This window comes from Rutilus rutilus, assembly GCF_951802725.1.
Source record: "Rutilus rutilus genome assembly, chromosome: 7".
Taxonomy (NCBI): domain Eukaryota; kingdom Metazoa; phylum Chordata; class Actinopteri; order Cypriniformes; family Leuciscidae; genus Rutilus; species Rutilus rutilus.
The window spans coordinates 15,429,834-15,501,296 of record NC_140221.1 but is presented as its reverse complement, the minus strand read 5'-3'; the positions used below and the strand labels follow the sequence as shown (position 1 = coordinate 15,501,296).

Genomic DNA, 71,463 nt, shown 5'->3' with positions numbered 1-71,463 from the left:
TCCACAGGTGACGTAACTGTTACGAACTGCTCTGAGACACAAAGGTTGACATCCAAACGCATCTTTTATTGAGGAATCCATAATTGTAATAATCCAAACACAGGAAGGCAGTCCCCCCCCCCCCCCCCCCCCCCCCCCTTTGTGCCAGGGGGGGGGAAGTAGTTCCACCCTTTTTTCTGGAAAACCATAGAAGAAATTGGTCATGTGACCACATCATTTTGAAAAGCAATCACTTTTACTCATCCTCCGAAGAAGAGAGACACATGGCATGAGAGTTAAGCATATTTTTGTGCAAAAAACAGTTTTTTCCCTTTCAAAGTAAAATTTCTATGATTAAAGTTTTTTGATTGTAGTGTCTGAACAATTATAGACAAGTTTGAAAACATTTCACACATGTTTTAGTGCTTTAGTAGGCTACACAATGAGTCTATACAGTTAGCATGATGTTAGCTCTTAACTGCTGGATCATGCTAGTTTTTCAAACTTGTGGGTCTGGGGTGATTTGTGCCAAAGGGCCTGGGTTAAGTTGTGCCAGATCCAGACCACCTAGACCTACATACTCACAGGGGATAATCTTGAGAAGTGAGGAGATGGGCATGCCTCATCATTGTTTGACTTAGGCCTGCCTGTTATTTGTTTAATTTAGCTAACACTGATTTCAGTTTTGAGTTTGCACTATGTTATTAAAGAGAAGTTTTATTCCGTTTTTAAGTGACCTATGTCACAATAGGATGTTTAGAAATTAGCCTAGTCACTTTATTCTTATGTTACATAGTTGACAGACAGCTCTATGTCAACAGGCATCTATTGCCAAAGCCTTTTTGACTGAAATGATTCACAAATATCATATATTGTGTTGCTATGGTGCTCTAAATGGTTGCTAGGGCGTAGCTTGATAGCTTCACAATGATCCTGCGAGACTGATTGGTCGTCTGAGTAAAATGAGCCCGCCCCCTTGTCTCTATGACACTGTGATCCAGAGTTATGTTCAATACAAAATCCCTATGCAATTGACCATATAGGAAAACGCATGCTATGGTATTCCAGGTTGACAGTATCTAAATAAACCTTAAATGAGTAATTTTGTATTGAATTTATCTTGCTTTCATATAGCATTACGGTTCATAACATTAAAATGTTCTGTTTTACTTCAGAAATCACTGGCACAATTTACCCCCAATGTATTCCCCCAAAGGCACAACTTCCCCCGCACCAGGGGCAAGTTGTGCCATGAGACCACTTTTTTCCCAAGAGCTGTATTTCTGAAACAATTTATTTCAGATCCAAAGTTATTGTTCTCAGGGATGCACCACATCCTGAAATATATGTACATCCTTAAGTTGAAGGCATTACTACCATGGCCTCACTTTAAAGTCACTTTGAGTAAAAACTGGCACAACTCACCCCACTCTCCCCTAATTAGTTTTACAATTTCTTTATGAACTTTTAGAAGCATCAAAGTAGTAGTTGCCTAGCTGTCAATGGAGGGACATAAATCACTCAGATTTCATTCAAAATATCTTCATTTCTTTTCCAAAGATAAATGAAAGTCTTGATGGGTGAACCATCCCTTTAATATCACATCTTTCATCTTTAAGGGATATACATAAATCTCATCCTGTAAATGATTAGGTTTTGTTTTAATAATAATTGATTGTCCTGTACTGTATTCCACAGTGATGTGGTGAGGAGTTTTGATGGCACTGTAGAGCAGCGCCTTGTAGTGTCGACTTCCCCCATATTAATGAGCACATGTAAGATTCAGTTCCCATCAAATCAAGTAAAACCAGACAATCAGAGAACAGCATTGTGACTGTGCACCTGCTTTTCCCTCTAGTGGCCAGGCGGCGACGAAGCCCCTCCGAAAACAGGAAGTTTGTTGTTGTCCCTTCATCACCTGTTCTGCAAAATTCCAGTGAAATACAGCTTTGTTCATCCCCCCCTGAAAACACTCTCATTTATTTGGAACCAACACTACATCTTCTGTCCTCCTTGACACATTCCCATCAAAACAACAGAGAGGCCAACCATCCACAAAATGACCCAGCGATTTCTCCAACTGACCCTGTTACTACAAATCATCCCTTTGTAAGACATGAGAGACAGACTTTGGATCGCAGAGAGGAGTACGATGAGGATTATTTAGTGCCTTTCACCATAGACACAGTTTCCTGTTTCAGGCCTTGTATGTACCAGTCACCACTGCTGCCCCCAGAAAATAAACCTCTGGAGACCAACATGCTAAAAAGAGTGAAGGATGTCCTGTTTAAAGTTGACATAAAGACAATGGCAATGTATATTACCAAAGCTGACTGCATGGTAGGTTTGATTTTACTATTAATCATTTTAGATTAGATTACTTTTCATGGATTCAAATAACTGACTTTCATTAGGGCTGCACGATTTATCAAAATAAAACCAAAATTGCAATATGGCTTTTATGGAGATGATCAATGCTGCATTTACACACAGGCAGCTCATAATTCAGTGTTTTAGTTTATCATTATTGTTTTTTTATTTTACATTGAAATATTACAATAGCAATTTTTTGTTTATTATTATTATTATTATTATTATTCGATAGTCATACTGATACATATTTACCAACTTTTTGGCCAAATTGTACAGCCCTACAAATAAGTACAGTAAAACTGGAACTAAAAAAAAATCAATTACATCTTTTATCAGAAATAAATTTGATTTATAAAAAATGTCCCCAAATAATGCAGCCCTAATATATTGATATTATTATTGTGTTTTCTTAATGCTGTTCTTGTTGGATATTCTGATTATCCTATTTTTTCTATACATTTTTTTTTTATCAGAAATAAAAACTTGATTTAAAAAAAAAATAATTCCCCAAATCATGAAGCCCTAATATATAACCAAAGCAAAAACCATAAGACCATATACATATAATGTTTTTTTTGCTTTGGTTAGTATTATTGTTGCTGCTGTCATTATTATTCAAAACTTTTTTACATTTGATCTGGAACTTCTGAATGATTTAATAAAATCTTTTTTCAAGTATTACCCTGTTTGTTATAGTTGCACTGCACTATGCTCTTAACAAGATTTCTCATCTTCACTCTGCAGGTTGCTCGAATTCTGGATATGTCTGATGATATGATGAAAGGGATGGGGGTGAGTTCGGGAATGGAGCTACTCACCCTCCCACACGGACATCAACTCCGCCAAGATCTGCTTGAAAGGTTGGTTACCCCCACTGTGTCCAATAAATTCTTCCTTTGAGATGACAGCCTCTACATTAAATTAAAATAACCAAATAACTCTTCCATGTCCCCTCAGGTTCCACACCATGTCCATAATGTTGGCTGTAGAGCTGCTGGGCTGCACTGGCAGTGCTGATGAGAGAGCCACCCTCCTGCATAGATTCATCTGCCTGGCCTCTGAACTCAAGACCAATTTGGCCAATTTGTTTGGTTTTGCCACAGTTATGAAATGCCTCGAATTACCACAGGTTAGAAGACTAACGAAAGCATTTCTCTTGAACCATGAGGGAAAGTTTATCAATAAAGAATTGATTTTTTTCAGTTAATAAAAAAGTAAATAACTTAATAAATAAAAATGTATAATAATAAAGCAATCTGATGGACCTAAAGGTTGAACCTGACTTCACCAAGTACAACGTCAACATCTTTGTTGATCCTGGAACAACATTCCAATCAACCAATCAGATTTGAGGGGCAAGTTTACAGTTTATATCAAGTTTAAAGGTGCTCTAAGTGATGTTGGGTGACGTCACTTCTTGTTGACGTTTAAAGTATTGTCAAACAAAATGGAGGCTAGCTAGACCCTCCCTCCTCCTCATCCGCACACTAACCCCCCAAACCCCACCCCCAAATCCTTCTTGTCGGTTATTGGCTGGAACAGTTTGTTATTTGTCATGGTCCAGGTTGGCCCAGTTTGTTTTTCTTGCCATTTGTGGAGCCTGGGTTGTCTACAGAGATCGCGATTTTTTACAGTGTGTTCAGGGGACAGGCAGCTAGCGGATGGTGAGGAGATGTTTGCTGTATGTGACAAAAAAATGTTTTGGCCTAAAAAACGCGTGACATCGCTTAGAGCACCTTTAAGCTTACAACCAGGTTCTTCTACCTCTGTGTTATTCGCTTATAATTTCCCTCTGATTTTAGGGATATGTAATGGGTAGGGTTAGATTTAGGGGACAAAATTTTCAGACAGGAATGTTGTTCCAGGATCAACAAAATATGTCTTACTTGGAAAATCACGGTGACCTTTTATAATGTTCAAATAAGTCAATCTTCTGTTTTTTTCAGATTGCTCGATTGGATGAGACATGGGCGGTTTTACGTCAGAAGTATACAGAAAGTGCTGTTCTTTATGAGAAAACCCTTAGACCCTCAATGAGGATGATGAATGATGGAGAAGGTATACATTCACACATACTAATCATCTGATGGAATTCATAATCTGTTACTCAAAGTTCATGGACTGACCCAGCTATGTTCTAAAAAACATTCAGCTGATGTTCCCATTAAGTTATGAAAATTAAATAAGATAAGAACATTATGGGAACATTCTATGTTTAATTCAAACATTAATGGAATGTTACTTTTGAATGTTCTCTAAATGAAGTTTCATGTAACAAGGTTCGGGAGGAGCACGTTCAGGTAAATCAACCGATCAGCACAAGAGGAAGCTGGTATAAATAAAGCCTTTCCTCACCTTCAGTCTCACGACAAGTTTCTCAGCATCCCTCCACCACCCCATCACCTCACACTCGGCTGGGTCTACCCCAGTATAAGGGGGGAGTACTCTGGGTTCGGGCCAAATTCCGAGCTCGGAGCCGTCCCCTGGACAGCAAGCCAAATACGCATAAATACTACATCAGATTCCATGTACGTGTGAACTCGTGAAACATTTGTTAAACAAATTAAAACAATAAGCCCCAAAACCCCGTGGTTTACAGTGAATTTAGAACAGCTAAGTTGCTAAGCTCATTGTTAGGCATGAAGCAGAGCGGAAAAAATATGAATGTAGTTCTTCAGAAAGAACTTAGACGCTGCAACACACAGACACAGAGGCGCAGTAATACTGATGAGTATGTTTTAGAGTATCCTCTTGTTTCCAGGTGCATGGATTTCACAGGTGCTTAGCCTGCATTGTGGTTCTGGAAGATGTTCTCCGTGCACACAGACAAACGTTGAGGTTATAATGTTAAGGAACAGTGTTTAAAATGAATTGTAACCACTCTCATCAGCCTTAGGAAGGTCAAACAAATGAGTTTTGTAAACGGGGTGGAAAAAACAGCGTCTCTTTGACATAATGACAACACTGCCTTCTCTAATGCAGCTCAACCAGGCCTCGTCCCCTTTTGTGTGTATATGCCGTGGACGCAGATATTTAAATGGGTAACATTGTGACTTCGTAAGATCCGGAAAAATCGCGCTGTGGTCCAAATGAGCAGTTCGTTGTAGTTCTTGGACAGTGGATTCTGTTAAATAAAAGATCTCCCTTTGGAGTGGACTTTGAGCTTTATAACCTTGCAGATCTTTTTTATGGTCAAACAGCTACATTACACACAAATGAAAAAGCATAATAGGAGCCCTTTAAAGATTCTGTGTGCCTACCATTTCAAATCCTTCAGTGACAACCTCAAACTCTCTTTCAGAAATAAGTGAACCCACAGAGACAACGTTTCCCCATGTGCTTCCCCTGCTGTCTCTTCTTGAAAGGAGTGTTGTGACTCTTGATGAATCCGAGTCATGGGAAAGTGCAGACACTGGAGTGGCCATGGTCTTGAGCCATCTGAATGCTGCACGTACGATTGCGTGCAATGGCAGGATCTTCAGTGCTAATGCAGAGGCCAAACTGCAGGGTAATGCTTTATAACATAAACAGTTTGTAATGGTTTCTGGATTTTAGGGCTATTAGCTACACTTTTATAAAGACAATAAATGGTTGCATTTATATTTCTAGTAGGCTACCTTATGACTTTAAAGTCACATATATTAATGTAAAAACATTGTAATTGAACCAGTCCAAAGTTAATAAGTGTTGTAAAACATACAATTTGCATGCTAAAAAAAGTTATTTCATTAATTCAATATGCCCAGTGAATGTGTTTAAGGTCATGTGCAAATAATGTTGCTTATTTTCAGGGTTTCAGGAGGAAGCGGATGTTCGGGAGGTCTTCCTCACAGAGTTTCAGATGCGTCTCCTGTGGGGAAGCCGTGGAGTGGAAAGAATTAAAGATGAACGTTATGCAAAATTTTATGAAGTGCTAACAGCTCTGTCTAACAGGCTTGAGCTTTCTCACTCACCAAAATGACAGAAGGGATGATAGCTATTCACATATTATTTACAATATATACACTGTTTTGTGAATGTATTTACCCCCCCCCCCCCCCCCCCCCCCCACACACACACACACACAGGAATAAGGAGGGCATGTATGTCTGCCACTGTACATAAACTGAACACATTCTGCAATTTTAACTTATTTGATTTTGGTTGTTATTGGGTTTTTGTTCTTTTGTTTTATGTAATGTGTTATTATTTCAAGAGGAAATAACTTTAACTGTGCTAAAATTGTTAGCTTTGATCTTTGAAGTATGTATTTAATTGCACTTGTTATTGGTTAAGTAATCAATGACCAAATAATGGGTAATATTTACTCGTTGATAAACTTTTTGGAGATTTTAAGTGTATACATTTAACGCTACTAGGCTATTTCATACTCACACACATCATTTATAAATTAATTTAGTTATTTCAATTTACTGTGGTACTATATTCAAGTGAAATGTTTGTTTATCTTATTTACAGCCTACTTGTTTGAAATTGTTGTATGTACTTTGATACCAGTCGCCACATCATAGTCAAATAAAACTTGGGTCAAGTGAATATCCTATGCCTAATTCATATAACAGATTCAGAATCATATTTTACTCATAAGGACCAATTTATAATTATTGCATAGGTAAATAGCCCAGCCAGCAATGACATGTGGGGCCCAGATGAGGGCTTCATGGGCGGCAAATGTGGGCCCCATTATGGGCTTGCACCCGGGATCCACATTGGGGCCAGCCGTGGAAGCCCAGACGTACTAAAAGTGGGACCTGTAAGGGTACTGCATGGGTCTTAATTGGGCAATTCATGTCAGACCCATTTGGGCCCCACCTGCCCAATGGGGTCCAAAGTGGGCTTTGCAACATGGCTACACAGATGGGTTTTAAGTGGGATCTGTAAGGGTCTTATGTGGGTCTTAACTGGGCAATTCATGTCAGACCCATTTGGGGCCCACTGGCTTAAAGGGGTTTAAAATGGGCTTGCACCCGGGATCCACATGGGGGCCAGCCATGGATGCCCAGATGGGTTTTAAGTGGGATCTGTAAGGGTCTTATGTGGGTCTTAACTGGGCAATTCATGACAGACCCATTTGGGGCCCACCAGTCTGAAGGGGTTTAAAGTGGGTTTGCACCCGGGATCCACATGGGGGCCAGCCGTGGATGCCCAGATGGGTTTTAAGTGGGATCTGTAAGGGTCTTATGTGGGTCTTAACTGGGCAATTCATGTCAGACCCATTTGGGGCCCACCTGCTTAAAGGGGTTTAAAGTGGGTTTGCACCCGGGATCCACATGGGGGCCAGCCATGGATGCCCAGGTGGGTTTTAAGTGGGATCTGTATGGGTCTTATGTGGGTCTTAACTGGGCAATTCATGTCAGACCCATTTGGGGCCCACCTGCTTAAAGGGGTTTAAAATGGGCTTGCACCCGGGATCCACATGGGGGCCAGCCATGGATGCCCAGGTGGGTTTTAAGTGGGATCTGTAAGGGTCTTATGTGGGTCTTAACTGGGCAATTCATGACAGACCCATTTGGGGCCCACCTGCTTAAAGGGGTTTAAAGTGGGTTTGCACCCGGGATCCACATGGGGGCCAGCCGTGGATGCCCAGGTGGGTTTTAAGTGGGATCTGTAAGGGTCTTATGTGGGTCTTAACTGGGCAATTCATGACAGACCCATTTGGGGCCCACCAGTCTGAAGGGGTTTAAAGTGGGTTTGCACCCGGGATCCACATGGGGGCCAGCCGGATGCCCAGATGGGTTTTAAGTGGGATCTGTAAGGGTCTTATGTGGGTCTTAACTGGGCAATTCATGACAGACCCATTTGGGGCCCACCAGTCTGAAGGGGTTTAAAGTGGGTTTGCACCCGGGATCCACATGGGGGCCAGCCGTGGATGCCCAGATGGGTTTTAAGTGGGATCTGTAAGGGTCTTATGTGGGTCTTAACTGGGTAATTCATGTCAGACCCATTTGGGCCCCACCTGCCTAAAGGGGTTTAAAGTGGGCTTGCACCAGGATTCAACCATGAATGCCCCTATGGGCTTAAAGTGGGCTCTGTAAGGATCTTATGTGGGTCCTAACTGGGCAATTCATGCAAGGCCTATCTAAGCCCAACCATGCCAAATAATTCGTTACATTTATATAGCGCTTTATCTGAGACCTCAATGCGATTTACATAGAAAGGGGGAATCTCCTCAACCACCACCGATGTGCAGCATCCACCTGGATGATGCGACGGCAGCCATATTGCGCCAGAACGCCCACCACACACCAGCTTATTGGTGGAGAGGAGACAGTGATGAAGCCAAATGGTTTAAAGGAAAACTCCGGTCAATTTTAACATTGACATTTAAAAAATTTTTTGTACATTTGGAGTGCTGTCAGTACAGAGAACAACGACAAAAATCGATGTTGCCTACACCGAGTTATCCTCTTTTTAAAATTTGCACCCTGTTGACTTCAATGGGGCAAGTTTTAAACCTGCTTTTAGCCTCTTAACATCCTTGATGTGTCATTACAAGTGCACAGCCAATGTGAGTGATTCCTTCAGAGTGAACACAGGTGAATCTGACTGCAGTAGATGTGAAAGATATGAATAAAAATGATGTTATTTAAGCCAGCGCACATACCTGTATTTACATCCTGTTTTCGGTCAAAGTCCATAGTAATCGATTGTCGAGTTCACGCGCATTGGTTTAGTATGATCTTTAAAAAACAATTTAAATGTCACAACATACCGGTAAATAAATCAAAAATATATTTTTATATATATTATCCCAGTTCAAACCCATGCCCACTTTGCCCATAAATGTACCATGCAGGACCCATATATGTGTTCCCAGTTCAAACCCATGGCCACTTGGCCCATAAAAATTCTATGCAGGACCCATATATGTGTTCCCAGATCAAACCCATGCCCACTCGGCCCATAAATATGTCATGCAAGACCCATATATGCGTTCCCAGATCAAACCCATGCCCACTCAGCCCATAAATATGTCATGCAAGACCCATATATGTGTTCCCAGATCAAACCCATGCCCACTCAGCCCATAAATATGTCATGCAAGACCCATATATGTGTTCCCAGATCAAACCCATGCCCACTTGGCCCATAAATATGCTATGCAGGACCCATATATGTGTTCCCAGATCAAACCCATGCCCACTCGGCCCATAAATATGTCATGCAAGACCCATATATGTGTTCCCAGATCAAACCCATGCCCACTTGGCCCATAAATATGTCATGCAAGACCCATATATGTGTTCCCAGATCAAACCCATGCCCACTTGGCCCATAAATATGCTATGCAGGACCCATATATGTGTTCCCAGTTCAAACACATGGACACTTGGCCCATAAAAATTCTATGCAGGACCCATATATGCATTCCCAGTTCAAACCCATGCCCACTTGGACCATAAATATGCCATTCAAGACCCATATATGTGTTCCCAGTTCAAACCCATGCCCACTTGGACCATAAATATGCCATTCAAGACCCATATATGTGTTCCCAGATCAAACCCATGCCCACTTGGCCCATAAATATGCTATGCAGGACCCACATATGTGTTCCCAGTTCAAACCCATGGCCACTTGGCCCATAAAAATTCTATGCAGGACCCATATATGTGTTCCCAGATCAAACCCATGCCCACTTGGCCCATAAATATGTCATGCAAGACCCATATATGTGTTCCCAGTTCAAACCCATGCCCACTTGGACCATAAATATGCCATTCAAGACCCACATATGTGTTCCCAGATCAAACCCATGCCCACTTGGCCCATAAATATGCTATGCAGGACCCATATATGTGTTCCCAGATCAAACCCATGCCCACTCGGCCCATAAATATGTCATGCAAGACCCATATATGTGTTCCCAGATCAAACCCATGCCCACTCGGCCCATAAATATGTCATGCAAGACCCATATATGTGTTCCCAGATCAAACCCATGCCCACTTGGCCCATAAATATGCTATGCAGGACCCATATATGTGTTCCCAGTTCAAACACATGGACACTTGGCCCATAAAAATTCTATGCAGGACCCATATATGCATTCCCAGTTCAAACCCATGCCCACTTGGACCATAAATATGCCATTCAAGACCCATATATGTGTTCCCAGTTCAAACCCATGCCCACTTGGACCATAAATATGCCATTCAAGACCCATATATGTGTTCCCAGATCAAACCCATGCCCACTTGGCCCATAAAAATTCTATGCAGGACCCATATATGTGTTCCCAGATCAAACCCATGCCCACTCGGCCCATAAATAAACCATGCAGGACCCATATATGCGTTCTCAGTTCAAACCCATGCCCACTTGGCCCATAAATATGTCATGCAAGACCCATATATGTGTTCCCAGATCAAACCCATGCCCACTCGGCCCATAAATATGTTATGCAAGACCCATATATGTGTTCCCAGATCAAACCCATGCCCACTTGGCCCATGCCTGTCCCTTATGGGGCCCATGTAATCAGCTCATATGGGCTTCCTATGTGGGACTCGTACTACAAAACCTACATGGGACCCGCTGATTTCACCCAGCCAAAGCCCATGCCCACACAGTACCCATGGAACCCGTAGTTAACCCATCTGGGCCCCACGTGTCATTGCTGGCTGGGAGGTTAAGATAATTTATTTAATGTGCTAATGATCATGATGACAACACCGAACACAGTTGTTTAAATGTGAAAAATAGGCGTATAGTGTAACAATACAAACAGTGTATTAGCACTTTAGTTATCTACTTCTATACCGGTCGACCTCGTTGGTAGCCTAGTAGTAATTCTTAATATCGTTATTTTGAATGGATTGTTTTAATAAAGCTTGTCTGAACAATTCGTTTACGAACTAAATCAGTCCAAGCGGTTCATGAGTCACTGAGCCGAGAACGTCTCGTTCGAAAATGTCTGATGCGTAACGAACCGAAAAGAGTGAGCTCAGCTGCCTATACTTCAAATGGTAAAAAGAAATTGCATATGGGAAATGTTAAGGCTACGACTTGATGTATCACACATACGAAAAATGTTTGTATTTGATAGCGTTTTATTTTAAACGTGCAAAATTATGCAAGGTGATGTAGGCCTAAATAAATTGTGTAAATGCAAATTATATTTTATAGCTTCTAAATTATGTTTTTTTTTTTTTTTTTTTTTTTTTTTTTTTTTTATTAATCATGGCTGCAAATTGAACTGGAACACGTAAAATTGCAGTTAATAGGCTACCTTTATTAATAAAATGAAGACCTATTGAAAAGAAAACGCAATATCAAGAGGGACAGAGGGAAGAAATTCGTCTACATACATTTTGGTGCTTTTAAAACATTACATGTTTTCAGCGCATTTTTGTTTTTAGTTTGTTCCTAAATGTTTATGTATAATTTCAATCATTTATAAAATGTGAAAAATTTGGTTTGCAATTAAATAAAATATTTCAAAATAAAACTTTCTATAAAATTTCTATCGTACACCCCAGCTTTCTATCAATATGAATTTCTAATTATTTCCAAGATAAGTAGATACAGTGAAAAAACGGAAGCAACATTTTTTCCTTCAACAAAATTCACAAGTATAAGCAGAAAAAGTGCTTACAGTTTTTATTATTATTATTATTATTATGCGCCGGAAGTTTGGGGTCACATAATGACGCAATTACGTCATGACGTAAAAGAATCAGTGAATTGTCCTTTGAATGAACTGCTCGAAAGAACCGATTCGCGGAAATGTGTAACATCAGTTGTTGCCCTCTAGTGTCTGTGTGAAACTGTAGTTTCGCTTCCGCCATCCAACTCATCTTGGAGCTGTGCTCCGAGACTGTAGCCACCATGATATTTATACTGTTCTTAATTTATTGTACTCACTTAGGTACCGGTTTCGAGATAAAGTCTATTTTTTGTTCAATATCCGAGAGCTGCGAATGTGACTACAAACCAGACATAAAAGGTAAAGTGTGTATAATATTAACAGCTGTCTCTTCAGCATAACAGTTAGCGTTAGCTTCTGTAGTACATACTACTCAGTAGAGTTGCCAGCTTCAGCAGAGGAAACTAGGGAATTTCTTTCAAAATAAATATGTGATCCATTTCTTAATATACCGAATACACCAATGGTATGTGACAGCTAATGACACTGTAAACATAAAATGCTACATAGTTTACAGTGTGCACGCATCTTTAATAGCTAATGTGTATAAAACACATCACTGCTTGACTGGATGAGCGAAAATGCATTTAAGATACAATCTATTTGATGTTAGCATACTTACAACTTGCTAATAAAAATGTTTTAAGCCACACTAAAAGTGTTACACATAATTATATACGTCAATTTAGCTGGATGTGTGACTATATAAATATTTCAAATAGTAACACAAATGACATTCTCATATAACAGTAAATTAATTGAAAATGTGCACCAATAAAATTAAAATTAAACATTCTTTATGACTGACATTCTGATGAATAGTAAAAAGCAATCTGTTAGCATTCCCCTTCATTTTAATGGCAGTCAATACCTTACTGAATTGCTTTGTAATGATGTGATTCAATATATCTGTCGAATGAAGATCTTGTGACATATGTTCATGCTCCAGTGTAACAGCTGTGAGTAAAAGCAAACTTTTATTCAATCACCTCAACTGTGTCTTGTGTTTTTACAGGTTTAGAGTGGGACCTTTATAAAAACCTTTATGGTCAGCATATGGCTCAAGACATTGTCTCAGAAGCAGTGATGAATTTTTTACAGAATGAAAACCCAGACAGACCACTAGTGCTGTCTTTCCATGGAGCATCCGGGACTGGAAAAAGTCTGGTCAGCTCTATGATTGGACGATATATCTACGGAACGGCTATGGGCAGTCCGTACATCCATCAGTTTGTTCCCACATTACACTTTCCTTTAGCCAACCGGGTGCAACAATACAGGGTACGTGTATATTTCCTGATGTATTACAGAGTTGCCAGGTCTGCGTAATAAAACTAGCCCAAAACTAGCTTAATGACCCTATCCCAAATATCAGAACTCAATACCTAAAATACATATTTTACAGTTATGTGTTTATAAACACTGAAATAAACTTGAAATTCACTTAATAGGCTTCCTACCAGTCTCCTTCCCCCACAAAACTCATCATCTAGTACACAAATGTAGAAATACAAGCATTCCAATCGAATGCAATTTTTGCAATATGTCAAACCTTTCAACCCGTGGCAACCATTTAAAAGAACCGCAGACTTGGCCACTCTGGATATTTGTTGCACACTGTAATATTTATATCCTGTCAAGAGATAAATATACAGATTTATTTGTTCTTTTCTTGCTTTGTGCGCAGTCAGATCTAAAACTCTGGGTCGAGAGAAACCTCACCGCTTGCGCTCGCTCAATCTTTATCTTCGATGAGATGGAGAAAATGCCTCCTGGTGTGATTGATGTTTTAGAACCGCATTTAGGCCCCTTTCATATTCTGTTCCAGACAAACTACCGGAAGGCGATTTATATATTTATCAGGTAAGTCTGAATGACTGATATTAGAGTCATGCTTGATATGCTTATTATGAACAGGCTTTCATCTTTCAATTTTTTTTCCAGTACTGTAGGTCAGGAGGTAGTGAACAAACTTGCGTTGGAGAGTCGACAGGCAGGAAGAGATCGAGAGGACATTCGCCCCGATGAGCTGGAGGACGGTATCGCCGACGCCGTGTACAACAACAAGAACAGTGAGTGTCGTGGGCATAGATATCATATATAAACGCTAGATGTCTTATGGCGCAGTCACTTCCGGTATCACCGTTCGGCCATCTTGTCTCAGTGCTCTGTGCATTAAGGTGAATGATCAACATGCACACAAATCCTCATATCTCGCTGAAATATTGACGGATTTACAAACGGTTTGGTTTCTTACAAACGTTATTAACGTGGCTATAATTCCGAATGCTTGAACATGTATGTTATAATTTTTCATATGTATGCAGTGTATGAATGTAGTCTCATAACTACATCTCTGACGTTTATAACAAACCAAACCGTTTGAAAATCGGTAGAAAATTGAGAAAGTTATGGTTATTTTAAAGTATTTGCACCATTAAACAGTGAGCGAGCGCACTGTGGCAAGATGGCCGCCACGTGCGGACGTCGACCTCCATTGGCCAGCAGCGCGCACGAGACATCTAGCCTTTATATATGATATCTATGGTCGTGGGTCTTTCAGCTCAGTCCTGTTAATGATAGCTGCTAGTTACAGTGCTTCATGTGCCTGTTGCACAATTTTCAATCTAATCTGTGGATGAACTTTGTTTCCCAGGTGGGTTCTACCACTCCAGAATAATCACGGAAAAGCTTATCACTCGTTTTGTGCCTTTCCTTCCCTTGCTTCGGCGGCACGTGGAGCGCTGTGCCCAGCGGGAGCTCTGCCAGCGCTGGGAGTGTCAGCGTGCAGATGTGGCATCGTCAGTAGGGGGCGCCATGATTTACACACCAAATGACGGACAATATTTCTCCAGCACTGGCTGCAAATTGGTGCCGGCTAAAGTGAACCTGTTCCTTTGAGGATCCTCTTTAGGATCTTCACAGCACAAAGCCTTTTTTGAAGCAACATGAATTTGGGATTTTGGGACATTCTTTCAGTATGTTTCAGCCATGTGGATGAGTTCTGATGAAGAATGAACAGGGTTTGAGAAACATCTCTGGTTTTTGCAGTTTTTAATCAAGCAAGAATAAGCCAGTTGCTAGTTAATACAAAGCCAAATTCAGAGCTGACCTCTTTTATACTTCAGAGTTCTCTGGGACACTGAAACAATCTACAAAACACAAATGTTCAGTGTGGAGATCATTACAAATGAAGTTCTCTCTAAAGTTCAGTGATTATTTATTTCATCATGGGGTGACAATGAAACTAAGTGCTGTATTTCTGATGCTGACCACAGGATGGCAGCAGTGCCTACTTGAAGCTGGGGTTTTTGTCCCACAATACCTTTTGTTGTTGTTTTTTCCCATTTAAAAAAAAAAAATCATATTCAATTTGTAAATGATGTATAAAAGCTTTCTTTTATTATTTAAACAGATTTACTTTAATCAGAAAATGGAATCGATCAGCTCCTTCCGTACGATGTAAATAACGATATCTGAATTTGATAGTTTACCCAAAATTTTTAATTGTCATCATTTACTAACCCTCATTCCTCATTCCAAACCTGTATGACTTTATTTTTTTATGTGGAAGTGGAACATAAAATATTATATTTTGCCTCTTGAGAATTTTGTGGTATCATATCAAAATTGCAAAAAAGATTTTTGATCAATTTTGTTCTCTTGTCTTTAAAAGCCATGTTGTCTACTTTTATTAATTTGAGACAAATTGCCAGATTTTACTTAAATAATTATTTTTTCAATCTTTTTTTTCTTTCTCCGTACTATATAAAACTCACAGAATGTTTAGAACCCAGAACAGCATTAAGTTCCTTTATTTAATTCTAAACACTAAAGGGAAGATAAAAGATTTAAACATGAAGTGCCCTGAAATTCAGTGGAATGCTATCCGTATCCAATTGCAGTGTTATTCATTATCGTTTACATTGTACAGTTATTCTGCACATTCATTTAGAATACTCTACAATGAGATGTAAATATGTTTTAAAGAATAAACTATTTTCTTCATGCACTTTTCTATTCATTGATCAACCATATCCATCTTTTTCCAGCAATGTGCCATGTTGTTATTTTCTTTTTCTTTTTAGTTCTATTTGAAACGTATATGAATACAAAATGAAAAGAAGAACCAGGGCAATAAAATCAACTTTCATTTTTTTTAAACTTGTGTATTTGATCATTTTAATCCACATGATAATTTTTCACAATGCTTTGAGCATCATTAGTATAAATTGAGCTTTTCATATATTTCCAAACCCCATATATGACCATTTCTCAGTCCCTTACTGAATGACACAAAGCCTCCCAGCTCCCTCTGACAGTCCTTCTTCCACCACTTACCAAAGGATATTAAATGTTTCTCAGCAGGAAATGTTAGCAGGTGTTAGGTGGTCTGCTGAAGGTCCGCGAAAGCGACACCGTGACTGTGAGCTGGACATTAAGCCCTTTGAAAACATGTTGAATTTTAGTGGATAAGCTCTTAAAGCTTTCCCTACCATTTCACCTGCACACAAAGCACTAATACCCACTTTGATGACTTCATCTGCCCCATCCCAAAATACCAAGAGGAAGTGTAGCGACAAGGCCCTCACCTTGGGTGGCGTCAAAGGGAGGATTTTAAAACGTTGCTGGACTGTTACAAAAAGCAAGATAATAGCAGACTGACCCCCTCCCTCCTCCAAACCTCTGCTCTTAGCTTGACCCCTGTGCTCCCGTTCACACGCTCTCCAAGGCGGCTGCCCTCGCCTGGCCGCTGGCCCCTTCAATCGGACACCTCTCCATTCTGTCCCAAATCAGGTCTAAAAAGGCACAACATCACCCCCTCCGCCGGTCCCCCCTGGCCTGTCTACAATGCCCTCCCCCACCCCCACCCCCCTCAACATCTGTGAGCACCCCTCTGTCTCCTCATTTTCTCCCTAACCACCCCATTATTGGCCGTCTTTCACTTGTAAATGTGCCCAGCCACAGTGCTGATGAGGTCAGGCCGGAGTTAGCGGCCGGCGGAGGGGTGGGACGGAGGATGGAGCGGGCCTTGTGTGGCCCAGAGATGAAAAACAATCAGCACACTGAGCAAAGTCCTTTTGAGGTGCATTCAGCTGAGACGCTCGGCTAAACCAACTTTTGCCTCTTTCTGCATCGGTTATTTGTGTATTTGTGAGACTCGGTAGTGTCATTATTAACATTATGCTTATGGTATATTGCTTGTATGTTTCGAAGACACTCGTAATGAATTTGTAATGTACTTCTAACACAAATAATGTACACTTTAATATCACTAATCAAGCATGTAATTAGTCCCTACACAGGCAGATACTTTAAAGTATACTACTTGTGTTTACTTAAAGTATACTAAGTATACTTGAAGTTGGTCCAATGTAGTACACAAAAGTACACTAAATACACTTAAAGTTATGCTAATTTAATTACACCTAAAATATCCTTAGTACAACATTAGTTCAAAATAGCACACTTCAAGTTAACTAATCATTAACACACTACTGATAATTAGTCTGGCTGCAAGTATACTTACGTATACATAACTGAGGGGTGGCTCTGAAACCAATTAATCTGATCTATTTCAGTTAAACTCAACAGATAGCATAGCACATGCTAAATGTAACTTGTTTATTGCGTAAATGTATGTGACCTATTATAGACCATAGGGTACGTTTACACGACAACGATGCAGGCAACTAAAACTGGAAAAGGTTTTCCTTCGCGTTTTTCGCGTAGACAACGTTGTCAAAACGATTCCCATTCACACAGATCCGTGAAACCGATTAAAAGCGCTGTATTATGAATGGCATGCCAGGTAACTAGTTGGTGGTGTCACTTTGTAAAGAAAAACTATGTGGCTTTAGACTGCACATGTAATACGCATGCGCATGATGCCACCGTTTTCACAAATTCACGTTTTTGTAGTTTACACAGAGATAACGGTATCGTTTTCAAAACCTTGCACTTTCAATCCCCTTTTTTAAAGTTTGCGTTTTTAGGCCCCCAAAACGATGTTGTCATGTAAATGAATGGCCAAAATGCATAAAAAGTCTTGTAAATGGCCCCTTAGTCAGGTTAGTGGAAGGAAAATAAAATATTTTTATTACATGGCTTGGTTGAATTCTAATGTAGAATGCGGTCTGTTATTTCCTGCAAAGTTTAACACACCGTTGCCATGAAAAACAGAGCGTTGCTATGGACGCAGGATTCTAACCGTAGAGACGGAACGGACTATTTTCTTTAGCGGAAGCAATACAATCGTTTTTAAATAAATAAACTCCTTTTTAAATCAATATTTTGTGTCAAATTATTGATTTATTTGGTAGCCATGTAATAAGAGGGATAATGGCTTCGCGTCGGGGTCCTGATCAGCCTGTCAGGGTTGTATTCGCTATAACAACCGCCTCGCTCTACATTATCCCTTACATAACACGAGCCTATGTGAGTTATCACACCAGCAAGACAGACTGACAGAAACGTAAAAATAAACGTGGATTTAGGCTACTTTAGTTTTGTACACATTGTCATGATAATTATAATCAAATGCATTTTGTTTTATTGATCACAATATTATCATTGATATTTGTTTAAGAAGGGCAGGGGCTCGAGAACCCAAAGCCAAGAGTCAGAATCAGACGAGAATCAGAAAGACAGAATCAGACGAGTAAATGATTCAATTAGGCTATACCTATTCATAAATACAGTCGTTTGCTAGGTTAAATGAATTAGGATTTTTGAACAAATCGGTTTAATAAAGGATTCAACTCCCTCATTAAGATGGAGACTTGCCACCACCTACTGGCGGTGTTAGTTTCAGTTTTATTTCTTTTCTCTTTTTTTCAATCAATTCATATTTCTACATTTAAAAAAATATATATATTTAAAACATTAATCTCTTAACATAATTTATACAATTATAATTTGCTGTGTAAATCCATACATGCCATGTCTAAACAGCCTGTGTCAATCTAAAAATGGATTTAATTGATACCGACTTCCTTTTATTTTTGCCTCATATATTTGGCAAAATATATTCTCATATATTTGGCAAAATATTTGGTCCTTTATATTTGGTCATAATAGTCATACAACCGTGTCTTTGCATTCTGATTGAATTTGTTGACTAAATTTAAGAATCTGACATTAGAGGACTGATAGCTATGACAATGAATTTCAAAATACTGTTTTCTCTTGGCTTTATTATTAGAGTCTTGATCTTTTCTCAACCGAGAGAGCACATCATATTGTATTATAATGACTATTTAATATTAGCCTATCACTAAACTTTGACTGCATGTTGCATATTAATTGTTCTAGGAACCTCAAAGCGTATTTTAATTTTTGTGTAATTTGTGCTACCCCATGATGATGTTTGTAGCATAAGTATAGGCCCAAACATAAACTCAGTCCCCTAAGTCCTGCCCTGATGGTGCTACCCTGGTCCCATGACTAGTTATTGCAACTTCAAAAACAATAGGCTGAATTAATGCAAAATAAATAAATAATAATTTTAAATTACACACAATATTAAGTTGATGAAACGATCAGCATTAGTCTATAGCATATGTCAACAGAACTAATTCTAGCATTTTTTTTTTTTAAAGTTGCAAGCCTCTGCCAGTATTTTTGCTCATTTTTACAAAAGTTTAATGGCCCCCAGAATATTTTGTTGTATGAATCTCTGCATGTGCAATTTATCAAAAGAAAAAAGAGACCATCTGCTTAAAAAAAAAAAAAAAAAAAAAAAATTGTATACATGCATTCTTCTTTCTTTTCTTTTTTTATCAACACTTGAATGTGGGTAAGTTTCATAAAAAAAAAGCAAAATTTTGAGCAAAAAGCTGAGAAAATCGTGTTTTGTAGTCTATACGCCTGGATCTGATTCAGAACGATTATCAAAACATATGGAGTAGATCGAGTCCATCGACACCCCTTAATCAATGCACAGTCCTGGGTCGACGTTTCATTCGGTAACGTTAGGCAGTTTTGATGCTGTTTAATGTTGATAATCGCGTTATTTTAAATGTGCATCTGCTACTGCTTGTTTCTGCTTCTTCACGTGTGTTTTGATGTGGAGATTCTGTAGTCTTACAGAAGATGCCAAATAGCGCCCCATACCGTAGGAAAGCCGGAAAATCCCGTCAATGGCGGGGAAAGAATTCAAACTTAAAAGGTTTAATTTAATCAATAAATCAGAATAAAAGTTGTAATCGTGCATTTAAGTTGTGGTAATGTGTGTCCTGAATTTCTTTTTAGGGTACCGTTTACTAAACTTTTAAGATATTGCATCCTATACCACTTTCTGTCATTCCGATTTCAAAAGGCAAGATATTGCTTCATATTATGCTGATTCATTGTGAGATTACTTGTGGACTGTGTCTCTTCATCTCTGTTCTAAATCAAACAATAGGGTGGGTTACCGCAGCAATGGAGTCTCCAGGACAACAGGTGAACAAAGGGCGAGAGGAGGGGGAATGCTGGGTGGAGGGGGCACCGGGGATGCCCTTGGCCTCTGTGTGGTCAGTGGGGGACATGGGCCTCTGGAAGATGTCCGTCCGAAATCTGTCCCTCTTTGCAAGCATGAAATGATTGATAATCCTCTAACTTACTAAGACTCTTACAGATGCTGACACTGTCACGTGACACGTCTTCCCTCTACATGATGTATGGCCTCGTTTGCTTCCATGTGAGATAGTTGCAATGATAAGTAAAATCCACTAACACAGCATAGCCTATAGCCTAGTCTTTCATATCAGCTCAGTGACTCCATTCTGCTGGGGACGTGAAGCTCGGACAGCAGTGCATGGAGAGTTAGTCTTCTATAAGACCATGCAGTTCATTTTTAGAGGAAATTGTTTATAATTGTGTAACCATTTAAATAAAAGTATATTAGCATTACATAGCCTAGCAGAGGAATGTGAATAGTTTTAGTAGAATGCCTGAAATAAACACATTTTGTATATAGCCTACAGAAAAATTTGCTTTGAATTAGCCAAATAAACATTTAAAATGGCGCTAAAACAGGCTAATAATAAAGGATCTTCTAAATGATGACACATATGAACAGAAGAGTCCAAGGTTCTTCGAAGTGAATTGTTATAAACAGAAACTGTATTTTGTTTTCTTTAAATTATATTTTGATAATTATTTTATTTATGTTTTCAATTTCATGTTTTTTTAAAGTGTCCTAAATAAGAAAATATTGCTATGATTTATAAATTCTTTATTGTAACGTTGGATGGAACCAAATCCTTATTTTTTTTATGTGGTTTAAATCTAAGACAACTATTTAAATTATGCTACCATTTAATAATTAGGCTATACCGTATAAACTGGCCTTTAAATAAATTCCAGCATAATTAACCTAATATATGTAGGCTAGAAAAAAAAATATGAAAAGGTCTAATGCAAATGGATAACTATGTATTCGTTTAATGCTGCTCGTGCTGATTTAAAAAAGATCAAAAGATCTGACCTGTGTGTAAAACTAATCTTGTTTAATCCTATTGGATTAACATGCCATTTCTTTGTTATCCTAAAGTCTGTAGCAGACACCTCAAATGTGACAAAATCGTAAAATCCTGTCAGATCATTTTAAACGAGTAAAAGAAACAATAATATCACAAATGAAAGCTTTATTAAAGTTAATCGACAGACCATTTAACATAAAATTCATTTGATGAACATTTTTCGTTCTGCTTTACTAAACAACAATGCAGGCAAAATCTGTTTTCGTGATTTACAAATGTGGATTTATTTTATTACAGGCTATTACTTAAAAACATCTGATAGTGCTGAATTTACATTATTTTAGGTTACATTTATGTTATGGTAATGTACCAAATCAAATAAAAACAAACCAACATCTGATATGAAATAAAACCATATAAACAATAAATCTTATACATGTAGTGTTTACGTGACATGAAGTTAACGTTCAAGATAAACTATTTTCTATTGTTAATTCAAAACATTACCACCACATAACGAAAAATACAACAAATGCAATCTTGTTTATTAAAATTAGGCATTAGACATTTAGACAAAGTCAGCTAATCTGTTTTCTTCAACACTTTCATTTTAAATAACCATTAGAGTTCTTCGTTATTAAAAATAAAATACGCATAAATCCCAACAGAGCTGATGATCAGAGCTGATTGGAGACGCGTGGGAGCCTCCAGCAACAGATGTCCAGGCACAATTCTCGACTGATCGCTTGACATTTCACAAGAATTGCGTTTGGACAATCAACTGCTTGAGGTCATATTTCCACAAACAGCACAACTGTGTTGTATATGTGAATATTTACTGTAGGATCCATGCGTTTGGGTCCTCGTGTGTTTTCTGCTCCTCAGTGGAAAAAGGCCTTCAAGCACATTGTTTTTTTCTTTCTTTACATAATTCAGGCGTGCTGCCTTTCAATATATCGGCTGTATTTCACAAATTCCTTGGCAGTGAAATTACATCCTAATATTTGTCCGGTCCACTTTTCGTTATCTACAGAAATGCCACAATAGCACGAGACGAAATTGACACTCAAAATCCTACTGTCCGTCTTAAGCCTGTAATGTTGCTTTAAGACTCTAATGTTGTTATTTTACCAAAAAAATAATAATAGCATATTTCCACAGACCTTTTTTGGGGGGGTGGGTGGGTTATTAAAATTATAACCGCAAAATAAAATCGTGTCTTAGCCTATACCGGGTTAATAAGGCTCAGATTAACCAAATGAATCAAAGATTTTATCAATTAATTCGTTCCAGTGCAATAAATAAATGACCAATTGTAACACACAAAAATCTAAATTTCCCTCTGAAATGCTCGAGGAATGTGCTGGCGGAGCTTCTCTGTCGATGCGGTCGGTGATCTTTAGGAGGCTCAGGCTGTGCTGCACCATCACGATACACTTTCTTCAGAAGGCACTGAGGCAGCGATTCGCCATGTCTGCACCTGTGAGATGTTTCTGATCAAGCATGGAAGACCAAAAACGAGCAAAAAAAAAAAAGAAAAAAAAGGAGAAACCTCCTGATGTGCGTCAAATTCCTCCAGAGGTGTCGTTCCGCGGCGCTGCGAGTCTCCAACTTCAATGCGCAGAATAAAATAAAGTTCTTTAGCGTGTTCAAGACGCGATGCGCGTGACCCTCGCAATGTATGTTAGTCAAAAGGCACGAGTTCATTTATACATTAGCTTTTTATCACTCCCGTCCAGAGGACTGTTGTAAAAGAACGACCCAAACACACTGGCAGCGTTTCTGGCTAAAGGATGCGTTGAGGCTCGCGTGACAACTGCGCAGCTTTCTAAATAAACGGCGAGGGCGAGAGTGGGGTCGGTGGCCGCTTGGTACGAGATTTGAATAACACACCAGTGAGTGATAAATGGCCATTGTGGTGAGAAGGGGATGAGTATCCACTGTCTCAATCGGCGTACTGACCAGCAGCTGCGCTGGGACCAGAAACCTCTTAAAGAAACAACACTCCATTTTTTTTGGCCATTGCAATTACAATCCAACAGTGTCTACAGTGCCATTACGCTTTGTGTCCTCGATGACGTTTCCTATCTCTCAAAAGCTACTCGTGCAAGGGATTACCTGGCACTTTACAACAAAGGAATCGGTCATTAACACTTCATAAGTAACAGGCACATAATACAGTGTTTCTGTAAACACTGAAGTAGCCTATATAGCCAAATATTAATTGCTCGTAAAAATTAGAACCGTGTTACGTAAAGCCTTTTTCTACTTTAATCTAAAACATATATTGGAGAGATGAGGGTTATTAGGGTCACTTTCCCCCCTTTTTTTCTGTAAAGGAACATAAAATCCTGACTACAAAAATGCCATTGAACATTTACATCGTTATTGCTCAGAAAAACACATGATTGAACACATGTTGTAACAATGTAAATGGGGTAAACACTTACAATGTAAACTGCCACTAAGCAGCATATTAGGCTTTAATATCTATAGGCTTTTTAAAGCAAAATTTAAACAGTAAAACAATTGACACAAAAATTTTAAATGAAAAAGAAAACTTTTTTGGCCAAAAAATATTCTTGTGATTAGTAAAATGTGTTAATTTATAAGATTTTTTTTTTTTTAAAGACACAATTCGCAAAAATTATATAGGCTATTTAGAAATTGAGAAATCTAAAATACTCTTTTAATGACTTAGTTACTGAGATATAGTTTAGGCATTGTGTATTGGGTGGTATTACTTTAAATATTTTTGTAAAACAGGGAAGACCCCCTATGAGGCTCAGAACATTACCCTGAATAAATTTGCACTTTTGTATTAGCTGTGTCCAGCCGTGCCAGTAACCTCTGACCTCAGCTATTGTTGGTGCTAAGAGTGGACCAAGCAATCCTGACCATTCAGAGGAGCTGGGAATGGTCCATTGTAAAGGATTGCTCAGGGAAAGCCTATTTGTCAATGTAGCTGGAATGTTGAAAATCTGCCACAAGTGATATTGTCTTTGAAGTATTTTTCAATAGTTCTCTAATGCTGTGGTATTGATGGAACTCTTTGTAGTCCTCTAGGATGAACGCTCCACATCTGTCAGAAATCTCAGCACAGCACTGGTTCAGATCACTGATTATTAACATTTTATCCTTCTCTGTCCGTATTTCTTTTTTTAATCAGTTATGGTGTTAATTACGAGTTCATGACTTGATAACTTTTAAGTGTGATTAAAGCCGACAAGCAAAGAGCTGGCAGAAAGACATTAAACCGGCTCCTGCAATATTCATTGTTGTACATATTAGAGTTGCATTGATTGTGTTTTGTCGATTCAGTGTTCATTCAGCATTTGTTAATTCAGTGACGAAACAAGTGATTCTCTCTTAGACCTTCAAAACATTTGTTCATGTCAGAGCTAAAGAGATAAAATGCCCCATTTTAACAATGGAATTCATTCACAACTTTCTGCAATTATTTAGATATAATTATTCTATTATTTTTTTGAATTCTTCTCATTTTATACAGCATTTTTTCAAACTCTTATTATTTTACATTGAATATCAGAATATTGTAGCACACTTTTTGTTCTAATGTTGCTTTAATGAGAGCAGCACTGCGCTGCATGAACTCCACATGTTTGTGTCAGATCTGATCATTTTCTCCAGCATGATTTAAGATGATCCAAAGAGCATATTGAACTTCAATGGAAGAACATCTGAACGCCTGTATAAAGTCGCATGATTCAATTCAACTCAATTCACATTTATATAGCCCTTTTAACAATTCGTAAAGTTTCAAAGCACCTTTACAGAAAAATTCATGCTTCTACATTACATTTTAAAGTAATATTATCAGAGGTGACTGTGTCAAAGAGGATGTCCATATGTCAGAAATGTACAGTTGTAAGATACTACAAATCATGCAGTTAGCTAATATCATGTAATCGTAGTAATCGCAATTACTACAAGTTGTGATCATAATGATTATATAGAAAATTTGTCAGTGGTGCATGTTGATTCAGAGTTGGAGTTATCTGAAGTCCTCGCGGGGTTTGGCGTCATCTCATCTCTTCACAGGTGTTAGAAATCTTCATAAGAGGCTGGAATCAAACTGGAGCTGGCATACTCTTATGGGCATCCCAAGGTAGAAACAGAAAAGCAAATGGAAAATAATTAGCGTAGCTGCTGTTCAGCAAAAGATAATCATGTGCATTTCATCTGATATAACCGGAGTACATGGTTATAGGGTGTATTATGTGAATCATTGGCTAAAGAGATGCGTATTTAATCTAGATTTAAACTGGGAGAGTGTCTGAGCTTCGAACATAGAGTTTAGGAGCCAAATACAAAAACGCTCTCAATTTAGTGGACTTTTGATGGACCACAGGGCGATAGAAGATTGGTTAAATACAGCTGAACAATTAAGGGCCTTAGATCAGTAATTACTTTGTAATTGATACGGAACTTAATAGATAACCAGTGTAGAGATGATAAAATTAGGGTTATATGATCATACACTATTCTGGTAAGAATTCTAGCAGCTGTATTTTGGACTAACTGTAGTTTTATTGAGGATCAGGACAACCCCCTAGTAATGCATGACAGTAATCCAGTCTAGAGGTCCTAAATAGATAGCTTTTCTGCATCAGTATCAGATAACGCTCTGTAAGGTGTGTTTCTGAGCTGGAAGAAGGCTGTTTGGAAGTTTCTAAAATAACACCCAAGTCTTTAACTAGAGGATGAAGTAACTGTAGATGCAAATTGTATTATAATAGGTTGTATACAGGTTTTTGGTCCAATAAGTAATACCTCAGTCTTATCTGAATTTAATAGAAGAAAATTACTGGTCATCCAATATTTTATCTTTAACACACTCTGTCAACTTGGGTAATTTAGAGATTTCATCTGGTTGTGATGAAATATAAAACTAAACAGTGGAAACTGATCCATGTCTTCTAATAATATTACCAAGAGGTAATGTATGTATATTGGAAATAGCAGAGGGCCTAAAACAGACCCTTGCAGCACACTATAATTTGTGACCTATAATCTGAAATATTTCTTTTATGTCACTTTCTATTCTTTTTTTTTACATGTTTATTTAAAAAAAATTAACACTTTTTTGCAGTATACATTTATTAAGTTACACAGTTCTCTGAATGTCAGAAATGTTTAAAGTTTATTAACCTATAGCTGAACATAGTAATGGGCAAATATTTTTTAAAAGCAAAAACGCCACAATACAGTGAAATGAACACATTTAAAATCATCCAGTTGTGACACTATTAAGATTATCTTAACGATGAAGTCGTGTCATCTGGGTTTTAAATCAGGGGTTTCCAAACTGTTCTTCCACATTAATGCCTATGAATAAAGTTATTTATCTGATAAACATGCTGATATATTTGAAGTACTGTTAACCTTTCAAAAATATATTGAATTCTTCTTTACATGTTCAAAAATTTCAGTTGTTTATTTTCTCATGCTTATGTTTTAATCAACCTTTTGACATGTACATTTAAAAAAAAAAAAATTTAAACAGCATTGGCATTTCTATTCCAGTGCCATGAACCTTCCGCAGTTCCCTCAGGAACCTCTAGGGGTTGGCAAACCCCAATTTTGGAAATCCTGTTAGAGAAACTACAAAAGAGCATGTAATGCAGGCTGCTGTATCCTAATAAGTCTACTGGACTTTAAAATATGGCAGACACAGTGAATTCTAACAAAGCTGAACTCCTTCAGAACAGAGTAATCAAAATTACTATGTATTGATGTCAGTTTTGGTTTTGCCCTCCATGTCCATAGCTTTGCTGGGGATCTAAACATGGCATCATAACCAAACTGAGCTCCTTCACAACAGAGAAATAGTTATCAAACATATCATGTTTGATAACTGATATGTTTGATAACTTGACCTGTAACAGGTCAGTTCAGTTTGTGCTCTTCTGTGGTGTCCTGAGGCGGTGAAAGCGCCCTTGCTTTATTCTTGCGTGATGCTCTCCTTCCCTCTGCTGGAGAAGTCTGGGGTTGCGAGTCTGTGAGAAATGTCAGCAGAACATCTACACTCTGCTTCATGACAGAGTCCAAAACATGTTGTTCCTCTTGTGAAAAACGTCCCAAAACGTAACGGTCGACAGGCGTTTTGCCTGACGGTCGCCCAATACCAATGCGCAACCGTGGCATCACCTGCGGACACAATCAGCGTGTGTTATAATGAACTTATACAGCAAGTCACTATATAGTTAATGTTTTGCTCTATGAAATATTTGCTAACTTACATCAGTATGAAGGCAGTCCACACATGATCTCACGCCATTGTGACCCCTGAGAGGAAGAGACATGGTCCAGTGACCAATGAAGTCAATATAACATATTAGAGAGAAACTCAAACCAATGTTATCAAAACAAAAGTTTTCACTCACCTTGCACTTCCGCCGTGTTTAATGCCGAACTTCCCAAGCGGTTTGTCAAGCTCATCGTGAATCAAGAGAATATGTTCAGGCGGAATTGAAAATTTGCTGGCTGGAAAAACAAAAAAATAAAATGAAGATTGATGGAAACAAGGGTGGGCGATATGACCAAAATCTTATTTTGATAATGAAATACATCACAAAATATTTGTTAGAACTTAAAATAAGAGCAAAGATTTATTAGACAAATTCAATTTAAATAAAGTAATTGTAAAGTTTAAATAAGTATAAATAAAGTCAGTTTAAATAAAGTATACAAATACAATACAAATTAAATATAGTATAGTTTTTCAGGTACAGTAGGTTTATTTAAGTAATAGTAAAGACAGTGAATAAAAAGGTAATATTATATTACATTATTAATATTATAATAAATAAAAGACTGCATAGTCTTTACTGTATACTATGAATTGATTATGAACTGGTTATTATTATTAAAGATACAAATGTTATTCAGTCAAGAGCAGTGAATGATTTTCTCTTTGTCTTTTGTTGTTTGATTAACATTAATGACACAGGTATATTAGGCTGCTGTCACTTTAAGACCTCATGCTCGGATCTAATATAGAGCTGGTAAGTCCCGCCCCTTCCGTAAAACCCCGCTGGACCTCAAAGTTGAAAAACCGTCAATGCAAGTGAATGGGAGAAAATAATTATTTTCTGGTCCCGTTTGAATTATGCCATGAATGTGAACATGTTGTCTGTGAATTTTTTATATAATCTTTCATGTTACGAGTTTGACAGTATATGGTATGATTCGTCGGCTAGCAGTTGTGGAAAAGACTTAACGAGAAAGACTACATGTCGCCTATGTGACGTCACCCCATAAAGTTGACTTACCCGTGGTTTTCACCAACCTCAACGATTTTGTCCTCTCCCTGAAAGAAGGCGGTGAAGTGCACCAAAGACACAGTCATGTTTAGCGGGATCCGTGAGCTAGTGGTGGTGACGTTTCAAACGCGTCGAAAGCAGCGAAGAGTTGTAGTCCACAAAGTGCTTTCACACAAAGTCTAACCGTATCAAACTTCTACCCGCTAAATTGTAGCATTCTTTACACGAAAAGTTCTATAAAAAATTCACAGACAACATATATGTTCACATTCATGGCAAAATTCAAACGGGACCAGAAAATAAATATTTTCTCCCATTCACTTGCATTGACGGTTTTTCAACTTTGAGGTCCAGGGGGATTAGCGGAAGGGGCGGGACTTACCAGCTCTATAATGATCCACATCTGATTTTCACCCAACTGTTCACGTGTATGTGAATAATCCACCCGATGGGCATTTTGACAATAAAATGTGTGTGTATTTGACCATTCAAGCGCAATAAGCTGCAAAAGAGAACCGAATTTTGGATCGTACAATATATGTTGTCATACCGCCCAGCCCAAGATTCCTGTAATCATCCACCTGAGGTGAGTTATTCTTTTATAGGATAATACAATGCATCTCACCTGCTTTTGCCACACTCACACCATTGATGTTCATGAGCAACTTGGGTCGAAGAAGAACCAACTGAATGTCCTGAAGGTGTGTTACAAAAACCTCTCCTGAGACTTGGCGGTCAGATCTCCAGCTGTCCGGCGTTCCCAAACGTTCTGCTAGCGTTGTAAGCACAGCCATACCAACACTATGTCGAGAGCCATTCATGCCAGGGTTTCCCAGCCCGACAACCTGAAACACAACAAAAAATACACAAAGTGATTCAATCATAGGTTTATAAAGGTCCTGATTAAACTAGTACATAGGTTTTAATATTTAATTGACACCTCGGCTGTTATTAGTAAGCCTTATCTCATTAGTTAATTCCGTTTTTACTTGCCATATAGAACAATTGGTCAGAATGGCCACTTTACAGCTTAATTTAATTTAGTGATGCATGATATATCGGCCACCATATCGGTATCGGCCGAAATATGTTCATTTTTAATGTTATCGTTATCGGCCCGATAATATTTGGCTGATATATTAAAGCTGATAAATAATGTATTATTTCCTTCAGCTGAGACACTTCAGATGCGCACTGTTCAACATGATGGTTTTGAATAACTTGAAATATGACTGAAATCACTTCAGTGTAACATGTGCAGCGCAAGTCTGTCATATCGGCTACATAAAATTATCATGAGAACATTATAATTGTGTGTTTGTGACATGGATTTTACTGGTGAGACTTTTGTTTTTGCAATCAGGCTCTCAAAAATTATATAAAAATTTGGATTTAGATTTATCGGCCGATGTATCGATTATCGACTTTCAAGCATAAAGAATTAGCGGTTATCAGTATTGGCCAACATTGGTTCATCCCTAATTTCATTTTAAAAATACTAAATGACTAAAACGTTACTTGTAATATATATATATATATATATATATATATATATATATTTACTATCAACAAATGAAATACACACTAGTGTTAAATAAATGGGTTATTGAAGTAGATAGAAATTGATATTTGTTACTGTAGATACTTGTCACTATTGGGAAAGAGACTATATTAGCAAAGAAAAAAATACTAGTTTGTAACGAGTAACGTTACTTGTAACCAACTGATAAGTAACTTACTTTAAGAACAGCAGTAAAACTAGTGGTGTAAAAAAACTTCTAGGATTAATAAACAGTAACTACAAATAAGACACTGTAACTTTAGTATCTATTTTTGAGAAAAAACGGTTTGTCATAACCTATAATAATTATAATAATGCCAAATAAAAGACATCTTCGATAACGTACCATTTTCCTTCTGTTACAGTCAACTGCCGCTTGACCATTCGTCATCTTCGGCGATGGCAGCGCGCTCGTGCTCATCAACACTCGGTTAATCAGCTTCGTTATCATCCGCATTATTAGAGCCATTGGCAGTTTGAAAGCTTGAGTCACAGCCGTCCAGACTTTGCCTCGAACTGTGGTGTTACTCATTATGAGTCATGGTAAGTTTAAAGTTTACCAAACCGGTCTATTACAGTTTCGATGCGACTTTCATCAGGCACATCTCGATTGCTGGTGAACGTTAATATTACGGATATAATCGTGACTCCAGAACACAGCAACTACAGCTTATATAAAAGCATAATCGGTAGGACATATGAATTGATTAGAAGACGCTTTGTTTGCGATTCATTCACGTGGATCAGAGGTCTTTACCGGCATGGAGCCACACGTTCTGCTGTCAACGTGCATTGCAAGATTGCCAGATTTCAACTTTAAAATCCCCCCTAACGGAGCAAATCATCAGGGCGACCTCCGGCGAAGTATAACATTTATCTCGGTCCATCCCAGAACTACTTGAAATATATGTGAAACTGAAATGATGACGCTGGGATAACAGTCTGTGTTTTGATCAGGTTAGTAAATGAATGCGTACATTTCTATACGTGTATTTCCTATATTTGGCACCCGCGAGGTTGTCTGACCTCAGAGAAGCGAAGGAGTTTATTAGTCCTCACAACCCCACAGCGCCACCTATCGTGATGGTGGAGAGTAACCTTTGGCAGTGCTCCCTCAGACAGTGCCATGTAGGAGAGATGGAAAAAACAGTATCAGAGACAGATCTACAAACACGTTCAAGGTTTGGGAAAAAGAAAACTTAACCCCATAAAGCCTACATTATCAAAAGGCTTCTAAATTAACAGCATGATCAAAACTTCGCTGAAAAACCTGTTGTACTACACAATCTATTAAATGCCCTTTTGTCCTCTGATTGATAGTTTATACTTTTTAGCAAGTAAATTGCCTTTTAGTATAGATCTAAAAAATATTAATCTATTTCAGGTTGTGGTGCACATCTTTGTGCTGTGAAATCTTTAATGTGTTTAACCCTCTATGATATCAGTGAGGAAATAATTGTTTGTTATGTTTTTCCTGCTTACAAATAGACACTATAACAATATCAATAAACATTATCATTATTTTTTACATTTATTTATTAATTAAAAGTTTGTTTCCTCAAGGCAACATTGTACCACAATGGACAAATTTAAACATTTGACATTTTCATGAAGAAAAAATGTATATATTTATTGGAAACATCAATTTCTTTAACTAAACAATTGAACAAACATATTTATCAAGTTTTTAATGAATTACACATTTCATATTTAATAAAAAGTAACATTTATTATCCAGCTGTTGCCTTCAGGCAACATTGTACCATCGTGGAACGCAAGTAAAACCATCATATCATCAAGTTATCATATCAAAACATTACAATCGGTGTGTACAAACGATCACCTAATGACCCGTGTGGGGTCAGGGGGGGCCTGACGGGAGCCCCCCGATTATCCGAGACCCCCAGAAGTAGCGCCGCCTTCATCCTCAGTTTGGCGCCACTCGCCCCCGTCCCACGAACCCACTATTTGTCCGATTGCCCACTATAGTGGCCAAATGTCCCGTGGACCCCCCTGACCGGTCCCAAGCCATGCCCCCGTCCCACGAACCCACTATTTGTCCGATTACCCACTATAGTGGCCAAATGACCAGTCGGCCCGTGCTGACCACTCACAAGCCACGCCCTCGTCCCACGAACCCACTATTTGTCCGATTTCCCACTATAGTGGCCAAATGTCCCGTCGAACCATGCTGAGTTTTCAGTTTTCAGTTTTATGTAATTTCCTATGAAACATTTGATGATATATAATTTAAAGTTTTTGAAAATACTTATTTACTTACCAGTGAAGGTGACTCTGATTTTTTGTAACTGATTATCTGGACAGAAATTAGTGAAAAATGCCCTTTTCAGTGGAGAAAATATGGAGCCATGTGACATGTGCACGTGTGCTGAAAGAGGGACCAAAAGAGGACCCCTGTGGGTCATGTGGCCACTCTTTTGCATTTTCATTTGTTAGTATTTGAGTTCCCTTCCCCTTAGAGAGCATTGACCAATTACATTTTATTAAGTTTTTATTGTAAAAAAGCTAAAATAGACTATGTTGCCTGGAGGCAACTTCGTACCATAGAGGGTTAATGTTCCATAAACATAACAATAGCTTTTTTAAATATCATCTATATTATTGGGAGATATAGAGTGACAAGACAAGTTATATTTATGCATTTTATGCAAGTAGGCTACTGTTTGTTAACAAAGCTTATTGATCGTATGGCACATGATCCAGTAAATCTTGATCAAGAAAATGTAGGTCTACTCGTTACATATTTAACTAAGAAAGAAAGAAAGAAAGAAAGAAAGAAAGAAAGAAAGAAAGAAAGAAAAAGAAAGTGTGAAAAAAAGATTAGGCTATTAAAAGCAATATGAAGTCAGTTTCCCTCAAGTTCATTCAGGTGTCATAGCAAATAGGCCTAGTTCATCACATTCGTTTTTAATATACTGTATATATATATTTGTACCATTTGAAACTTAACAATAAATTCTACTTGGGTTAGGGTTAGGGTTAGGGTTACCTAACCTAACCCTAACCCTACTTTGATATTGTGTTATAGGCTATAATGCAAAGACATTCATGCATTTTTAGGTGGGTTTATTTGCCCATAGCCTGCAGGCATCCATTGTGACTATGCTTGCTATCTGTTATTCTAATGGCTTAGTCAAATCTCAAATGGCAAGAAATAGAGAGTGTCCCTTATTTACACCATCCCTGCTGTAAATGGAAACATAAGCACAAGCCTTTATGGATGGATATGTTCAGATCTGCCTTTTTCGTTAAGTTAGCAGTAACACGTTATGATAAGGTTTCATTTGTTGACATTATAACTTACCTTCATCGGTTAACATGAACTAACAATACTTTTATTTATAACAAAGCATTTATAACAAAGGTACACTAACCTTTTTTTTTTACAAAGTTTAAAAAAGTTACATAATGAGCGAGTACATCATGAATCCATCTTCCAAACCGTGTTTATAGTGAATATTTCAGGCCTAACGAGTCCTTACCACTCTTGTTCTGTTTGAAACAATTCAAGACCTCATTTACAATACTTGTACATTTGTAAATGATGTAACTGATGAGAAAAATGAGATCAGAAGATGTAGACATTCTAAATAGACTGTTTATTTAGCATTAAGACAAGTGTTAACTGTTCAGTGTGCAATCATGTGTTCGCATTTATCATAATCAATAACCATTATGTTTTTTCACATTCACATTTATCATAATCAATAACCATTGTGTTGGTTATAGGCTTACATACTGTGCACTTTTAAATTAGGCTACTTTCATATTATTTATTTAAATAAATAAACATGTATTGAGTTGGCATTATGAACAATGGGGAACAATGTTTTACGTTTTTATCAAATAGCTATACTTGGTAAATGTTTTGGTAACACTTTACAATAAGATTCATTAGTTAACATTATAGTTAATGTATTAACTAACATGGACTAACCATGAGCAATACATGTGTTACTGTATTTGTTAATCTTTGTTAACTTTAGTTATTAAAAATACAGCTGTTCATTGTTTGTTCATGTTAGTTCACAGTGCATTAACTAATGTTAACAAGATTTTAATAAAGTATTAGTAAATGTTGAAATTAACATTAACAAAGATTAAAAGCTTGTGAAATTGACAGATGAAATCAGGTTTTATCATAACTGCTTTTAGCAACAAATCTAGGACACCAGATGATAAACTGAAAATTGTAAAAGCAGATTATTATCTGATACCTGTCTAACTAAATTCCAAACCATAATAATGGCGAATGTAGGCTATTTAAATGCAAAGCAATAACAAGAATTAAAACGGGGTTTTGATAAACTAGAAAAATATCTTTATTTTGAAAGGAACCCTGGAACACATTTCAACCAGTAATATAAACAACGTTTCTGAACAGATTTTCACAGCATACAACATACAAAAGAGACTTTCAGTTTCACATGAACAAGAAAGTGTGAGAGAGAGTCCATTGGTTTACATCCTGCTCGTCTTCGAAACGTTTCTCCGAGGGCAATATTGGCGCGTGTGCGCCCAGTCTCCGGTGGCCGCGCAGAAAGGACACACATAACTCCGCAGGATCGGGCATAGGATCCGTCCGTCACGGGCTTTCAGTCTATGGCTCATGTACACCTCCTCGCTCTCTCCGTTTTTTAGGCAGAAGCCGCAGGTGTCACGCCGGTGGTCCCGGCTGGAGGAGGAGAAAGTAGTGCTGGAGGCGCTGCTGGATGAGCCGGTGCTCAGGAATCGCTCCCCGGGGGTCACACGCGCAGCCACGGCTTGCCTTTCCTCGCGATGCTCCTCCAGCAGCTGCGACAGAGTCTTGCGGAGATCCATGTAGTCCCGCCACATGAGGAAACACCCGTCAGCTGCGGGGAGGGTGTTCTCGCGATCGGTGAGAGAGGAGGGCTGCATCATGTCCAGTGTTCAGTCAGGTGTGAGGTGTGTGTCACCCATGACCCCTGATCAGTATTTATAGGATAGTCGTCTATAGACTCCAGACAGGAATGTCTGGTCTGTCTGGGGCTCTGATTCTGAACACCTATCCAATTTTCGTGAGGCTTGCTTGACCGAGGTCCTCACAAGGTCACTGGTTCAAGCTCGCGCTTTGGTTTATTGTGTTGTATCAATTAGCGCCTCTGTCTGCTTTCTGTAACATTTAAACATTGTAACATTTTCAGGGTCGTGCACAGGATGTTTGGGGCGCAGGTGCTCAAGTTAGAGAAAAAAAGGCCAGTCTTCTCATTAAAAAACACATTAAAAAATGTAGTTAGGCTTACATACTGTACACTTTTAAATTAGGCTACTTTCATATTATTTATTTAAATAAATAAATAAACATGTATTGAGTTGGCATTATGCTGGAATTGAATAAGCAAAATCAATTTTGTGCATTACTGACAGAAATCAGTATTATTTATTTTATTATAGGCTATGCATTTACACTGCAATTACAGTTGCAGGAATAATGTTATGAAATTAGTGTTTTAAATCTAAAATTATGAATATAGAAATATGAAATAAAAAAAATGAAATGACACTTTTCTGCATATGATATTTTTGTATGAAACTGAAATCTCCAGCAATGTACAGCATACCCATTATTCACAATAATCTTAATGTAATTACGTGTTAAATGTCCAAATATTTCAGGTAGCCTATAAAAATAATGGATAACACTTTTTAACATGAACTAACAATGAACAAAACATTTGTTACAGTGTTTATTCATCTTTGTTGATGTTAGTTCATTCATCAACGGAGATGCACAGGGGCTCAGGTGTGACTTTCTCTGAGTCCGAAATTGGTGCACTACTTCCTTAAAAGTAATTCTTAAATCCCCTCCCTTGGCCTCATGGGATAGCTGAGACTGCACACTCAAAGCCATTTGAAGGCAAGCCTGCAACCTTAGCCGAAAAAAGCGCAACGCCTGCTAATAGTGTGGTACGTAGGGAAGGAGACCAGAGGCCTTTTTTGAATGGATGACAATGTAGAAGAGGCTTCACTAAGCTGAATAAACCGCTTTTGTGAGGAAATAGCTTATCATTTAATGAATCGACAGCTTATCTGCTAATCTTCAACATGTTTGCTCTTAAACATTTGTTTTAGATTGATTTAATTTTAGAGGTTACACAAAAAAAAAAAAAAAAAAAGTCACTGGCCATTGCGACAGGTGATTCTGTTCAGTTATGATTCAGTTTACGTCACTTCACGACCGTTAAAAAAGTAGCCTATGTTCTATATATTTCAGATTACTTTCGTATGTAGTATGAATGTAATATGGACGTACATTCGCCATGTTGTCATTATCATGTGACCTACCAGCGTCACTTGCGTCGCTTCACCTCCATTCACAAATCTTCTCCCATGGCCTCATGGGATAGTAAAGTGTCCATATGTACACTTCAGAATGCTCTCCAGAAGTACTGTGAATTCGGACATACTTCTTTTGTCACATGCTGTTTTTCATCTACTAAATAGGGAAGTATGTGATTTCGAATGCAGCCTATATATTCGGACACTATTTTAATGTACTGTTTTTCGCAGACTAAAGAGTGTAGGGAAGTATTAGAATTTCGGATGCAGCGTTTGTTTGGAACTATTTTCGGATGCGTCTCAATTAGCTTCCTAGCTCCCGAACTCGTGAATCAGTAGATAGTGTACACTAATCCAGGCACTGTTAAGGACCCTAGCTGGCTCACTACACATTGGGGGCAGTGATTACTCCATTTCTGGCGACATACAACATCAGCATACAATGTTGAGAACGTCACCACTGGTAATAATCAACAACAGTCAACAACCTATATCTTTTTGATATTATATTTATGCTTTGTAAACACATTGTTTTGTTACATATCCATACAACAATTTAGAATGTAGGGGGCGGGACGCTTCAGATTCTAGAGAGCATTTGATTGGGCTAAAAATCTGATGAGAAGCTGAAGTGCAGAGTGATTCAAAATCATTAATATCGTTAATCCATATTGGCGGAAGTGAGAGACTGTAAGTTTTGAACGCTTATATCTTTTAAATGCGAATTTTGTCATTGTTTTGGAGCACACTAGCTTATAGATAAACTTAAGAGTAACATATTCAAACTAAAAGTAAAAAAACTTAAAGTCCCCCTGCAGTCAATAATTGTATCCCTTAAAACTCATCTTTGATCACCATAATTACATAGGCCTATTTAAAGTTTTTTCCTTGAAAAAAAAAATCCTCATGCCTTAAAATAGCTTGAATGTAACTGTGTGTAACCTCATTTAGTATACGCTGTTCATTTACACCCTCTCAGAGATCCACTCGTTGACGATCACTCGTTGACGTGATTGGTTACAAGGTAGTTTGTGACGTCAGAAACACCAGTGATTTTGGTTCTTTGGTCTTTGGTTCACTGCAGTTTTAATGAGAAAATACTCAGCAATGCTGCAGACTTATGAATTTGCACACGGTTTGTCTTAAAGCATATTAAAAACATCACATAGACATTATAAACAACATTTCAAAGTTTGATTTTCACCACATAGGGACTTTGCAGACGTTGCAGAGTTGGACGGTAGGAAACTGAACCAAAAGCACATAGGACATATACCTGTATTTCTCTGTTTCTTTTGGAGAAATTCAATCAAAGAGGAAAGACTGAGTGAATGACAATACAGTTGTTCAATGGTTTCAGCCATTTTATATTTATATTATATTCGAAATTGTGAATATATCTTCAAACACTGACTCAAAGAACTCATTTTGAAAACTGAAACTCAAATTTATGTGAAGGGAATCATATGTGAATTTATTTGCAAGAAGTACCAAATGAAATCATTCCATGATTATTTCCAGAGTGAATTTATTAATCGAAAGGTGAATTCAGAGTATCGCTGTATTAACTTAGTTTGTATTTACTTCTACAGAGTATACTGAAAGAAATAAGAGAATAATACATGGGGGAAGATACCATATAAGGGAAGAATCAAGGCTTAATACTTCTTATAGATTATATATTATATGTATTCAGTTGAACTTTTCAAATCTGCAGCATATTGCTGCTGTCGCAATAACCGCAATATTGTAATACCGACCGCGATGTTCATGTTTTTTCATAAGGCCCTTCTTGTTTTATACTTCATACATGTGTATTGAATGTTAGATAAATTAATAATGATAACAAGAGTGTAGAAGAATGTATATTTAACTGCCAGTTGGCTCTTTTTTTAACTTAAAGGCAGGGTAGGCAGGTTTTTTCTAAAAAACTTTTCCCAAATTTGTTTAAACTGTCTTTATATACCAATACATAATTAAAATGTAAGCACTCTGAAAAAGAGAGTATAAAAATAGTGTCTGTAGTCCTCTCAGGGCTGCAATAAACACAGCTACTTATTCCATTCACTCCCAGCCCCTCCCTTCTGGGCTCCTTCCAAAGCCACGCCCCCAAAACACATGAACGCGCGATGCCGACCGCTCAGCTGGAGGAGGACGCGTTTGCCAGCGCCGAGCAGAGAGGAGCGCAGTGCATGTAGTGACATCATGTCAGAATCACATGTAATAAAATACCTAACTTTATCATTATGAATATAAACAACTAACATGGCTGTTAGTACTCACTATCAAGCTAGCATATCGATACTGGTAAAGTTTAAAATATATTGAGTTTGATTCGGTAACGAGCTAGTAACATAAGGCAAAGCTAAAAACAGGTTGCATTGATACACGTTTTCCCATTACCATCAGTTACACTGTGATGAAGGTGAATTTCGTGTAAGATTCATAACATATACGGTGTTTTGCATGTAAGAGCTTCCACGATGAAAGCACTGTTGACTCTGATGAGGACTACACTATATTGACTCTCGTCTGACTTCTTGCTTTATCCAAAGACTTTTTGGTCATGGCCTTTTCGAATACTGTCTTCCTTTTTTTGCCTTGTTTGCCTTCGCTGACTGTATATGCAGGTACTGGGAATTTTGACTGCTCTTTCTCTGCCATAATTGTGATTCTTCCTAGCTTCCGTGCCTCTTCCCCTCCTCGAGTCAAACGGGTGCGCGCATGTGGGCAGCTCCTGTAGCGGCAGGGGTGGTAGCCATGGTAGCGAGGGAGAGTGACAGTCGCCCAGCCAATCATTTCATTCGTTCCGAATGGAAATAATTGACCCTTCGCAGGGAGCTTGATTGACAGGCGATGTAACCAATCATAATCCGCCATCCGCCATTTTGTCCGACAAAGCAGTGAAAACGGAGTGTACTGACGCCTTTCCGCGGTTTAAAACAACATTCCTTCTTATGTTCATTCATGTTTATTTGATGCTATAAATGAACTAGAAGGAAGAGATGATCGGTTCACGAGCAGCCTTAAACTGATGCTCTGGGATGTCAAACTCAGTTCCTGGAGGGCCACAGCCCTGCAGAGTTTAGCTTCAACCCTAATTAAACACACCTGATCAGCTAATCAAGTCCTTCAGGCTTATTTGAAAACGGCAGGTGTGTGTGTGTTGAAGCAGGGTTGGAACAAAACTCTGTAGGGCTGTGGCCCTCCAGGAACTGAGTTTGACACCTGTGCTCTACAGCGATCTGTCAGACACATTTAAGAGCCACAAAACGGTATGTATCGTTTAAATTTCTTTTAAAAAAATGACCAAATTTGAAAGGTGAGACTTTGTTTAATATGTTTAATATCAAAAGTAACCAAAAAGTAACCTGGTCTGTCCTGTCTGTCAGCGTGTTGTCAGTCTCCTCTCTGCTCCGCGATGTATTTTTCACTGCGTGAGAACATGGTGTGGCGTGAGAGCAGCGTAGCTTGTCGGACATAGCGACAGTAACTAAGGGGGGCGGGTCTTTGCGAAGTGTCAATTAGCTGTGTTTATTGCAGCCCTGAGAGGACTACAGACACTCGATTTTTGTACTCTCCTTTCCAGAGTACTTACATTTTAATTATGTATTGGTATATAAAGACAGTTTAAACAAATTTGGGGAAAAGTTTTTTAGAAAAAACCTGCCTACCCTGCCTTTAAGACTGTGTTTGTGATTTGTACATAGGCTCCGTAGATTTGCACTAAACAAGCCTAAACAGACAGCGAGCTATTGAGAGAGAGAGAGACATCAACTGAGCGAGTGCTGTTACCTGCGTCTGTCTTTCTTCAAGTCAAGTCATAAAGAGAAAAAAATATCCGAAAAGTGTTAAAATTCAGACAAAAAAAACTGAACACACATTGACCCTTCAGAGCAGGGGTGGGGAACGTTGATCCTGGAGGGCCACTGTCCTGCAGAGTTTAGTTCCAACTCTAATCAAACACACCTGAACAAGCTAATCAATGTCTTCAGGATCACTAAGGCTACAATCAGGGGAATTTTTTTCAGGGTTGGAGCTAAACTCTGCAGGACAGCGGCCCTCCAGGATCAACGTTCCCCACCCCTGCTTTAGAGGGACCTGCTATCATGCTGGAAAGTACACCATCATAGTCACACACTACAAGCGATACTGCAATTTGATTCCAATATTTTAATGTAGAGCTCTTGCCATCTGTGTGAAACTCAGAAGTGAACCAGGAGACTCTGTGTATTTTCAGCAGGATTCTTCACTGAGAACATGCTGTTTGGTATAGCTGCAGTCATCAAGTCTAACTGAGGTACATAGCTTTATACATTTTAGGTGGCATTGCTTAGAGATAGAGTCAAAGCACCTGGAAGACGACCTTAATGCAAATGAAGTATGCAGACTCTAGCATTATACCAGTCCTTATCCAATCAGCATAACTATTCAAAGAATGGGGCAGGGGTACCAAAAGCCATTTAAAACAAAAGATGAGAGTCTCAGTAATCTGACTCATTTGACTTACAATAAAGAGAACATGAACTGGCAGAAACCTCTTGCTAGCGATCTTATGGCATCATCTTCACCTTAAATGCTAAATACAATGTACTTCCCCTTAGTTTTTCATGTGATGTTCTGTCAGGACGGATCAGCAGATCTTTAACAGATTCCTAAATGTGTAATATCACAGGAATAATGCAACAATATGTGCTGGCTCTTTGTTGCAATAAACAGTTTAATTTAAACTGTACAAAGCACAATTATATATTTGTAAATGACCTACATGATCTTAAATTATAAAAACATAATTCTAAATCAAAACACTGTTATGTTGCTGTCTTTAACGCACCAATCAAATGTCTATAGTGGTAAAGCGACAGCAAGAGTAGTTAACTCACTGGTAGTCTATTACTTTTCAAACTAATAACAAGAATGACCCTTCAGACTAAAAAATTTGAATCCAAACACAAGAGGGGAGCAGATTATCATTAATTTATCATTGCGAAAACCTATAAGGCAGTGTTTGCTTTTGACTACTTTGTAATTTATTGTCCATTCAATTGTTCAAATTTGGGGGGAAAATGGGAAACAATTGGGAAAATAATATTAATGAACCACTGACTTTTAATAAAGATATAGTCTACAGATCAGTGTAATTAGCCTACATAACATTTACCGCTATAAACGCAACGCATACACTCCTCTTTCACAGTATGGACTTTTCAGTGTTAGATAACGTTTTAAAACTACATTTGGTTCCCATATATAACAATAAGTGGATAGTTTTGTAAATTGACCACTTGTTTGTGAAAATAATACCAACTCGATGAATGATAAACGCACGATGGCGCTGTTCCATAATACACTGCTGCAGACAGTCAGCACACCATCTTGAGAAGTTGTTGGTTGCTTTGGTTGTTAAGGAAGTCCATTAAGTTTGCCTCTTCAGCGAACTGGAGGTAACGGTGAGCTGTTTCATACTCAAAATACGTCATTTTATTCCTCACACAAATGTATTTTAATATAGATTTAATTCCATTGCATTATTCATATTTTGGAAAGATAAAACGCTACGTCAATCTTCCAGATGTGTGAGTGACCATCGTGTGGCATCAGTGAGTTTTCAGTCAGCTGTAATCACTGATCATAACAGTTCATTATTGATGTCATTCAGTCTTAGTTAAGCATTAATTAAAAGTTGGACACCAATAATAATGTTTTTATGTTGCTGCTGACTGTTGTTGTTGTTGTTATTATTATGTAACGTTACCCTAACGATTTGTGTTTATAATATACGACGTCCGTTTAATACGTAACAGTTAAAACTCTTTTGCTAAATAAACATTTTAGTAGATTATTAATGATTAATATGTATTATTCCGTTGTCGTTTTTCATACAGTCTTACCTAGGGCTGCAACAACTAATTGTTTATGGATTGTGTAACGTTAATAGTGCAAAACATTCTTCCTCTTGCCACCATCTCTTAGCTGTTACAAATAGACCGTTTACACGACACCTGTTTCAACTAAAACCGAACAACTTTATTAAAACATTAAACATTTATTGACCTCAAAAGTTTTCTCTAATATTGGGTACAACAAAGCTGTTATTTAGTGGAGAAAATCCATTTTCATTTTAGAAGATCCTTTTATCCAAAGCTACTTACAATGGAGGAGTAAGTTATAAGAATTTTGTCACCGAAATAATTGGCTACGCAAAATATATAAAATGTTAACTTAACACAAAAACATTTTGTCTAGACAGTATTGTTATAATATGTTTTATTACATTTTGGATTTTTAAATAAGAGCACAATTAGCCTATTTAATTTTGAAAAAAAGAAAAAAGCTATGGGTCTTTGAATATTTGGGGACATTAAATATTCAACAATATTATTGATCTGCCTAACTACATTGACACCATTATATGAGAACCGAACTGAGCTGGACGATCACAGGTTTCTCCAGAGTGGCTATATATATATATGTATATGTGTGTGTGTATGTGAACTAAATTAATAACTTTTTTTAACAACAAAAAGTAACCATCACTGAACTTACTCAAGCTGGACTATGATGCTATTTTTTTCTAGAAACAAAGTTTGTTACATTATTTTCCTGTTATCTCTGTAAAGCTGCTTTGAAACAATCTGTATTGTAAAAAGCGCCATATAAATAAAGGTGACTTGACTTTATTCATGAAAATGTATAGCTATAGCTTGCAATATATATATTTCTTTAAATATAAAAAGTACAAAAAAAACTTTGATTTAAATTGTTTTGCTGATTAAAAGGGATAGTTCACCCAAAAATTGATTTACTCATCCTCAGGCCATCTGAGATGTAGGTGATTCATTAGAACAGTAAATAAGATGTTTAGCTGAAACTGTGGTCCTCTGTGATTCATATAATGGAAGTCACTGGGTGCCATCACAAAAGATTCAAAAAAGCATATACAGACGAAACTAAATTAAAACCTGCGGCTCCTGACGATATATTGAGGTCCTAAGAAGCGAAGTGATTCGTCCATGCAAGCTGAAACGTTGGGAATCTGTGAAAAGTCAATTGTCCCAATTTTTTATATAGGTTGCGGCATCCAGGAACAGCACAATTACCATTTTGATGAACCATATACAACACACTCATCTTTCCCCTCATTATGCGTCAGGAAGCTTGCGCTCCAAACGATCGTTTCTCTTCTTAAGACCTCAATGTATCGTCAGGAGCCGCGGGTATTAATTTTGTTTTGTCTGTATATGTTTTCTTGAATCTCAAAGTGACGGCACCCATTAACTTTCATTATACGAATCACTAAGGACCACAGTTTCAGCTATAAATCTTCTTTATTGTTTTACTGAAGAAGAAAAAAAAAAGTCACCTACATCTTGGATGATGTGAGGGTGAGTAAATTAACAGCAAATTTTCATTTTTGGGTGAACTATCCCTTTAAAATTATTTAGATTTATTTATCACACAATGTTTCATTCATAATATAGACCTGCATGTAATATAAAATTCCACATTGGGCAAGATGTGGAATATCACTAAATCAAAAGAAATAATTGACAGAATAATAAGTTATCTAAATAATAATTTCTCACTTTCTCCACAGGATGTAATCAGTTGAGTACCATGGGGCTTGTTTACATCTAAAACCAAGTTTGCCAATAGGATGAGTGAGCATGGAGACGGCATCGTCCCGTTTAACCCCGCTGAACTCCGGTCAGGAGAACCAGCTTGTAAAACAGATATTAATGTACTGCGTGTAGACCTGAGGAAAGAGAAGAGCAACAAGGAGGAGCTCAAAGACATCAAGAAGCCATATGATGGGACCAAACTGCTTCAGGATGAGCTTAACAAGGACGCCAAGCTTAGTCCATATCAGCCTCGACCTCCCTCTCTTCCGAAGCCCGTGGGATTGGGCACGGAGGGTAAAAACATCTCATTTGATGAGAAGCTGAGGGGGAGAAGATTGAGGAACAGCCAGGAGAGTCTCACGGACCCGGGTGAGACTGGCTCTTCCACCGATTCGCTTAAGGACGCCGCCTCAGTGAATGGCCAGGGCCTTGCATCCGGACGTCCACTCGATCTCCCACCCATGGAGACACCACCGTTCATGATAAGGACCGGGAGCTTCTCCGAGAACGACGAGTCCCCCCGTGAGGATTTTGATCTGAATAAAGAGCGAATGAAACCGTCCAGAATTATTCTGTCCCCACTGCAGCTCACCAGCACATATCCTCCTCTGGATAACAGCGCAGCCTCCGCGTCCTTAAGGACAACTAATCGGATTGACAGGGATTGCTTGGATTACAGTGTGGTGGGGAGAAGGGGGCGGTCGGAGAGGCTTCAGAGGAATCTGAGCGATAGCCGGCTGTCGGACACCATGGTGTCGGACAATGCCTCTGTCCATTCCATGAAGTCCACCTATAGTGTTCTGAACCCCATCAGACCCCGGGATGTGAGGAACAGGTGAGAAGCTTGTGTCTTTTCAATCGTTTCTTCTTTTCTGCAGCCTTTCTGCAGCCTTTAAGATCACATGATCACGTGCTGAAGAATGCAAAGGAGATTAATGGATCAGTGAGATGCTTGTTCAGCACCTTCTGTAACTGTCAAACTCCATCAGCGCGTTCACTTATGTTCTGCTTGAAAGTGAAACGGCTATACAAGGACAACATGAAATACAATATCTAACTATTAGACAATATTATTGTTGATTAAATTGATGGTTCACCCAGAAATGAAATTCTGTTGTCATTTAACTTACCTTTTTGTGATTCATTTCTGTGGGGCATTTTTTTTCTGTGGTTTTCTAAGAATTTTCTCGCAGATCATATTGTCACCAGGGGTTCAAAAGTTGGCCGTTATCGATAATTACTTTTATGTTATGGCTGATATTAAAAGTGTATACTCTTTTGACTAAATAAATAAAAAGTAAACAATGCCACAAGTAAAATTTAGGTATAACATAATAAAAATATGCGATATGAAAAATGGATATTTATTTTGAGATTTCTTAAAGATTACATTTAACAGTCTTAAATTAATAATGTTATTAATTCTTAAATTCTTAATGTGATGCATATATAATTAAATATCCAGTCCGTATCGACTCCTTTATCCTTCCTATCCAATATTGGGCAGTACATATACATTATCAAAAGATGACTTATACTTTTTTACTTTGTAGATTTAAAAAAAGTAAATCCTGGTCACTATGGATTCATTGTGTGGGAAAGGGCAGCATGAATATTCAAAACATTTGGGTGAAGTCATCATAATGTAGTTTATTTGAATATATTATGCGATGTATGATAGAAGGAGAATTTCTCAAAGTTTTTGTTCTTGTTTTTTGTTTTCCTGAAAATGTATCTGCATGTGTTTTTAGGAGCTTTCTGGAGGGCAGTGTTTTGGGAAGCGGTGCCTTGCTGGGGGCAGAAGAGCTAGACCGCTACTTCCCAGAGAGACGACTCGGTATCTACGTCGCCACATGGAACATGCAGGGACAGAAGGTGTGGAACAATATGTCATTTCTCATGTTTTGTTTGTTCGTTAAGTGCATAGCAGCTGTAGCCTAAGCTCTCACTCTTGGTCTCAGGTGCTTCCATACAACCTAGATGATCTTCTGCTCCCAACCGACACAGACTTTGCACAGGACGTCTACGTTATAGGAGTTCAGGAAGGTTGTCCAGATAGGTAAGATTTTGCTGCTTTTTTTTTTTTTTCTGATGCTCAGCATGTTTACCCTCTTCATGTTTGTCCACAGGAGGGAGTGGGAGATCCGCTTGCAGGAAACACTTGGGCCGTATTACGTGATGTTGTACGCAGCAGCCCATGGAGTTCTCTATCTCACTATATTTGTCAGGAGAGATCTCATATGGTTTTGTTCAGGTAAAGCTTGTTTTTATTTTTATTCAAATTTATATGATATAATATATTATGCAGTACCATTCAAAAGTTTGGGGTCTTCATATTTTTGTAAGAAATCTCTTATGTTCACCATGGCATTTATTTGTTCAAAAATACTGTAGAACAGTAATGTTGTGAAAAATTATTACCATTTAAAATACCTGTTTTCTGTTTTAAAATATTTTAAATTGTAATTTATACCTGTGATTGCAAAGCTGAATTTTCAGCATCATTACTCCAGTCTTTAGTGTCACATGATCCTTCACAAATCATTCTAATATGCTGATTTGGTGCTCAAGGAACATTTCTTATTATTATGTTGACTTGTAAATGATATTATCAATGTAAGTTCAAAAGAATACAATAGCATTTCACTTTTGATCAATTGAATGTAGTGGTGTGCACGAATAGTCGAATATTCGATCTGTAATTATTCAAACAAATAAACATACTATTTGAATTTTGTTGAAATGTTGCTTTGCTGGCCATGATAAATCCAAAGTACGCGAACTAAAACTCACTATTATAACTAAATGCATTGAGTGGCACTAAACAAGATTGTGCCAGTTTGGAATTACTTTGATCTAAGTGATCTTACTAAATGGAATTACTTTGTATCAAATGAATCGACATGTCATGTGTAAACATTGTCTGCTGAAACTGAGTTATCATAATATCACCGTCACAATGAGAAATCACACGAAATCCAAACTTGATGATTAAAATAAATGATTCAACTTAATTTAAATGAACGAATAATCAAGTATTCGTTTTTGATGAGTCCAAATATTCAAATACAGTATTTTTGAAAAATGTCCATCCCTAATTTAACATATCCTTACTGAATACAAGTATTAATTTCTTGTAAAAACTTATAGACCTCAAATGTTTGAATGATATAATATAATGTGTAACATTTTGTCTTTTCCTGTCACTACAGAGGTGGAACATGCTACTGTCACAACTCGAATTATATCTCAGATTAAGACTAAAGGAGCTGTGGGTATCGGCTTCACTTTTTTTGGGACATCCTTCCTCTTTATTACATCCCATTTCACCTGTAAGTGGAATAATTTATGGAAACTTAACCGAAGGGCAAACAACCCTGCTATATGTTTTAATGAATGTTTATAAAGACTATGGCATTAGGTTTAAAGGGTTAGTTCACCCAAAAATGAAAATTCTGTCAGTATTCACTCACCCTCATGTTCTTCCAACCCTGTAAGGCTTTCTTTCATCTTCGGAACACAAATTAAGATATTTTTGATGAAATCTGAGAGCTGGCTCACTCCTCCATAGGCTTCTAAGGGAGCGAAACTTGCCGGACCAGAAAAGTTATTAAAGACATCGTTAAAATAGTCAAAGTGACTACAGTGGCTCAACCACAAGTTTATCAAGCGACGAGAATACTTTTGTGCGCAAAAAACAACAAAAATAACGACTTTTATTCACTTATTAATTTTCGGCTGTGTGGGCCTGAATGAATTCACGTAGTGTAACAGCGCAGCGCGTCTGGGTTATACGTCACCACGTAGGCTCACAATTAGCCAACACTGGTCATGTGTGTGATGCGTGTGACGTACAACACAGAAGCAAGGCCCACATAGACGAAAATGAATAGTTGAATAAAAGTCGTTATTTTTGTTGTTTTTTGCTCACAAAAAGGATTCTCGTCGCTTGATAAACTTGTGGTTGAGCCACTGTGGTCACTTGGACTATTTTAACGATGTCTTTAATAACTTTTCTGGGCCGGCAAGTTTCGATCCCATAGAAGCCTATGGAGGAGTGAGACGGCTCTCAGATTTCATCAAAAATATCTTAATTTGTGTTCCGAAGATGAACGAAAGCCTTACAGGGTTAGAACAACATGAGGGTGAGTAATTACTGACAGAATTTTCATTTTTGGGTTACTATCACTTTAAGCCCAGCTAGGAATAAACCCAACCCAGTCTTTGTGTTTGTTTCAGCTGGAGATTCTAAAGTATATGAGAGGATTTTAGACTATAACAAGATAATAGAAGCGTTGGCCCTTCCTAGAAACCTTCCTGATACCAACCCTTACCGCTCCACCACCTGTGAGTGTTACTGCATTTGTCATATTTAATGATTTTATTGTGTATTATTTATTTTATTATTTGAATTTTATCAACAAAAAATGGTTCATTCTCAGGTGATGTCACAACCCGTTTTGATGAAGTCTTCTGGTTTGGAGATTTTAACTTCCGCTTAAGTAAAGCCAGAGGAGAGGTGGAGGCCATTTTGAATCAGGGTGTAGGCACAGATATGAGCCAACTATTACAACATGACCAGCTGTTGAAAGAAATGAAGGAAGGCAAGTCCAAAAAGATGTCAAATTTCAGTTCTGTGTAATTTATGCTGGTATTATGTTCCCTTAAGGGAATATTTTGTTCTTTGACTGATTTAACTGGAAGAATCTCTTTGTGCATTTGCAGGTTCCATTTTTAAAGGGTTTCAGGAAGCATCTATTCACTTTCCTCCTACTTACAAGTATGACATTGGTTGTGACGTCTATGACTCCACCACAAAGCAGAGAACACCCTCATATACTGTAAACAGTTTTTTGCTAATTATATGCTAATATGTCACTAATATACCCTATACTAGTATCGTAGTTAATTTTTCCTCTTGTGTTGACAGGATCGGATTCTTTATCGAAACAGACAAGTAGATGACATTAAAGTGATCAAGTATACGTCTTGCTCGTCCATTAAGACATCAGATCACCGGCCAGTCATCGGCATGTTTCAGGTCAAACTTCGTCCGGGTAGAGACAAGTAAGCAGCACTTGCACTCATTGTGGTAATCATGAAAAGAAATAATTCACCCGTAAAATGAAAATTCTGTCACCATTTACTCACCCTCCTGTTGTTCCAAACAAAGACTTCCATTCATCTTTGAAACACAAATGAAGTTTAATGTTTAATGAAACCAGAGATTTCTGTCCCTCAGTTTCACCAAAACTTTTACAGTTTATAAAGACATTGTAAAAGTAATCCAAATGAATGGTTTAATCCAATCTTCTGAGGAAACCCAATCACTTTATGTGATGAACAGATTTAATTTAGACTTTTTTATTCATATGCAAGCATTGATTAGCGTACATACATAGAGCTCATCAAATATGGTCAAAGTCCCTTTAAGACAAGTCATTTCACTCGGCGGCCATCTTTGAAACGCCTCTTGGTCATGCAAGTGCAGCTCCCATCTCTTTGAATGGGGAAACATCAAATTCTCCAAAACTGTTCGTCAAGCTTACGATTAAAATTCATATTTGAAATCATTGATGAAATCTGACAACAACTGTCTCATAAATTTTGTTTCTAAACGCTCGAATCATGACAGAAAACAAAGATTTTCAGTCTGGATCAAGCTCATGCACAGTGGAAACACACGTCTGACTGTTTCTAAAGGAACCGGAGCTTCTAATGGCAGTGACACAATAGGTGTTTCTCAATGTCAAGGATACTTCCTTGGCAGGACTGGTCCTTCCAAGTCACTTCCTTCAGAGGCTAGGCGAGGCTCCTCTTTAGCATTCGGAGAACATGTAAATGGATCAGGCTAGCAAGTGCACGTCAGTGCGTCATTACGTCAGTGAAAATGAAAAACAGAGCGTTGCTATGGACGCAGTTCTGTTCACTCAGGCAATAAAATCGTTTTTAAATCAATAAACTCCTTTTTAATCATATTGATTATTTGACTGGTAAGTGTGTTTAAACAGTGCGGGTCAATTTGACCCATAACATAATGGATGTAATTATTTTTTAAAACAAATGTTTGGTAACGTAAATATATTTACATTTGAAAGCATATTGATCCGTTAACGCTCCGACTCCGTTAACGTCCAACATTTAGAATTTTTTGAACAAGATAGCAAAGCTGCGCGCATAGGATTGTGGGTGATTTGAGAGCGCGAAGAGCGCGAAGGCTACACATATGCATCCTTTCCTGTATATGGGATATTTTTCGAACGAAGGACTCAGTCCTTGGTGGAAATTCCGAGGATCCTCGACATTGGAACAGTCCTTCGACGGATGTCGATGACGTAGCATCCTCGAAATTCTGGCTTCCGAGGATCCTTCCTTGACATTGAGAAACGCCTAATGACTCTATCAATCAGCGATTGGCTCTTATTTAGAAGGCGGGACTTATTCCCCATTCAAAACAATACGAGTGATGTGTCTTATGTTATTCTATAGACCAGGGTTTCTCAAACTCGGTCCTGGAGGGCCACTGTCCTGCACAGTTTAGCTCCAACCCTGATCAAACACACCTAGCTGTGAGTTTCTAGTGATCCTGAAGACATTGATTAGCTTGCTCAGGTGTGTTTGATCAGGGTTGGAGCTAAACTGTGCAGGACAGTGGCCCTCCAGGACCGAGTTTGAGAAACCCTGCTATAGACCTTATGTAGCCCCGCCCCCTTTTCAGCGCTGCGCTTGTTGTCTTTTGACTTCCGGTCTGTATTTTCACAGCGATTTTGCGTGTTTATTAATGAACGGCTCGTTTTAAAATCTTCCCGGTCGACTGACATTTTTTTAAGTCATCTGCTTTAAACATTACAGTCCTCATGATAACTTTCGTTAACTTTACATTAAGTAAATCCACTTCAAAAGCTAATTACTCCTGGACAGCAGCGCCATAGAGATATACAGAGCGACCGCTAAAACGGAAGTACAAAGACAATATTCTAAAGATGGCGGCACCCTCGTTTCTCTGGCGCATAAGGTCTATAGTCTATAATATGGTCAGCTGAAGCTCAGAATCTGCATTTGTGTTTCGAAAATAAAGTCTAAATGGGTTTGGAACAACATTTTGAGTAAATGATGACCGCATTTTTGGTTGCACATGACTCTCCAGTTTGACTTCTTCACATTCATGTCATTCTAAATATTTTGGTGTTACAAGTTACCTAAAAAAAGATAATGGCAATCAAAGCACTGGGACAACCGGCTGTTGTCTCCCTACAAAACAAGCCATGTGATCTAGTCAACTCAAGCTTTTCATCAATTAATGGAATGGTTTGAGGTCTGTTTATGTTATCAGTGTGTGTTTGTCATGAGACTTTTTTCATGCAGGTTTGATAAACCACTAACTCAGTGACTGTTATCCTCCCCAGCATTCCCTTGGGTGCTGGCCAGTTCGACAGGAGCCTGTACCTAGAAGGAATCCGAAGGAGAATCACACGGGAGTTGAAGAAGAGAGAGGCAGCCATGAAAAACCAGAATAACAGTACAGTTTGCACCATATCCTGATCTACCGATGTGCGAGAGCCATAGGGTGCTAAAACTGATCAACACTGAGTTACTGACTTGGAAAGCTGGACTTTCAGGACCAAAGGATAACTCTGAAGTGCACAGTCCAGGGACCAAAAGACTGCAGCTGGACTTTTTAGCAGCTAGTGTTGGAACTGTAAAATATGACTTTTATAAATTATACTGACCAGAGTAAATTAAGTTAACCGTACTGTACATCCATTATTCCTAATTAGTTTTTTTTGTATTGTTTCATATTCTGCTATTTAACTTGCAAGCTGTAACAGTCTGTTCTATGTATGGTTTCAACTGATAGTGTTTCATGGCCTTGTTAAACCATTAGCTCAACTTCTAATCTTTTACTGATAATGTAAACACCTCATACCAGTACCAGGTCGCTGATCGGCCTGGTTTCATTGGCTTCTGGGTCTCTTTTGAACTGTTTCTTAACAATGTGCTAACGGTGGTACTGCTTTTAAAAAGAAAACTGTACTGTAGCATCATTACCAGCAAAATGAGGGAATATTGGTGTTAGCAGCTGTTTATTCATTGATTGTCATCGATAGGTGAACGTGGTGTGTCAATGTTGAGAATTTGACCTTTGGTTAAAATGTGAGCAAAATCTAAGTGAGGAGGCACAGACTATACTTGAGTTTACTGCCTTAACTGTTAACTAACAACAAAATTCAGCTTACTTGATGTAAAGTGCGATATTGGGAACGACCATAGTATTGGTACTGCTTGCGCATGGATCTCAGTGACTGTGATGTAACACTAAGTTACGCATTCACATCATGAATTTCAGTTCTATTTGTACTGAAAGTGCCTGCGATCTTGCTCATGATTGCCTCAGTGACTTCAAATACATTCTGCTGTTTAAAACCAAATAATAGCCTGTTACAAATATTTGTTTACAATGTAAAGTAATACAAAAACTGACTTGTATTCGATGTTATTTCTTATGATTTTGTTTCAAGCACACATTTGGCAGCAAAAAGGTTGTTATTCAAACACAAACCGAGGAACATATTGCTGAATATTCAAAATGCACAGACAAAAACAAATATTGAAAGCCAAAAAATAGAAAAGATCAAACTTTAATTTTTTTTTCAAGGGATGTCAGATTCACCCATTGCCATCACAATGAGCAGCAATGGAAAAATATAACCGTAAACTGAAGAAGTGCAAAGGAATAAATATGTTATTTTAGGGCAAACCAACATAAAGGGATAATGACAATGATTGGGTTGGGAGGGTCATATTAACAGTAATTTAGCAAGAGCAGGAGCAGTAGAGCTTATATACACTTAGACCATTCGTCTATGGGTCGGTTTTCACTGCTATGGTAAGTGCACAGCCTCTGTCATTCTGATTAAATATTTTAATATCTAACTAACTAAAAGATAAGAGTTTTATAGAGCTTTGTGAAAAAATGCTACGTAATGTGAGGAATATCTTTCTGGTTTGCCCAGTTTTACACAAAAGAGCACAGCCTATCGACAGCAATGCAGACATGTGAACAAATGGCATGGGAAAGTCCACTTATTGAACCAAATAAGATAGAAATATGAAAAATGAGCACATTCACTTTAAACACATGGTGGGTTCAAACAAAATCATGCAAAAAAATCAATGTGGGGTGTGTGGAATTGAACAGCCATCAAATCAGCATTTAAAATGTAAAGGGATTCTCCACAAAAAAATAAAAATGCTCATTTACTCACTCTCATGTCATTCAAAACCTGTGTTACCTGCGTAACAGAAAATTTGATATTTTGAAAAATGCTGGGAACCAAACACATTGTATGGACAGCAAACTTAAGACCTTTAGCATCTTTTATGTTCCACAGAGGAAAGTCTACTGTTTTGGAATGACATGAAGGTGAATAAATGACAGAATTTTAGTTCAGTAAATGCTGAACTATCTCTTTAAAGTCACCTTTTAATCACTATATAGATGAAATGCAACCACAGACAGTCCTAAGCATTGCACTTAAATTCCAGTTTAGAATAATATTTGTTGGGTCAGTGCTCCTATTTGTCTCTAGATGTTGTCAGCCGTCGGTCCTCTATCGGAACAGGCGGTATATGCGAGGCAGACGTCCATCTTTACTCGAGAGAGCGGCCTGAATGTCCTCGTACGAGGGCAGCTCTGTCAGATCTCCCAGCGCAGCTACCGCAGGCTTACTACGCAGCATCTTCGCCGTAACTCTCTTGATGTCACTGGCCGTAACATTACCTAAAACAAAGAAATTGTTAATTGATTTTGTTTCCACAGAGATGTCTCCAGGAAAGAACAAGTGAATAGTTTGATACTTATATTACACATTCAAGCCAAGTAATCTATTGAGTCAAGAAGGCACACAACCCTTCAAAAGTCGTTTTTTTGAAAGAAGTCATTGGTGATTACCAAGTCTGAATTTATTTGATAAAAATATTACAAAACATTAATATTGAGAAATATAATAATTTAAATAACCATTTAAAATGTAATTTATTCCTGTGTTGGCAAAGCTGAATTTTCAGCATCATTACTCCAGTCTCCAGTGTCACATGATCCTTCAGAAATCATTCTAATATGCTGATTTGGTGTTCGAGAGACATTTCTTATTATTATCAATAGGCGCGTTTCCATTACAGATTTGCGCAAAACTTTTGCGATATATATTTTTTTTCTAAATGTCGACAAAAAACTATTGCGAAATGACGGCGTTTCCATTAACCGATGTTATGCGACTAAAACTTCATTTTTTCCTCTCGCGATAAGTAAAGTCATTCCAAAAATCATGGCAACGGACATTGGTAGGTTTATGTACTATATCCCACAATCCCAGCCACTGCACTGGCCATTATTATTAATCAAAGGAGACGTATGTGTGTTACCCAATCATTAATGATAGGCTAAGGAAAGACCCTTATACTTGAGAGCGGCACATATGAGGTGTTTCTGGGTGTTTCTCACTCATTTCTGCATCGAGGTCTTTGATTGTGGCATTTATTTGAGGTTTAGAATCCAGTATTCCTGTAATTATTTTGTCTTTTATGAATTTAATAAAGAACTGTCTCGTATTCTGTCCAAACATACCGCGTCATCTACGTCAGGTGACCTGTAAATGCGCAAAAACTGTTTCCATTGCAGTTTTGCGAAATATTTCTTTTTCGAATTGCCTGAAAAACCACCTCATGCGAGCGTAAAAACTTGTTTGCGATAAATGAGAGTTTTTGCGAAAATTACGTGTTTCCATTAAGAGTATTTTCAATTCGCAATTTAAATTTGCGCAATTTGAAGGGTAATGGAAACGCGGCTAATGTTGAAAACAGTTGTGTTATATCTTTGTGGAAATCATGGTACTTTTTTTAAGGATTCTTTCACAAATGCTGTTCTTTTCATTCATTTGAAATGGAAATCTTTTTAAACATTATAAATGTCTTTACTGTTACTTTTAATCAATTCACTGCATCCTTGCTGTAAATAAATAAATAAATAAATAAATAAAATATATATATATATATATATTTCACTGACCCCAAAGTTTTGAAAGGTATTTTAAGTATTAAACATACATTTACAAGCTAAATTAAGAGTTGATCTAGGCTTTACTCTGTAGTATCATCAACACTTACTGATGAGCTCACACAGCTCATGCGGCAGCTTCCTCTTGCCCGTCGCGAGTACTTGACGACCTACGTCTTCAAAGATGACGGGTCGAGACTCCAGGTTCATCATGAGCATGGATTTCAGTTGTGTCTTGGCTCTTTCTAGCTCCATCTGCACAAGTGAGAGATTTGCAACAATGCAATGCAAAAAATTGCAACAAATTCAGAATGAGAAACAATTAACAAAAGAAGGTCTTACTTCTCCTGCTGTCCCAGTCATCTGAATAAACTCCCTTGTAATGATCTCCACCATTTCTCGCACCTAAAAAGATGATTAGTTTAAAAAAAAATACGGTGTATTGTAGTAATATTTATCACGTAAACCAAACTACAGTACCTGTCTAGGGTCTGCACTTGCATGGATACACAGAAGACCACTATCTTCATAGCTGTGGTGGTATGAAGTAGCATTGTACATCCAGTGATGCCTGTCCAAACGACAACAGATTGCTAAAAACAGCTCACCATATAACAGCAGATTCAGAGCATAGAGAGATGATGCCACACCTGTTGAGCACATTAAGGTAGAGACGGGTGAACATGCCTTTTCCTGGCCCTCCGGCAGAGAAGGACCCTCCGCCTCCCATCATCATATTGAGGACTGCAAAGGGGATGAAGTCATCCTCCTATCAGTCAGTCACAAGAAAGACTTATATAAGCACACAACCAATTTCAGCAAGTGTGAAATTGAAATGATTTGATTTAATGTGTAACAAACCAAAAAGGAGCAGCTCTCCAGCCCAATCATGATGTGCGTTAGTTCAGGAATGGGCGTCGGACCCAAACTCACATCGGACATGTCCTTCTCCATCTGATATGAGAAAAAAAGCTTAGCTTAAGTAATTCGGGAATCTTTCAAATTCTGCTGGTCTTTGGGCCGTGACACACCATGCCGACGGTCGGCAATGGGTTCGTTTTTGTGGTTTCAGCATGTTAGGGCCGTCGGTAAGAGAGATCGCTCTGATTGGCTGTTCAGGTTAGCGAAAGTGTCAGCGCACGAGGATAAAAGTAAACAGCACATTGCACAGAGTCTGTTCTAATTTTACGTCATCTTACCTGAGCATTCAATATGCAGACATTTTCATAACGAGCCGCCTGGAATGAAGAAGTGATCGGCATGACTGATTTTCAAAATGGTAAGCACTGCTTTGTTTACAGTTTATATATCTGCAGTCCTAGTTTCAGTTTCCCTATTTGAATGACATATACACTTATTTCCTTGCACAGAGGCGCAGAAAGCACATGCTAGTTCTTTTGGTGTCTTCAGGTGCAGCTTTTAGGCACAGATGCAAGCAACGCGGGGTGACAAAACAGTCAGCTTTTCCTCACTGTTAGTTCTTTGACGTCGGCTAGGTGTGTCACAGCCTTTAAAAAGGTGCTCACCTTAACAATGCCGCCAGTGTATTGTGCTACTGACAGGTCGACGTTGGCAGGTGTGCTCACGCCCCAAACAGGTTTAACATTTAGGAGATACTTCCTGGCACACTGAACAAGCTGCTCATGTTCAATCCCAACCCCGGCCAGCACCATGCGCTCCGGGCAGTAATAGCTCTGCAGGTACTTATGAAGCAGCCTCTTGTCGATCTTCTCAACGTTATTGGCAGGGCAGAAGCGAGGCAGGCCCACGGTGTTGCCCCTGTATGCTGCCTAAACATTGAAGAGACAATCAAAATAAGACGTACAAACTCAATTCAATGATCTACAGCAAAGTATTGATATTTGTAGAAGTGCTCATACTGCATGAATCATTTCTGTTAGTAAAGGCTCCGGGTCAGGTCTCATGTTCAGATCCTCCAACTCAAACCGAACAGCCATTCTGGTCATCTCAATCTCCTCATCTGAAGAAAATATCATAAAGTTACATTACCAGTCAAAAGTTTGGAATAATTCAGATGTGTTTGAAAGAAGTCCCTTATGCTCACCAAAGCATTATATTTTTTTTTTTATAAAAAATACAGTAAAAACCTATAATATTCTGAAATATGATGACAATTTAAAAGAACTTTTCTATTTTAACATATTCTAAGATGTAATTTATTCCTGTGATGGCAAAGCTGAATAAGTGTTCAGTGTCACATGATGAATGAAATTGATATGTGAAGGCCAACCCATGTGTGTGTAACCCATACCCTGGAATCTGACCTCTGCATGTAACCCATCCAAATAAGTCCACACACATTAGGAGTAGTGAGTAGTAAACACACACACACACACACACACACACACACACACACACACACACACACACACACACACACACACACACACACACACACACACACACACACACACACACACACACACACACACAAGGCGCAGTGGGCAGCCATTTTTGCTGTGGCACCCAGGGAGTGATTGGGGGTTAAGTGCCTTAATCAAGGCCACCTCAATCATTTCCTGCCAGGATTAAGGAATAAAACCTGCAACCTTCGGGTCACCAGTCTGACTCTCTCACCATTAGGCCACGACTGTCGACTGATCCTTTAGAAATCATTCTAATATGCTGATTTGGTGCAGTTATCAATTATAATTGATGCTCAATTTTTAATAATAGTTAATGTTGAAAACAGTTGTGCTGCTTCATACTTTTGTGGAAACCGTGATACATTTTTTTTAAGGATTCAGGATTCATTTGTTCAGAAACTATAGAAACTATTCAGAAAATTGATTTTTTTGTAACATTATAATAATAATAGTCCCCCTTTTATGCAATTTTAAAGGTTCCTAATTTTGTTTCAGAGGTCTCCTACAATAGGTTTACATGCATCAAAGGACAAAAAACACTTTAATTTTCTCATAATATACATTGCACATGTATCAAACGACTCGTTTTCAGTCGAGAAATTCTGTCTCTCTAAACCCCTTCTTTCCAAGAGCCTACTCTGCTCTGATTGGTCAGACGGTGCAGTCTGTTGTGATTGCTCTACCGCTTACACCGCATGTCGGAAACGAAATGTCTATTACCATTACTGAACTTCAGCTCAGGACAGTATTGCCAGATTGGGTGGTTTTGAATTTGATTGTGCAGGTAAAAATTGGTTTGGGCGGGTGGACAAAATTTGGGCTGGTTTGGGGTCAGTTCAGCAGCTGCATATTCAAGTGATTGCTATGCCAAAGTAGCATACATATACAGTAAGTTGTATCTACAGTAAAGAGCGGGGGAGAGGCACAACTCTTAAAACGTGGATTACAGCAGTGATGAGCAATGACTCGAAGGCTCTTTATAAATACATAACTCTGAGCCTTTTTCCACCTTAGAAACATTGCTAAGCTACGTAATATGCTATCAGTTTCTGATGCAGAAAAGTTAGTTCATGCATTCATGACCTCGAGACTAGATTACTGTAATGCTTTATTAGCCGGTTGTCCTGCATCCTCAATTAACAAGCTACAGTTAGTCCAAAATGCCGCCGCTAGAGTTCTTACTAGATCAAGAAAATATGATCATATAACACCGATTTTATCATCACTGCATTGGTTACCTATAAAGTTCCGTATTAATTACAAGGTATTGCTACTGACTTATAAAGCCCTAAACGGCTTAGCTCCAGTCTATTTAACGGATCTTCTATCGCCCTATAATCCATCGCGCTCTTTAAGATCACTAAATTCAAGGCTTTTGGTCATACCTAGGATATCCAGAACCACCAAAGGAGGGAGAGCATTTTCACATTTAGCTCCAAAACTCTGGAATAGTCTTCCTGATACTGTTCGTTGCTCAGACTCGCTCTCCCAGTTTAAAACTAGATTAAAGTCGCATCTCTTCAGCCAGGCATTCATATAATATTTTTAATCTTACAGTTCAAATTACAATCCGGCCTCTAGTTAATAAACGCCAGAGGAGAACTGGCCCCCGACTGAGCCTGGGTTCTCCCAAGGTTTTTTTTTCTCCATTGGGTCACCTGATGGAGTTTTAGGACACTATTAGGTCACTTGATGGAGTTTTTCGGTTCCTTGCCACTGTTGCCTTTGGCTTGCTCAGTTGGGGATATTCTGGGGATCTAATTTGATTTTATCAATAAATTCCACTAGAAACAAACCTTGTTGTATTATTTTAATTTAATACTGTGAAGCTGCTTTGATACAATCTGTATTGTGAAAAGCGCTATACAAATATACTTGACTTGACTTGACTTGACTTGAGAGCACAGTTGAATGACTTAATTGAAATCGAATATGGGACCACTCCTGTCCATCGTCATGTGCGCACTGGCCTGATCAGGACATGAGCAATTTTTAAACCGTCCAAACTACACTCTACTCGTCCCTGGCAGCTGCTGAAAAGAGGTTTGGATTCACGATTAATCAGTTTTGACTGTGCTAGGAATTGCATTATGTTCAAGAAATCTTCAAGAAAAAAAAAAAAAAAAAATCTTCAAGAAAGACATATTGGTTCTGTTTGAAGTAAAAGCGCAACACAAATTATGTTTGAAACCAGTCCAATCTGGCAACACTGTCCGGAGCTGAAGTTCATTATTATTGTCGTTAATTTTCTGAACACGCATTATGCAAATTTGTAGGCATGTAGGCCTACAAATGGAATTGGGAACTTTTGGGAGAGACAATATTTATCGTGCACTTTAAAACTTTGCAGACCTTCTACATTCACAAACAGCTATATTACGCAATGCATAAAATGTATTATCTGAAAAACAATAATAGGGGCACTTTAATGTGTAATAATATATATATATTGTTTTATATTGTTTCTTGGGGTTATTTTTGCCTTTTATTGTGACAGGACAGTGTAGAGTTGACAGGAAGCGAGGAGGGAGAGACGGGGGACGGGATCGGGAAAGGTCCACGAGCCGGGACTCGAACTCGGGCCACCCAAGCGCAACGGCGCTACATGTCGGCGCACTAACCACGAGGCCATCGGCGCCGACAATGTGTAATAATATTTTATGATTTACTGTTTTTTTACTGTATTTTTGATCATAAGAGACATCTTTCAAACAAAAATTATTTAAAAAAAATTATATATACACACATATATATATATATATATATATACATATATATATATATATATATATATATTCCAAACTTTTGACTGGTAAAGTCTCTTTAACCCTTTCAAAGATTCAAATAATCAGTTGTTTTTCAGATGCTCACCTAATAAACGAGGCTGTAGAACTGTATCTGACAGGAGGTTCACCACAGTTTCTAGACCCTTCACTTCAGCTGAAACCGCATACATTGTTGTGTCTCTTTAAATGACAGAAAGAAATTAAGCATGAGGTTAACAGAAAAGAATCATAACAGCATTGAAAAACAATTCACTTTGGACTAAAATAAAAAAAGAAATGCAAGACCTGGATGTTTGGCAGTCACATATGCCTCCATGTTTCTCAAGTGTTAGGAGAATTTCATCTTTACTTCCAAACTGGGCTGTAGACTTACAGTAAAGAAGAATGAGTTGGTTTGTGCACTAAAAATCAAAACAGCGTCAAAGCTATTTAGTAGTCCAAATCATAATCATTGACAGACTTACAGAAAAGGAAAGCTTTTCCAAAAAGTGTGCAATTCCACTGGGATATTTTGCTTCATGACGCGAGCCTGAATTTACTAAAACTAAAAACAAACAGGTGAAATAAAAACACTTGGTATCTGGTTCAGCTCATTAGAATCAAACAACATCAGAGTATCTGCTACACATTTTACTTACTTCCAACAGTACAGAATTGACCAAATTTGTTCTGCGATGCAACTTTGAGTCCGTTTTCTAAGGTGGTGATTTTAGTCTCGTGTTTCTCATGGCCGTCCACAGATGCAAAGACAGGTTTGGGAATCCCGGGCAGCGGTGTGGACAGGGACACGTTTGGATACGCACTGCCACTGCTGTACGGTCTACATACAGCGATGCCATACCTGCAGCACACAGACACTTAGCAATAATCATATATTTCAGATGCCCAACACCTATGAAGAGATGGCACCAACTCCTGCGAAGACTTCAGATGACACAAACTCTGAATCAACATGCACCAACGCTACATTTTTCTAAATGTCATAATCATTTGTTAACAAACAAGTATTCATTACTTCAATGAGCTCATTGTTTCTGATTTAAATTATTACATTGTTTAAATTAATATATTTCTAGCTATCTGTGATTTTGTATTATGTACATTTCTGAAATACATAACTTAGTTACCTCTGATAACAGAACAACTTTCTGGAAAGCTGCTTTGAAATGATGTGTATTGTGAAAAGCGCTATAGAAATAAATGTGAACAGAATTGAATTGAAAATACTGACAGTAATAACTACTTTGCTTTTGCAGGTATCTCAACATTTGACAACTAAGACAGTTAAATCATGTTCAAAAATAATAATAACAACAACTCCACACTGGCTTGTAGGCTAATATTTGCTGTCAATTCACTTTAATTACCGAAGCGCGAGGGAAAGCACGCGAGATTTCGAAGTTTATCACATGCACATACCGCTATAACGATTTTATAAAGTAGACAGAATACCTAACATATATTAATTTATAAATTCAGAACAAACATGTGGCTACGGCTCTATACACACGACACACTTCATTACAGTGCGTAAATAACTAATACATTAGACCAAACCTCTGCGCTCGGCTCCAGCCCCTCAATCTGGACATGTGAGCAGCCATGTTGGATTCTATTTGACCATGAACCATACCCGGAAATGATTATTAAACACTTCCTACTCTTCTTTCTGTGAAATGTTGCTGGTAGCAATGTTGCCTAGAAAAAAAAAAAAGAAGTTAAAAAACGTTATCTAAATGCTGCCCACGAAATAAATAAATAAATAAATAAATAAATAAATAAATAAATAAATAAATAAATAAATAAATAAAAGGCTGCTCACATATATAAATTCAGGACATATTTAGAAAACATGTATATTTAAGTATATTTACATTTACTGTGATGGAAAACATAAAAACCTAGTATTTGCACAGCAGCCTATATATTATGATGTCTACTTACTTACTGTACTAGGCCTACTTAACATGTAAGAAAGACTGGGGCTAGTTTTCACTAAAGATATAGCCTACTATGCTAAAGATTTATACTAAAGATATTTCATAAGTCTACACAAATGTTTTCCTAGGGTTGTTCTACTTGTTGTAATTAATTATAATTATGAATTACCAAACAGATACATTTAATGATTTGCTTTCTTATGAATCATTGTGCGTTTCATAATATGTACTGTTTATGTTTTGCTGAAAAGCCATTGACCTTTTAACTGTCAACCCCCTTTTTGAGAAGACATGAAAATGTACTATCCAAACTTATGGTTGTAATTGAAGAATGCTTTGGAATATAGTAGCTCTTTTTGGAGCTATGGAAGTTTAAATTTACTCTAAATCAAATGTACTGTACTAAATATTTATTTTTATATAAAATACATATTTTACAAACTCATTTTTACTTAAAAAAATACTATAAAATCAAAGCCAATCAAGTTGTGTTTAACAATTTTAACAAAAATTAAAGTTACTATGAGATTTTGTTAAGGCACTGTATCAAAAATATCCACCAGGTGTCACCCACATTCCATTGTATTTTTTTATGCATTCTCCTGTAATAAATTAATACATTTCTGTCCAAATATCAATTCTCACAAAATATGGAACCTTGAGGCTCAGACCTTTCCGATGACATGTGTTGTGTCAAGATTAGACAAGGTTTTGATTATAAAGTAGTTAAAATACATTTTGTAATATGAAACCTGACACTGTAATTTGGAGTGCAGTTTACATAATGCAACATCCAATTTCAAAATGGTTTTCACAGGATGAATTTTGAGTACGTATAAGCTTTCAAATGATAGCTCCCTAATTAATGATGATTACTAAAATATGTGGTATGAAAAAAGGCGACAAATAAAAAGAGCGCCAAGCGTCCAGCTACCGGGACGGTGATAATTAAGGGGTTAAATAGCCTTAAACAGATGAATGGCAAGGTCAAATTATGTCAACATGCCCCCAAAAGCATGTGCGCTAAATAAGCTGTATGATTTCTCCTGAGCAATAAAAGTTTTTTTTTTTTTTTTTTTGGTTGTGAGGTATATTAACACACACACACACACACACACACACAAAAAAACCCTGTAGAATTAAAAAAAATATATATTCCTTGGATTAAAAAATTAGGCCCAGTCTTCCTATGTAAGGGATATTGTTCAAAAAAAGCTACTAAAGAATATAAACCAATATTAGATTCATGCCTGACATTAAGTAAACCACATTACATTGAAAGGCTTTCACATTTTTCTTTCACACTAGTTAACCTAAAAAGATATTTGTATATAGAACAGTGTGTCCTTACTTGTATTGAGACCAAAATAAATGGTGCATGAGAATTGGATTGATTTCTAAATGCACGCATCAGCTCTAAGTGCTTTTTGTCATGCATGTGCGGGCCACACAAGAATCAGTTGACTGAAAGAAGTGTGCAACAACTTCTACATTTAATGAAGGATGTTTTCAGTACATCTGGGTCTTATTTTGTTGACCATGTCTTTTATACCACGAATTAACTTTTCATATGAGCTTCAAGATACAATTCACACTCTGAGAGAGGAGAATGCAAACCTGCATTACAGACTGAAAAACCTCACGCAGACACTGAGAGAACTGAGGAAACTGCTTCTGGATCACTCGCATGGTGAGAACAATGTCTAAATGTTCATGTCATGATTAACCTTTGATAATAAATATGAAAGCATGAGTAGGTGTTTGTATGCAATTTTCTATTTTGTTTAAAGACTTTTTTCTGCGCTTTATTAAAAGAGTTTATGTCCACACAGCATCTACTGTGGATCATGATAGTGACCAGATACATGCATGGAATGAATGGATTAAGAATGGTAAGATGCACCTTCGCCACTATTAATCTGAAAAGCTTTCTCACATTATGTTGCCATGTGTGATGAACTGTATTTGCTGCTGTCAACTGACATATGTGTAGTGAATCAGTGCAGTATAGTTATAATGTGCATTGTTAACATGAATATGGGCTTACAAACAAGTAACTTAGCAGTGTTTGGCTCCACTCCAATTTTTTTTTTTTATTACTCATTTCAAAAGTAATATTAGTACTTTACTTATTACTTGGCAACAGTAATTCGTTACACTAGTTATATTACTTTTTTTTTTTTTATATTACCATTAGTAAAACGCATTACTGCCCAACACTTGAGTCCGTGCTATGTTATAGTCTGTAAATGTTGTATCAAAGCATACTGGCCCTTAAATGATACAATCTGAGATATTGAATTATGTTTTTCAGGTCTCAGCGCAGAGACTCATCTCATGTTAGAACAAGCTTTCTGCTTGCCTCATCTTCATGCCAGTGCTAATTTATATTTCCCACAGGAAAATCTTCTGGTTCTGTCAGGTCTCATTTGGATTTGGATTATTCTCATGTAGATATGGGTATAATATTCAAATCCATCAGGAAAGCTAATTAAAATTTGTAAATATTAATGTTAATAGAAAGATTTAATTTGTTAACATTACTACATAAGTAACACGAATAAAACAACACTTTAATACATCTGAAAAAAGTTGTATTTGTTATCAATAATTAATGCACTGTGAGCAAGAACAAATTTGTTTTATTAATGTTATACGCCGTCGGTGTATGAATGAATGGGTGAATGTGAGGCTATGTAAAGCGCTTTGGTGGCCATAGGTCTATGAAAGCGCTATATAAATGCAGTCCATTTACCATTTACCAACTAATGCATTACCTAATGTTAACTTTAGGCCGATTTAGGTCACAGAACTTTGAGAAAGAATCAATAGCTTACTTGATTATTAATACTCATGAGGCTTGGTTATAAAATCATGTACTGTATGACAGGGGTGAATAAATGAGATTCATGTGAGAGACCTGCACACACAAACACTTTATCCCCGGTTTCACAGACCAGTCCCAGACTAAAATGCATGTTTGAGCTGTTTTTAACTGAAAGAAACGTACACATTTTGCAAGTTTTGCACATTCTGCACAACTTGACATATATTAAAATATGTCAGTGCCATTGTTTTGTCTCAAGATGCACACCAGTAATGCTTTTTTTTAATAAAAGCTACTTAAATGCCCTAATTGAACTAAAGCCTAAACCTGGTTTAATCAAAGCCCTGTCTGTGAAACCAGGCCTGTATTGAGCTGAGTGTGTCAGGAATCCAGACACAGCCCACAGCGTTACACTGTGAACAATGACTAAATATAACACTTGATTATGTGATGAATTTGCTGTCTTGTCATCTTTATTAGGTGATTTGTCAGACATAGGCCAATTATATGTGGATTAAAGATCATCCATGACAAGTCCTTCTGATTGAAAATGTAAATAAAGAATGAAACCACAGCTTGTGGTCCTGCCGAAAATGTTTTCTCTGTTGATTCTGTTTCTGTTCTGCACATGAAGAGATAGCTTCTCGCTGATAATTACTGTAGCAACATGAAATGATTTAGAGCAGACTTTGTGTGTTTGATGTTCCACACTGCAAATATCACAGTAGCCAACAGAATTGGCCTTTGTTCAGTTAATTAAAATCACCCTCTTGCATAGATTAGAAATCAGGCTATTTGTACTTTAATTTACATCTGATTGTGCCGAATTGATAAAAGAAATGAAGTTGATTTACATTTGCAAAGACTGAAACCCATGGTAGTTGATAACTTTCTATGTATATTTCTAAAATGCCATATTGTAAAATCAATATGTTTGTTTCTGCTATCTGACTGTTTACATTAAAACTTAAGATCAGATTAACAGATTAATTCATTGCAGTTGAACATGTAAATGTTAATCAATGTAAATTAAAAGTAAATATTATGGTTTATACTGAAACTCATTGTTAACATTTAGTACTTAAGCCCTAAAATTTTGTTTTTTTCTGCTTTCTGTGATTTTTTAACCAGCTCTAATATGAAGTGTAAAAGTATGTTTGAATAAGCCAACTTTGAAGCATATCAGAAATATATACCCCCCCCCCCCCCCCCCCCCCCCCAATATATATATATATACAGTATATAATTTTACACAAATATAAAACATATATGTGTATGTAACAAATCACTATTTTTAAGTTATTGGTATTTAAAGCAATATATATTTGATGGCTTTAAATATAGCCTATGGTACAATATAATTAATCATGCCACATGCAACCAAACACACATACAGGTGTGAAATGATTTATGCCAATGTGTACAACAAACGCTATTAGACTTGTGGACACCTTTTATGAATAACCATTATGAGGGAATTGAAACACAATTGTTCTCATTTTTCTCAAACTGCATGTTTTAGTTTTATATTTGTGGCCTCATTCATTTTGCACAGTGTCTGAACACATGCAGAGTGGTGCTTAGTCCTCTCGTATTGTTCCTGGCTGTGGAGGGGTGGTGCTCTGCTCTCCAGGTTACGTGACACAGCCCATCTGTGTGTATGTGTGTCTGCTGCTCCATCATTAGATCAAGCCTGTTGCATTGATGAACCAGAAGACACACATTGGCAAGCATTCACTGACAGAGATGCTGCACTGAGGCACTGAGGAACACTTCTGCTCTGCATGGGTAAGTACAGTATTTTTGCAATTAGTAAAGGCAAGGCAATTTATTTATTAAGCACAATTAAAAACAACATTTAGTTGACCAATGCGCTGTACAATTCTTAAACATATATGCAAAAAGCAAACATACAGTATGCACCAATATACAACACAGACGTCTGTCTATACTCAACATAAAATGACAGAATTCCAACATATCCCTAAATAGGGTTCGACAGTTGAAATAATTATATAGGCCTATATAGTTCCATTTTTGAAATTTCTTTTAAATTTTGTACAATGCAGTGTACAAGCATCAATAGACTAGTTTTCAATGACTCAATATATATGAAGCCTCCACTTGGTTCTGTAAATGTAATCATTTTTCATGTGGATGTACAAATATTGACATGCAAAGACATTATTTTGACAGTATATACAACTATAAGAACTGTTTACAGCTATGAAAAGGATGCTTTTTTGTTTAGTTTCAATATCAATGAAAACTGTTAAAATGTTGAAACATTGTGTTCTTTGAAAAATGTACAAGATCCTTGGTGAAAGAGATTTACTCACCATTTGCTGTCTACCTGGAAAATAAATGGATTCATAACTAGTGTCAAACAGTCAGTGCAAAGTCAGATACAATAGATTGAGTTAATGGATTAAGTGATTTAATCCATTACCTTCCAGTAACCTTTTCAAATAAGTAACAAGCAAGTTATTTTGTTGACTGACTCCTTTCCTGTCCACGATTTGATAGTAATCGGGAGTAAGGTGCAGAGCTGTTGTGCGCACTGTGTAAACATGATGGTTTTTGTAGTTCTAGATCTAGATTTAATGACTTCTGCAGTCTCAAAATTATTCAACCCCTTGAGCAATCCCTCACAACAGCACAAATCTGCAAAACAGGTGTTATCTCAAGCACACCTGATGCAACTAATCAAGGGCTTCATTAGTTGCACCAGGTGTGCTTGAGCTAGAACACGTGAAATATCACTGGCTAGGTTTGTTGAGTGCCACGTTTGACTGCATGTTAGAAATATGGCAAAAGTATTGTCCAAAAAGTTAAGAGAAGATATCGTCGCACTTCACAAACAAGGACCAGGATATAAAAAGATAAATATTCCTAGAGACACAGCTGGAAGCAAAGTTCACAAGTTCAAAGTTAAAGGAACAGTGGTTACACTACCTGGACAGGGCAGAAAAGTTATAAACGGCTGCAACCAGATTTCTGAGAAGGCAGGTTCAGAAAAACCCTCTGTGGGGCGAAACAAAACTGGAACTTTTCGGCCCTATGCATCAACGGTATGTCTGGAGGAGGAAGAATGAAGCATATGCTGAAAAGAACACTCTGTCTACAGTTAAGCATGGTGGAGCTCGGTGATGCTCTGTGGCTGCTTTGCATCCTCTGGCACTGGAAAACTGCAGCGTGTGGAAGGCAAGATGGATTCACTGAAGTATCAGGAAATCCTATAGGAGAAATCCTAGGTTATGCCGCCAATGAGGAAGCTGAAGCTTGGACCTTCCAAAAGGACAATGATACCAAGCATACCTCAAATTCCACCATGGTGTCTGGTTATACATCTCATTGCAGCAGGTCATAACAGCAAAAGGGTGTTCTACTAAGTTCTAAAGATGCTTGCCATGAAGGGGATGCATAATTCTGAGACTGCAGAAGTCATTAAAAGTTGCATTTTTAGTTGAATTTGGGGAAACCACTTGAAACATTTGTTGTGTTGAGCTATTTCAATTACTTTTGTTTGATTTGTTCTTTGCATACAGCTGAAAGTCTGTAAATTTTGCCAATAAACCTGATTTGCAATGGGGGTCGAATAATTTTGATTACAACTGTATATGAATATATATTATATTATATTATATTATATCATATTATATTATATTATATTATATTATACAGCATGATTTTAACAAGCTAATGTTTATTTTATTTTTATATTACACTGTAAAAATGTTTGTGATTTTAACGGTGAAAGAAAAAAACCCTGTTAATTGGTTAACAGAAAGTTTCCGTACGATGAAGAAATGTAATAGATCTAATCGTACATTTGATGAACTAGTCATTGGTGTCACAGATGCGTTTTTGGAACCAACATGCCCCGAGTAAGCATGGTTTAGGTTAATCAACTGAGAGTTCAGGCTATTTGTGAAGGTAAGTTAACCTTGCTTTCTGGAATACCACCCCCCAGGAGCAGGGTTGGCTATAGCCCTGTTCTAGACTAAATGTGAGCAGGCATTTACTCATCTCACTGGCACAAAAACAGATTCAATGTTCCTCAAAATGAACAACAAACAGTGAAATGCAAACTCAAAATATTATGCAAACCTGCAATAATTAATGTGAAATAACACAAATATATTTTATGTATTTAACCTCACTTTATTAACCAATGTCTTTGCTGCTGACCTTTGATGATACATTTGATGAACTAGTCATTGTATAATTTACAGTGAAAAAACGTAAATTGACATTCGAAGAATTCCATGCATGCCACTTCACATTGTATTTTCATTGAAATAACTGTTTCTTCTTAGTCTATTCTAATCAGTTATGTACATTGGAGTTTAATGTTGTTAAATTAATGTTTATTGCTTTTTTTTAATGTCATGTGTGTTACCATGATGGTGTTTAGTATTTGTGCGAATGACACTGTGCACCTTCAAGTATTTACCTTCTCAGCACAGCATGTGGAAAAGCTGCTTGTGATGATCTTTGATTCATCATGTGACTTTCTCATCACTGCCTGTTTTTGGTGGTTGTCAGTGTATTACAAAGGCACAAACCAGATATATTACTTCAATAGGTTAGTAAATTAACATTATTTCTGTTAATGAAATACAGATTATTTACTGTAAATTTAAGTTAAATCTGTAAAAGCTAAAATGTTAATACCATAATGTTGCTATACCGTAATTTTTGTCAACCACAGCTACCGTTTTTTTACCGTAAATTTAAAGGATTTTTTTTTACAGTGTATGTTTAGTTAAGTTTATTTGCTTTTTTTTATTTTCTACATTTTCTAAACTTTTTTATTTTCTAAGTCCTATTTTCTCAATTTATTTTCTAAACGATTCAAACTTTCGTGGCGTAAGGAAGTAGCATGCTGCAGAGTTCGCTTTTCAGTGCAGGTGTGGTAAAAGTTGATCATATTTTATTATTTATTATATTTATTTTATTCTCATCTGACATCATGGATCTACATTCAAATGTTTTTTTCTTTTTCTTTTTTGCAACGGGATGCAAAGTTATGCTATAATGAATTTCTATAATAAAAATACATAATGTGATATCTTACCTTTCAAGCAATGTGGAAGCAACATTTCTAAACATAAAAAAACACTTATGTCTTTTTTTTTATTATATAATTGGCATCAAACAAACAATGTAGGCCTAATTCTTATTCACAGTTATTAAAGATTAAATGAAAAGACTGACAAACTATCAATTAGGTGGTGATAAACAGTAGAAGAAAAAAGGAATTAACTTTCTAAAGTTAAACTTTAATTGAAAGTCTTGTATGTTTCCGGGTTGACTGAAGTTACTCCCAGATGCGTTTTTGGAACCAACATGCCCCGAGTAAGCATGGTTTAGGTTAATCAACTGAGAGTTCAGGGTATTTGTGAAGGTAAGTTAACCTTGCTTTCTGGAATACCACCCCCCAGGAGCAGGGTTGGCTATAGCCCTGTTCTAGACTAAATGTGAGCAGGAATTCACTCATCTCACTGGCACAAAAACAGATTCAATGTTCCTCAAAATGAATAACAAACAGTGAAATGCAAACTCAAAATATTACACAAACCTGCAATAATTCATGTGAAATAACACACAATTTTGTATGTATTTAACCTCACTTTATTAACCAATGTCTTTGCTGCTGACCTTTGATGATCCAACTTAACCATGAACCAATGAGCAAAAATAACCTTCATCTTTTTGTTTTTATTGCTGAGGCTGGCTCTGTCCCAAATGGCAACCTAAACACTTGCGGTCTTATGAGTCCACACTTTCATGGTGTAAGGAATAAGCATGCTCTGGAGGTGTGGAAAAAGTGCGCATCGAGGGCGCATATCGACCGCAAAGGGGGGCGCTCGCGAGCACCCTTTTGAAACCTAACATGACAAATGGGACAACCATGGATTTAACGGACACATGCACATGGCAGCCATTGTAAGTCCACAAGACCCTAAGAGCATATGAAGTGTGCCATTTGGGACAGGGCCAGTGTTGAACTTGCATCCTATTCTTCTGTGACCCAGAATGGCAGCACAGCTGAAAGGTTTGTTTGAGCTGCGCCCTCTACAGTACATTCGTGACTTTGCATTTCCTTCAGCCTGAGGCCTTTACATTTGACAAAAATAGTTTTAACTTTTTTTTTAGTTATTAAAAAACAAACAAGTCCAGTCCAGATGAGAAAAAGTAAGGCA

At 37.6% G+C, this 71,463-nt stretch overlaps 6 protein-coding genes and 1 long non-coding RNA gene across 16 annotated transcripts in view; 4 read left to right on the top strand and 3 right to left on the bottom strand.

Moving 5' to 3' along the window:
- Positions 1–6,888, top strand: part of sh2d3cb (SH2 domain containing 3Cb) — a 13,783-nt gene extending 6,895 nt beyond the window's left edge. For all 7 annotated transcript variants that reach the window (XM_084414938.1, XM_084414937.1, XM_084414933.1 and 4 more), the window contains 7 exons: positions 1,678–1,754; positions 1,838–2,319; positions 3,097–3,212; positions 3,310–3,481; positions 4,299–4,410; positions 5,654–5,860; positions 6,144–6,888. In XM_084414938.1, coding sequence (XP_084271064.1) covers positions 1,678–1,754; positions 1,838–2,319; positions 3,097–3,212; positions 3,310–3,481; positions 4,299–4,410; positions 5,654–5,860; positions 6,144–6,313 — 1,336 coding nt within the window. In that variant the 3' untranslated portion in view covers positions 6,314–6,888. The remainder of the gene's footprint in view (positions 1–1,677; positions 1,755–1,837; positions 2,320–3,096; positions 3,213–3,309; positions 3,482–4,298; positions 4,411–5,653; positions 5,861–6,143) is intronic.
- Positions 6,889–12,052: 5,164 nt separating this feature from the next.
- On the top strand, positions 12,053–16,165 carry tor2a (torsin family 2, member A). The gene is made up of 5 exons (XM_084414027.1): positions 12,053–12,301; positions 13,017–13,282; positions 13,689–13,864; positions 13,946–14,073; positions 14,658–16,165. The coding sequence occupies exons 1-5, from the start codon at positions 12,184–12,186 to the stop codon at positions 14,900–14,902; spliced, it is 933 nt and encodes a 310-aa protein (XP_084270153.1). The 5' UTR covers positions 12,053–12,183; the 3' UTR covers positions 14,903–16,165.
- A 10,412-nt stretch (positions 16,166–26,577) lies between these two features.
- On the bottom strand, positions 26,578–31,352 carry ptrh1 (peptidyl-tRNA hydrolase 1 homolog). Its single transcript, XM_084414037.1, has 5 exons — positions 30,662–31,352; positions 29,380–29,599; positions 27,876–27,975; positions 27,732–27,777; positions 26,578–27,639 (listed from the first exon to the last, which is right to left on the bottom strand). Exons 1-5 carry the CDS (start codon positions 30,845–30,847, stop codon positions 27,379–27,381), a joined length of 813 nt encoding a protein of 270 aa, XP_084270163.1. The 5' UTR covers positions 30,848–31,352; the 3' UTR covers positions 26,578–27,378.
- A 3,445-nt stretch (positions 31,353–34,797) lies between these two features.
- Positions 34,798–35,238, bottom strand: nanos2 (nanos homolog 2; the record flags this gene model as incomplete). Its single annotated transcript, XM_084414231.1, has 1 exon — positions 34,798–35,238. The coding sequence occupies one exon, from the start codon at positions 35,236–35,238 to the stop codon at positions 34,798–34,800; it is 441 nt and encodes a 146-aa protein (XP_084270357.1).
- A 4,566-nt stretch (positions 35,239–39,804) lies between these two features.
- inpp5e (inositol polyphosphate-5-phosphatase E) lies at positions 39,805–52,849 on the top strand. Of its 4 annotated transcripts, none has more exons than XM_084414035.1 (11): positions 39,805–39,911; positions 44,234–45,093; positions 46,010–46,133; positions 46,220–46,317; positions 46,388–46,512; positions 47,471–47,590; positions 48,498–48,605; positions 48,701–48,862; positions 48,984–49,099; positions 49,189–49,325; positions 51,665–52,849. In XM_084414035.1, the coding sequence occupies exons 2-11, from the start codon at positions 44,294–44,296 to the stop codon at positions 51,798–51,800; spliced, it is 1,926 nt and encodes a 641-aa protein (XP_084270161.1). In that variant the 5' UTR covers positions 39,805–39,911; positions 44,234–44,293; the 3' UTR covers positions 51,801–52,849. The 4 variants fall into 4 exon arrangements, with proteins under 4 accessions (XP_084270161.1, XP_084270158.1, XP_084270160.1 ...); XM_084414032.1 differs by lacking the exon at positions 39,805–39,911 and adding an exon at positions 41,963–42,086; XM_084414034.1 differs by lacking the exon at positions 39,805–39,911 and adding an exon at positions 41,970–42,080.
- A 30-nt stretch (positions 52,850–52,879) lies between these two features.
- pmpca (peptidase, mitochondrial processing subunit alpha) lies at positions 52,880–62,160 on the bottom strand. The gene is made up of 13 exons (XM_084414036.1): positions 62,045–62,160; positions 61,126–61,328; positions 60,952–61,031; positions 60,773–60,855; positions 60,573–60,667; positions 57,195–57,295; positions 56,841–57,104; positions 56,176–56,268; positions 55,965–56,083; positions 55,795–55,885; positions 55,657–55,719; positions 55,425–55,569; positions 52,880–54,039 (listed from the first exon to the last, which is right to left on the bottom strand). The coding sequence occupies exons 1-13, from the start codon at positions 62,116–62,118 to the stop codon at positions 53,870–53,872; spliced, it is 1,581 nt and encodes a 526-aa protein (XP_084270162.1). The 5' UTR covers positions 62,119–62,160; the 3' UTR covers positions 52,880–53,869.
- A 1,685-nt stretch (positions 62,161–63,845) lies between these two features.
- On the top strand, positions 63,846–66,229 carry LOC311294440. Its single transcript, XR_014628055.1, has 3 exons — positions 63,846–64,117; positions 64,260–64,319; positions 64,742–66,229. It is a non-coding gene; the product is annotated as an uncharacterized lncRNA (long non-coding RNA).
- Positions 66,230–71,463: the final 5,234 nt, after the last annotated feature.

What these genes read in the sequence shown, in the direction of transcription:
- pmpca (XM_084414036.1), bottom strand. Translation starts at nt 62,118, where the DNA reads ATGGTTCATGGTCAAATAGAATCCAACATGGCTGCTCACATGTCCAGA. An exon ending in TGGAAAAGCTTTCCTTTTCT is followed by an intron (nt 60,856 to 60,951) that starts GTAAGTCTGTCA and finishes CTTTACTGTAAG; the next exon opens with TCTACAGCCCAGTTTGGAAG. An exon ending in TAACAGAAATGATTCATGCA is followed by an intron (nt 57,105 to 57,194) that starts GTATGAGCACTT and finishes TTCAATGTTTAG; the next exon opens with GCAGCATACAGGGGCAACAC.
- tor2a (XM_084414027.1), top strand. Translation starts at nt 12,184, where the DNA reads ATGATATTTATACTGTTCTTAATTTATTGTACTCACTTAGGTACCGGT. An exon ending in ACCGGGTGCAACAATACAGG is followed by an intron (nt 13,283 to 13,688) that starts GTACGTGTATAT and finishes CTTTGTGCGCAG; the next exon opens with TCAGATCTAAAACTCTGGGT. An exon ending in GCGATTTATATATTTATCAG is followed by an intron (nt 13,865 to 13,945) that starts GTAAGTCTGAAT and finishes TTTTTTTTCCAG; the next exon opens with TACTGTAGGTCAGGAGGTAG.
- ptrh1 (XM_084414037.1), bottom strand. Translation starts at nt 30,847, where the DNA reads ATGAGTAACACCACAGTTCGAGGCAAAGTCTGGACGGCTGTGACTCAA. An exon ending in AAACACGGCGGAAGTGCAAG is followed by an intron (nt 27,778 to 27,875) that starts GTGAGTGAAAAC and finishes TCTTCCTCTCAG; the next exon opens with GGGTCACAATGGCGTGAGAT. An exon ending in TGGACTGCCTTCATACTGAT is followed by an intron (nt 27,640 to 27,731) that starts GTAAGTTAGCAA and finishes TTGTGTCCGCAG; the next exon opens with GTGATGCCACGGTTGCGCAT.
- inpp5e (XM_084414035.1), top strand. Translation starts at nt 44,294, where the DNA reads ATGAGTGAGCATGGAGACGGCATCGTCCCGTTTAACCCCGCTGAACTC. An exon ending in CCCTTACCGCTCCACCACCT is followed by an intron (nt 48,606 to 48,700) that starts GTGAGTGTTACT and finishes GTTCATTCTCAG; the next exon opens with GTGATGTCACAACCCGTTTT. An exon ending in GTTGAAAGAAATGAAGGAAG is followed by an intron (nt 48,863 to 48,983) that starts GCAAGTCCAAAA and finishes GTGCATTTGCAG; the next exon opens with GTTCCATTTTTAAAGGGTTT.